Source organism: Cornus florida, unplaced genomic scaffold (assembly GCF_030987335.1).
Source record: "Cornus florida cultivar Cherokee Brave unplaced genomic scaffold, ASM3098733v1 CherokeeBrave_3.0.0_Hap2_Chr11, whole genome shotgun sequence".
Lineage (NCBI taxonomy): Eukaryota > Viridiplantae > Streptophyta > Magnoliopsida > Cornales > Cornaceae > Cornus > Cornus florida.
The window spans coordinates 130,849,823-130,910,720 of NW_026775581.1; the positions used below are offsets into that span (position 1 = coordinate 130,849,823).

The window sequence follows — 60,898 nt, forward strand, 5'->3', positions numbered from 1 at the left end:
CGCCAGCCCGCCGCATCACAGCTCCACAACCCACAGCCACATCCGACGCCATCATCGCTGATTGCTCTGACTAGACGCCCGTCGTTGCTTTATCGTCGCTTGGGAACACACCGATATGAACTGGGTTTTGCTACTTGGAGCTCGCCAAAATTGAGTTTTGTTTCGCCGACACTAATAGCTCGCCGAAACTGGGTCAGTTCAGTTTTGTCGTTTGTCGCCGGAAAAGAACTGGGTTTCATTAAGCCTGTAATCCGAATTAAGTTTGGTTTCGCCCATTTTAATTGATTCCGCCGAGAGGGAGAGAGAAAGGGGAAAAAGAGGGTAGAGAGAGAGAGGGGAAGGTTCACAGAGAGGGGGGATGGGTAGTTTGGTTACAAAAATAATTAATATGAGATCAAAGGGTAGTATAGTCTTAAATTGATATTTGGGGTGCAAGTGAAATGCCAAATCACTAATTCATATATAAGTGAAATATAAAACCAAAATGTTCATATAGGTGTAATATGACCTAACCACAGGGGATCTAGGTGTAATTTACCCTAAAAAAAAAGATTATGTATAAATATATATATATATATATACACACACACACACTCACCTTATGAATGAACACCCATTACCACCTTGTTACGCAAATGCCCAAATTCATATTAGCTAGATTATGATCAAGCAAGGTAAGAAATACTGTAAGAACATCACATTGTTAAGTTTAATTTTCGGTGAACATCACCATCCTCCCTCCATTTTGATGTTTATGCAGAAAATCTTTGGTTGATTGATGTAGAGTCAGATTGCTTTAGGGGTCTCGTCTCTGTTTTTTCCAATTCATTGGTGAACTGATCTGCTTACACTCAATATTCACAAAGGACCAAACAATTGTGTATTATTATTATTATTTTATTATTTTTGTGTGGAGTATCAATATTGACGAAAGACACAGAAATAAGTAAAGTAAATAAAATGTACAATCCTATATTTGTATAATTTATTTGACCAACACTGAAAGGTATTGGCAATAATCACCATTTTGCAAGTGTTCATTTGCGTGTGTAGTTCAAAAGCAGGCAACTTGGGATCTGGAAACAGCTGCCTCAGGGCAACAGATTCGCCACCACTTGTCTGTAAGTTTAATTTCCATGCTTCTCCTTGGGAGGAAGTTCTACTTCAACGCGCTTGATTTCATCTTTCAATTCTTGCAAAAAGGATCGTCGAGATAGCTGTGAAGAACCAATTGGGCTGTTGTTGAAGAGAGTCAAAAGATGCTTCAAACAAGAGAGATACTCGGCCTTTGCTTCATGAGAATTGGACATTGGCCTCTCATTTCCAAACTGCAAACACCACACACACACACACAAAAAGAACAAGAAAAAGCAACTTCAGACATTAATGACTTGCAATCATACATAAATTTACATTTTTTATGACGAGCAGAAATCATTGTGTTGTGTCTAAAGGTAAGTAGAATAAACACCACATTCCAGAAAAAAAAAATGAGCTCGCATTAGTAATTTGTCCCATACAAGTCTAATTGTTGGATTGGATTTGCAATATAACTGATATTATCCTTGGAGAATCTTTTACTAGGTTATGAAAGAAATGTAGGAAAAATAGTAAAAAGAAAATTACCAGAAAATGAAATATTTCAAGGAAAGCATCACAGTACAATAAATGTCTGGATTGTGAATTGGAAACTTGCAGATAGGACTGCAAACGAGCCGCGGGCAGTTCGAGAATTACTCGGGCTCGGTTCGATTTGAGCTCGATTCGTGTTTGTTTGCTTAGTAAACGAACCGAGCTCAAACAGAATAATTGGGCTCGTTTATTAAATGAGTCAATCTCAAACACCTCCATGCTCTGCTCGTTAGTTTGTGAACATGTTCGTTAATAGGCTTGCTTAGGTACTCATTTTGAGCTCGTAAATATATATATATATTATACAATTATATAAAATATAATATGTGTTTAGCCCAGCATACCAAAGGTCCAATTAAGTGTTTAATAATCTCACACTTTTATTAGGCTCAATCCAAACCTCACTCCTTTCAAATACCCAATATCTCAAGACACTCTCAAGCCCATCATATCTATATATTTTTATCCCTAGTTCAATCACCATATTTAGCCCCTTTCCAACCAAACCCTTGCCGTCAATCACCATGTACATCTCTTACAGACGAAAGCCACCATCAAACCAAAGCTCTCAAATCTCACATCGTTGGCAACTGAAAAACAAGGATAGTTGGCGACCTTCTATTAACAATATCTGTTGGGATTTGTATGCCCTGGCATAACGAATTCCTATTTGGATTAAAGTGACTTATGTTCCTAACATATCTAAAATATTTATATTTTATACAATTGGTGAATTCAATGTATTATATTTCGATTCATTATGAAATTGATAGTGTCCACTTGATTACAAGAGATATTTATATGAATGTGATGGCGATCAATACATGAACATAAATAGTTCATAGTTGGTAATTATGGATGGACTCATTATTAACTAAGACTTGAACCGGATCCGCGTTAGGTTGAGATATATTGCGAGAGCTGTCATATGCAATTGCTCCCTATCACTTGGCATTCGACTCTTAAGCATAAAAGAAGTATAGACTCTTTTATTAATTAGTAATTACTTTAATTTGTTCGGCTGATTCTTCGGAATCCATAGACCGGCACTTTGGATAATTATGTAATTAATAGTTAGAGGGTTATATTTTCAATATTTGCATCATTGTTACTTGTATTTATTTTGTATTGATTATGATTGATCACAAAGTAAATTCGAAGGTCTTCGTGTGTTTTTAGACAAAATGATTTTCTATATATTTATTTATTTAAATTATTATTTTTGTCAAACAAATATTTTATTGTGATTAAGCCGTAAATAATCAAAGATACCAAAATAGATATATTAATTTAGTAGTCGGATTGATGGCTTTATTTATCCGGTAACTAATTATGCATAGAGGGGTCAAAATGCAACATTGACTTAGAGGTTATTTATTATTTAATTGGAGTTCAATTAATTTCTTTTAGTGGAGTAGAAATTAATTTATGAAATAATTGAATTGAGTCCATGGTATAATAGACCAAGTCAATTTTTAATTCATTGTTGCCAAGAAAATAATAAGCCCGAAGGATTCTCACTTATAGCCCAACTTGATATTGGAGGCCCATTAGATTTGAGATATCACGTGAATTTTAGAGATTGAGAAAAATATATTGTCTTCAATTATTATTTTTATGTTGCCTATATACATGGGGTCCATATATATTTTAGGTTGCGCCTTTGTGCAACAATTTTTAGAAGACAAGAAAATATTTCTCTCTAAGATTTTAGGGTTAGTGTTCTCATCTGATGGAGGCTCCCAAAAGCTAAGCTTTCCAAGGTCATTCATGGAGGCTTATAGGTGATTCTTAAAGGCAAGATCATTATCAACAAGATGGAGATCCAAGGAAAAGGCATCTAGCAAAGGGATCTACAATAAGTGAGAACATTCACTTTAGAGGAAAGATTTAAGGTTTACTCAAACCTTGATATAAGTTTTATATCTCTAATTGAATGAATCTTCATATTCTTCATGCATAAAACTTGTCCCTACACATGAATCAAGATCTTTATTTAAAAATCCCTCTAAAAGTTTTTAAAACTTCCGTTTCCCCAACACTATCAACACCGAACCACTGAAAGATTGGCTCTCTCTTATCTTCTCTTTTGATGGAGATCGATGTGAAGATGTGTCCATATGCATAACATATACAAAGATGGAAGTATTGTTGAGAGAAGATCAATGTGAAGTGCGGTGTTGATTTATAAGGTTTTTCTTGGTAGGCTTCTACGTATGTGTGTTTTTGTATGTGCGTTTCATCTGTGTGTGTGTGTGTGTGTGTATAAACGAATTTCGAGCTGAGCTCAAGTTTTTGGCGAATACTGAGCCGAGTTCAAACACTGAAGCCGAGCTCGAACAATCCTGCTGCAGATCGAGCCGAGCTCAAACAGCCCACTACTCGACTCGGCTCAATTACAGCCATATTTGCAGGTTTGCTAAGAAAATGGCAGTAATGGTCCAAGTAAGCACTCGTGCTGCAGATCAAGCCGAGCTCAAACAGCCCACTACTCGGCTCAGCTCAATTACAACCCTACTTGCAGGTTTGCTAAGAAAATGGCAGTAATGGTCCAAGTAAATTGTTTAATTAAAAGAAGAAAAGAAAAAAGGAATAAGAATCAATGTTATCATCTATAGAATTTTATTTTTAATATATAAGTTGTATTTTCGTGTCTTTATGAACATTCATATGTTCAACCAAACACAAAATAATTAAAAAAAAAAAAGCGTCACAATAAAAATGGCAGATTATGAAAGGTATTATCTGTAAAAAAATTATTTTTTAACATATAGCTTGTAATTTCTTGTCTTCATAAACATTCATATGTTTCCTCGGAGACCCACAAATTCCCCACCTCCCCCTTATGGACAAAAGTTTGTTCAAGACAAATTTCTTAAAGCTCACTTGCTAGCCCACAAAGGAATGGATAAGATTTTCTGCTGTTATGCGATTTCTAGCCCACGAATGCATTGTGCCTCAGATTTGGTTCTTTTAAATTATCATATGTTTTATATTTATTTTCAGATTGAATCCTAAAAATAAACAGAAAATTTTGTTTTAACAAAATATAAAATCTGAAGCTTCACTGGAGAATGTTTTCTTTGTAAACACAAATTGTTTGGGGGGGAAATTCGACAAGGAAGTGGGGTATAGGGCACAGATCGCTAATTGGGCGTCCCGTGCTTGGAAGGTTCTCCGGGTGTGGTGGTCTCGCCCTTGCTGGACTTCTCTGTTCCTCTTCCGGCTCCCCTCTCCGGCGGAGGCAACGCGAGTTTTAAAGGAGGGACGTCAGGACTAGGGGAAGGCCACCCTTCGTGTGGACGCTTGGAGCTTTAGGGTGGGATGCTCTGAAGTTTTGAAAGAGAAAGGGTTGAAGATGGTTACGTTGTACGGTCTCCCTCTCCACCTTTGGAGCCACTCTCTCTTTGTGACGGTCGGGGATTTGTGTGGAGGTTTTATATGGGTGGATGCTGACGAATCCCTTGATGCTAAAAGGGTTTGCCTCACTGTGTTTGTCGGCCGTGTTTGCCCGCCGTTTGTTTTCATCCACGACGACCATTTTTGCTATAAGGTGGCTGATTAGGAGGAGACACATTCTCAGTTTGTTCCGACGACGGATAGTTTGGAAGGCAATGATGGCTCACACCTGCTTAAGGAGGTGGAGTGGAAGCGATGGGAAGCCTTGGGCAAGAAAGGGATGGATGAGTTTCAAAGATGGAAGGCGTGGAGGGATGAGATGTGGGATCGCAACACAGCGTGTTTTAGGCAGATTTTTACTTAGCGGAGGAAGGAAAGCTTTTCTTCCTCGACAGTGTGTGGTCGGTATTCAGGTCACCGGGATTTGCAGAGGGGGGGAAGAGTTTGCTCCAGCCGGCAGACGTTTTTGCAGAGATGGGAACGGAGTTCTCATCGTGACGGGTTTCACGCGCGCTCCCAGCGCGTGGGTGGGGGAGTAAAAGGGACTTTACACATGGTTGGCAGAAAGTGAATGCCTATTCAAGATGGGGTACAGCTGTTCCCAATTTGAGTTCAAATTCCTGGGCTTGGAAGGTTAAGAAGGATCCGAGTGTTGTTGGGCCTGTTATTGTGCCCGTAAATAGGGCCATGGTGGCGCGTTTTAATTCTTCTTCCTCTTGTGGGCCGGCCTCTGGGCTTATGACTTATGACTTGCTTGACCCATCAAAGTGTGGGCATGAAAGAAGTGAGACGGACCAGTTGTTGGAGGCTGGGTGCTCTGATGGGATCTCGGATGGTTTGGGCTGCGGGGATAGGCCTAGGTCAGGACCCAGTCTTTTTACTTTGAGCCATTATGTTCTGGACCTGCTGTGGGAAATCAGTTTGGGCCTCTGTCCGTAGACGGCCCTTCTTCTTAGCTGTTTGGCTCGCCCTCTCACATACCTGGATGGCGAGCAAGGATGCCATCGCAGGGCCATCGTCTGAGAGCTAAGAAAAAGTTGCTCCTTCCTGCCTTCCGAAGAAGATGGACACGCAAGGAGAAGCAAAAATGGGTTCCCAAAGCGTTATCCGACTCGATTCCGGGTAAAGTTCTCTCTCTGAAAGGGTCCTCTCCTCCTGTGCTTTCTTCTGCTTCTCCTTCTTCTGAGTTTTTGAAGAAGTGTGCGGGAGTGGTGAAGGGGTTGATGTCCTCTGTTACTAGGAATCTCTCCCCAGTGTTTGAGAATGATTTGGAGATTGGGTTGAAGGAGACGCATGGTGGATGTCAGGTTGATGGTTTGGGGTCCTCTCGGTCTATTGATCGGAAGGGTGAGAGGGTCACTGTTTGTGTGGGGCAGGATGTGCGGATTAGTCTTGATGATTCTTCTACTTCTGTTTTGTTGAATGAATTACGGGCTCATTTGGCCTCAAAACGCTTTCAGAGTGAGCCAAGAGGTTCTTTATCTGATGAGGAGTTTGGGACTCCGTTGGACTGTTGCTCACCTTCCTCTGTCATTGGGGATGGGGAGGGTTTTTCGGGGTCCTCTTTCAATGGGGGGCCGGGGTTGATTCAGTGGAATGGAGGAGATTCTGATTTTGATTTTGCTGTTCCTTTGGCTGTTGTGAGGCCGGAAGGGGAGTTTGAGGATAGGGCTAGTTCTTCTGAAGGTGTGGATGATGTGGAGGATGATTATGAGAGGAGAAAGGGAGTCGAGGTGGGGTCTCTTTTGGGTGTTTCTTTTGAGGGCAGGATGGAGGAGGCGACAAATATGTTCCTTGATGTTCTTAATTCTCAGCAGATTGAAAGGTTGGGAAGCAAGGGTTGTGGAGGTTGTGTTCAGGTTGGGGTAAATGGAAGGGGGGTGCAGAGTCCCACGGCTTATGTCACGTATGAAAGGAGGAGCAGGGGGTCCAAGGAGAGGGACAGTGGGAGGAAGAGAGAGACTGCAAACTCATTTGTTTCCCTATCAAGCTTCGAATTCTTTCATGGAATCTCCGGGGTCTCAACAACTCGGTTAGGAGAAAAGTTGTGAAGTTGGCTATTCGCAAAAGTGGTGGGCATGTTGTGTGTTTGCAGGAAACCAAGATTGCATCGATGACGGGCTCAATTGTTAGAAGTTTTAAGAGGGGGGGGGGGGGGGGGGAAGATTTGTGGAGTGGATTGCGTTGGATGCGATTGGAACCTCAGGTGATATTCTTATATTATGTGGGAAAACCGATGGGTTTCTTTGGTTGAGTCTCAGGTTGGGGTTTTCTCTGCTTCATGTGTTCTTTCCTTGGTGGAAGATGGATTTCCTTGGGTTTTTTCTGGTGTCTATGGTCCTACAGAGGATAATATGAGCCATCTGCTTTGGGGTGAGCTGGGAGAGGTTCAAAGGAGATGGTCTTTGCCTTGGTGTATTGGAGAGGATTTCAATGTTGTTCGGTCTCCTTTTGAGAAATCGATAGGGGGTAGGTGGACGACAGACATGGAGTCTTTTTCAGAGTTCATTGATGCCTATGGTTTGTTTGACTTGCCTTTGGTGGGTGGTCCTTTCACTTAGTCTAGTGGCTGCTCTCCTCCTACTCTTTTTCGACTTAACAAATTCCTTGTTTCGAGTGATTGGGAGGAAAAGTTTTCTGATGTTGTCCAGGCCACTTTGGCTCGCCCTGTTTCTGATCATGTTCCATTGATGTTGGATTGTGGTGGGATGCGTAGTCGAAGTTCCCCTTTCAGATTTGAGAATATGTGGCTTCGGGTGAAGGGTTTTCTGGAGAGAGTTCAATCCTGGTAGGAGGGGTATGGACTGGTTGGCACCCCACGTCATTCTCTTACAGGTAAGTTGCACCTCTTGAAGAATGATTTAAAAGTTTGGAACAAATAGTCTTCGGTAATCTAATTTGGAGGAAGAATCGGGTCCTTTCTAAATTGTTGAGATTGATCGAATGGAGAGCGAAGGCAACTTGACGGATTCCTCGAGAGATAAGAAGGTGGAGTGTCAAGCGGAGTTCGTTGAAATTGCTGTCATGGAGGAGATCTTGTGGAGGCAAAAGTCTAGAGCTCTGTGGCTCAAGGAGGGCGATAATAACACGAAGTTTTTTCATAGGCTTGCCAATGCTCATAGAAGGGGCAATCACATTGGGAGGATCCGGGTGGATGGGGAAGTGTTGTGTAAGGATGAGGATATTTGCAAGGGTATTGCTGACTTCTATTCGATATTGTTTACAGAATCTGCTGGATGGAGACCCTTGCTTGCAGGGCTTCATTTAATGCTATCTCGAGTGAGGAGTGCTCTATCCTGGAAGAGCCCTTTTCTGAAGAAGAAGTCTTGATTGCTTTGAGGAGTTGTAACGGGGATAAAGCCCCAGGTCTAGATGGTTTTTCCATGAGATTCATTTTGGAGTGTTGGGAGGTGGTTCGAAAAGAGGTGATGGGCACTTTTCATGCTTTCCATATTGGGGGCTCTTTTGAGAAGAGCTTGAACGCCACTTTCATTGCTCTCATTCCAAAAAAGGGAGGGGCGCTGGATATTAGAGATTTTCTCCCTATTAGTTTAGTGGGGTGTATTTACAATTTGATTGCGAAAGTCCTGGCTTCTAGGTTGAGGAAGGTTTTGGTCGACGTGATTTCTGACTCCAAGAATGCTTTTGTGGGAGGTCGTCAGATTCTGGATTCAGTTCTCATTGCTAGTGAGTGTGTGGATTCCAGATTGAGCAGTAGGGTTCCGGGTGTGTTGTGCAAGTTAGACATTGAGAAGGCGTACGACCATGTTAGCTGGAACTTCCTCCTCTACTTGATGGAGAGGATGGGGTTTGGTGTGCGGTGGAGGAGATGGATTCTCTTTTGTATTTCTAGTGCTCGCTTCTCGGTCCTTGTGAATGGAGCTCCAACGGAATTCTTCTCTAGTTCGAGGGGATTAAGACAAGGGGATCCACTGTCTCCTTTCTTGTTCCTGTTGGTGATGGAGGCTCTAAGTAGATTGATGAAGAGGGCTATTAAGTTGGGTTTTTTGAGAGGTTTCAGAATGGGGAGGGATGCTGCTAGTCAGTTGGAGATCTCCCATTTGATGTTTGTTGATGATACTTTAGTGCTTTGTGATGCGAATGCGTCACAGCTAAGGTATTTGAAATGTGTTTTGATTTGGTTCCAAGTTGTCTCTGGCCTTAAGGTGAATGTTGGTAAGAATGTGCCGGTGCCGGTTGGGGAGGTCCCAGAGATTAAGATGTTTGCTTAGATTCTTGGATGTCACACTGGCTCTTCTCCTATCTCTTATTTAGGTTTGCTTCTGGGTGTTCCTTCGAGGTGTGTTGGGAGCTGGGATCCGGTTGTGGATAGATTTGAGAAGAGGCTGGCGGGTTGGAAGAAGCAATACCTTTCCCGGGGGGGTGGGGGAGTCACTTTGATTAAGAGCACCCTTTCATGCCTTCCCACTTGTTTCATCTCTCTTTCAGATTCTTGTTTCTGTGGCTGAAAGAATTGAGAGGTTGCAGCGTAATTTTCTCTTTGGGGTGGGGGGGGGGGAGGAGTTCAAGTTTCATTTGGTTCAATGGGAGCAGGTTTGTAGTCCAGTCCGGAGTGGAGGTTTAGGGATTAGGAGGTTGGTACCCTTCAATAAAGCCCTTCTTGGAAAATGGTTATGGAGGTTTGGGGTGGAAAGGCATTGGTTGTGGAGGAGGATTGTTGCGAGTAGATTTGGGGAGAGTTGCGGTGGGTGGAGCTCTCTGGAGATGAGTGGTCCCAGGGGGGTCGGGGTCGGGGTCTGGAGGATCATTCGGAAAGGTTGGGATGAGTTTTCCAAACATGTTCGTTTCGGATCAGGGATGGTAGGAGGATTAGGTTTTGGGAGGATCATTGGTGTGGGGAGCTTCCTCTTGCTCTTGCTTTCCCACGGCTTTACAGGATTGCTTCTGATAGGCAGGCCATGGTGATTAACTGCTATCATCTTGATAATGGGAGATTGTCTTGGGATGTTCAGTTCAGGAGGCACTTTCAGGACTGGGAGATTGAGGAGGTCACTCGTTTTTTGGAGTTGTTGTACCGTCAGGTGATTGTGGTTGGGGATTCTAATTGTTGTTGTACTCGTTGTTGTATCGTCAGGTTCGGTCTTTCTTTAGGTGTCTCACGGCTGGGTCTGGAGGCCATTTCCCTTGAAAGTCTGTTTAGCGCTCCAAGGCTCCTCTCAAGGTGGCGTTCTTTGCCTGGACTTCTGCCTTGGGTAGGATTTTAACCCAAGATAATTTGAGAAAGAGGAATCAGGTGGTGGTTAATCGCTGTTACTTGTGCTTGCGGGATGAAGAGACAGTGGATCACCTTCTTTTGCATTGCAGTATGGCTATGGATTGTTGGGATTTGATGCTTGGGTTATTTGGGAATCCCTGGGTAATGCCTCAATCTTTTAGAGGGTTGATTGAGGCTTGGAGAGGTTTTTCAGTTGGGGCTCTTGTTCGGGATGCTTGGAGGGTTACGCCTCTTTGTGTTTGGTGGTGCATTTGGCTTGACGGAAATCGGAGATATTTTGATGGAAAGGAGAAGCCTATTTTTATGCTTAAGTTCTTTATTATTTCCACTCTCTTTTGTTGGGTTTCAGGGAGAGAGTATAGATCTATAGAGGAGATTGTTGTTTTTTTTGCCTCTTTGAAGGTTTGAGGCGTTTTTTGGCCTTGTGTTTTTCTTTGGAATTTGCTCCCCTTTTGAGCCCTCTTTTATAAAATTTTACTTATCAAAAAAATATATATATTTAACTGCTAATAAAAATGAAGTTAAAAATAAATTTTAACTTGCTGACTGAAAATGTGCCATATAATACATGTTTAGTATAACTGCCAAGCAAAATAAATTTAGAAATGAAGCAAAAAGTAGACATGAAAGAAGGGCATACTAGATAAATGGGGAGAATGAAAGAAAGCAGTGGAAAAAAAAAACATTTGGATTACTTTTCAGAAATTGGAAAGTGATTTAATCAAAGACATGCAAAATAAAATAAAATAATAAATATCACCAACTTCTCGGATTCTAAAATTCGAGAACGAAAAACCGCGGAATGTAAGTGCATATCATTAATGTTTTTCTTTTCTACTTCCACCCCCCTCCCTTTCTTTTTTCCTTTTTTTTAACGCCTTACCAAACCAAAATTATTATAAAAATAAAAGAACACAAAATAGCACCAAACAAGTAATAAAATGTAAATAAGCAAACATGAAAATTTCCACAACTGCAAAAGACCGTGACTTAACTAGCCAGTATCATCCATAGTTTCGTGGAAATTTCAACAGAACACGGAATAAAAACTAAAGACAGGTGATGAAGTGTCAAAAATCAAATTGCATGTACCTCTTTGAAAGCAGAAATGCATTGATGAAAAGCATTTTCGGCCTCGGGACCACTTGGATGATCCTTCTGGTTTACAAAAGAAGGATTAAAAAATTTAGCTAATTGCAAACTTATGAGTATTTTCACATGATACACAAGGATTCTTTTTATCGATGAAAACAATGATAATAAAAACTATACATTAAAAAATATATATATCATCCAAAAGTAAACAGGCCAGAAAACAGGATCTTAGTTGGAAAATGTAATAGCTAAATTGAGGTCACAATGTGTCTCAATTTGGTGCTTAAAGGATGTAACTGCCCGTGGCTACACACTTGTGAATTGAGACAATGGAAAGGGAAGAAACTCAGTTAAATCCAGATGTGATCTGAGGAAGCAGGTCATGATGTTCTCTAAATTTTTAATATTCATTTTGGTGATGACGAAATGTAAGTTTCATTCAAAGGATCAATTTTCAAAACATATTCAAGCATTACAACCCATAAAAGTTGGAAAAATCTAAATTTCAAATGGTGCACAGAGCCCATAAATTTGAGCTCAAAAATTCTCTCAAATAGTAAGTGGAGATTACTTTAGAAAGACTAAAGCTTTTCAACATAAGTGAGAATGTTGACACTGGTATAACCATCATTTGCAATCCCCTCCCCCCCCCCCCCCCCCCCCGGCGGCCCCACGGTCTTGAAATTTTTTCCCAACCTCTCACAGAACCTGATACGCTAATTTCTACTATAAAATCAAATAAATATGGACTTTTAATGCATTTTAACGATTATTTTGAATTTTTAAAGGTGTTTTAGTATAAGTAATGGCTTATTTATGAAGTTTGAAATCATTGGCGTAAAGGCCTAATGATTCAGACATGTTACTAAATTACTTAGCAAAAAAAGGATCATTTCTTTCCTCATAAAAAAAAAATAATATACAAATATATACACATATATGAAACCTGTTCTCAAACACTATAAGCAGCTCTAGTTAAGTTTTTCTGAACCCAGCTCATGTCCCTAGAAAGTACTATATAATCACTTTGGTATTGGTTACCTTCCAAAAAAAAGATTTCGACCTTAGGGTTGTAGCATCTTGCTAAAACCAACAGCCAGCCCTCTCTCTCTTATCTCTCTAGAACCAGCTTCAAAACAGATCCCAGCGACATGCTTGACGCCATCCAATGTCGTCCCACAGCCCTCATCTCTCTCTCTCTTGTGCAGGGTTATCCAAGACTAGATCCTGTTAAATTTGATGTTTTGAATCTCAACTTTAAATTGGGTATGAGTTTTAGAGAGAGAGTGTGCTGCTAGAGTGAGAAAAGAGGTAAGAAAATGGCCAAAAAATCTTTTAAAGTTCACCGCTGACTCGGGTGAGTGACCACCAATTCCACTGATTCTTGGCGATTCCGGGCTGATTCAAGCCGAATCACAAGCAATTTAGCATTCTCCCTGATAAATCAGCCTACCTGGAATTCAGTAGGGACTGATTCCGTTATGACTTGGTAGAGTCGTGCTGACTCAGCAGAGTAGGCGAACCATGGGTATAACATCTAAAACAAAAGACCGAAGAAATCTACACATAAGATACAGAAAGGGGCCAGCAATAGCTGTAAACAATAATAATAAAAGTAGGCTATTACTCAATGTAACCCTTGTTGCTGGAGGGTGCCGCAAGAAGTTGACTGAAGGTAGGTATTATTTAAACAAAGTAGTGATTCTTAAACTTTTCTCACACTTCTTAGCCAAGTTCTTACCATTGCACTAAGTAATGTCTAAATAACAAATAACCATGCACTCTAAAAAATAAAATAAAACACTTGAGAACTCTACGCAAAGTTGTTTAACAAGTGCAGAAGGTGAAAGGAAAAAGGTGGAATAGAAAATTCCATGATGACTGATTTGATTAAAAAGAAGCATTAGATAAGATTATAAGCCAATATAACTGACCCATGATTCCTGTAACTCTTGCTTCTTGATCTCCAACAACCCAAGTGTTTTAAGTGATTGCAACTGCAGGGACATGCAAGAAAAACCATTTCATATTGGAAAATATCTCATTAACATATATAACAATTTCATACATCAGAAACATACTAGAAACCCAATATCATGAACTTAGCTTTTTATATTATCTTCTTTCTCTGAGATGCACAAGATGGTTTCCTTAGCTTCTCTTTTAAGTTTCAACAAAATAAAAAGATATTTTACTAGCTACCAACCTGAGACATTTTAATAAAAAACAATGATAACCTACAAATGTTTAATCCATATGTAACAACTTTTGACCTTATTTCTCTGATATTGGTGTATATTGATTATTGACATATATATTGCCAATACTGAAGCTCTATGGACCCAGCGAGGTCGTCCTTAGCAACTTTTTAAATTATTTGTTTTTATTCTTTTTTTTTTTTTTTTAATAGAGGTGTTGGCACTACTCATCACACCAGTAAGGCCTCCGAATTCTGTATTCCCGCCTATCATTGGTAAAATCAAGTTCGCAGTAGACAAGAGAACAATTTAAAGCCAGCAAAAACTTCACCAAATCAAGTTTTCTCCAAGTAAATTGTGCAGAACTTGCTAGCTGAAGAAGATAATAAATAAGACTTAAAACACGTACCATTCAACAAATCTGCACATGGAATGGTGTTTAAAACTCACAACTGCCATATGGTATAACAAGAAAATGTAAAACATTATGCCAGATCCATGGACTTAAATCTTAAGTTCTTAACTGAAACAGATTATTGAGCATTATATAACCATAAAAAGCTATTGCAAAACCCTATGTCAGATCCATGGACTTAAATCTTAACTACACAACTGATAATTGAACATTATGTAACCATATAAAGCTAAGTCTTTACCAGTAAAGGCCATTCAGTATTCCAAATATTTCTATAGTTTTGGATCAGTATAGATGTTAATGATCCATGACAGCCAATGTGCTACAATTGAAAACGTGAATTCCTAAATCATCCTTAAAGACATAAACATACCCAATTTTCACTTTCTTGTACACTCAATTTCGCTCACATTTTTCTCCTACACCAAGTTTACAAGTTTTTTAACTATAAAACAAGGATATCAGTAATTACTACAAGGCTCTGGAGTTTAAAAATTACATTTCTTGTCAAGGCAAGACACCATCATAACATATAATGTAAATCAGGGGACGGAGCCAGGAATTTAATTCATGAGGGAACAATGATCATGAGGTTTTTTTAAAAAAAATTTAAACTAACAGTGCAGCAAAACAGCAAGCCAAAAAATAAAATTTCACTAATCAAGATTCAAAAACTAAAAATGTAATTATTCAAAAATATATAAAGCAAAAGAAGTTCAAAAAAATAAACATTAAGTTCATAAAATTGAAGTGAAATTTCTGAAACAAGAGGAAAAAAAATAACAGAAAAAAAAATAAAAGAAAGAAAAATGAAAACTTTGAAGAGGAAAATTAGGGTTTTATTGAAGAAAGTGAATGCAAATTTTATTGAAGTGATCAAAGAAACTTGAAAAGGCAAAAAAGTAAAACAGAAAAGAAAGAAACAATTAGAGAGATTTTTAGAAATGGAGAATTTTATAGGGACATTTTGTAAAATTTTAAAAAATTACATATACTAAAGTAAATAAATAATTAAATACTCCATAAATATGTACATATATATATATTAGGTCCAAGAAACAACTTTAGAAATAGAGAGTTTTAGGGTGGCATTCTCTAAAAGAATTAAACAATTACACATACTAAAGCAAAAATGTGTATGAATATTGAGGAGCCACCTTGGGACCAAGGTGGCCCCATCCATGATGTAATTTATGCTTTGTGCTTGAATGACATTTGTGATTTCATTTATAACTCTGATAATATTAATTTAGTTAATCTTAAAAAGCAGGATTCTGCAGATGGCATGTAAGACGAATCTCTTAATCACAGAGTTTTGGACGTGTATTAATGTATAGTAAATAGCATGATTTGAAACACGAATTAGTCACAACTATAAATAAAACTATTGTCCAATTGTTTTTGACTTTGGCTGAAAAAATTTTAAATCCTTAATAACACGTAAGTATTACTAATTGGAATCAACTGCACAAAACAGTTGCTCATAGACTCCAACAACATTTCCAGGAGATTTGCATAGCGGCAAATGATGCAGGATCCCTTTAGTGTTCAGCCCTATAAAGGGTTAATCATTCGGTTTAGCTGGAACTAGCTTGTGGATGATAGGATTGCGGAGGGTAAGGATTTTGAAAACATCATCTACGAGCAAAAATCATTATAGAAAGCCAGACAACCATACCTAGGGTTTCCCAAGTATTACCTTACGATGAGCGCAATTACATCACCAAGCAAGAGCTTAAAAGCTGTAAATTCTCTACTAAATTCTCATTAACCATATGAAAATAAAAAATAAAAAATAAAAACAGAATTGCAATCTTTATATAGCCTTTGTAAACCTAGAAGAGAATTAATCCTAGCCCTTGGAATAATGTAAACTCAGACATTGATAAAGAAAATATAAAAGACAAAAGCAAAAAGTTTAGACAGTGCCGTTCGCAGTGACATCTAATTTTCTCCTAATTTTGGCAATAGAAACTCCAGCAAATCGGACCCAACAAAAATAGGACTTAAATAAAGCAAATAAATATTTTAGATTTGAACACAACTAAGTTTCTAGAATTTCTCAAACGGGTGTAGAACTTCCAGGTGGACCCAGACCATCTTGATGGTGACAAACTCATACATAGAATAAGGCCCCTGGAGACTTTGCGGCTATCAGCCAAGAAAGGCCTTGATGTAGTCTAAACATGAGGATACCATACATAAGAACAAAATTGTCTTACTAAAACAAGAATATCCATTCAACTAAACAACAGATTGTTCACAAATGAAGGGAAACTGACCAGTATCACAAATGCTGCATGGTTATTTTTCCCAGATTCTCCAGGTACTGCATTATATTTATGGCTGCCCTTCTGCTTCATGAATTTATCCAAAACCTGCTCAGCGATTCTATCATGGACAAAGAACCGCATAATACTAATCTATAAGACTTTACACATAAAGATGTTGAGCAGATAAAGCATCTCAAAATTAAATTAAGAAGTCCAATTTTTCAAAACGATCCGTATAAACCTCAAAATAAAGTATGCTGCTATTAGCTACCAGATCAAAAATAAGGCACAATTGAAGAAGAATTAGGGAAGAATATAATATTCTCCAAGGAAGTGGCAGGTGGAAAGAATAAGCACACAACAAATATCAATCAGTTCATCAAAAAACTAGAGTGTTCTTTTGAGTTAAACACCTTTCAAGGCTAAAAGGCATAATGGTTCAACCTTAAGAATGTAAGACTAAATAATGCACCATGGCTACTAGTACCAAACTGTAAGACAATTCAACCAATATGAAATTGGCTTTCGGTAGTTTGCTCACTCTAAAAAAAAATACTTAAATCTAAACATAGAGTGACTCTATTATCAATCCGTCAATATGAAATAAACATAATATTGTAGTGGAGACATATATGAAATTGTTAAAATCACTAAGGATATGCCTCATGATTTTTAATTTTAAATATAAAAAAAATTGTTTGTATCTCAAAGATAAAATATAACCAGGAAAACACCTCGAAACAAAAGCATCGAGATTGGGATTGTTTCAACGATAGTGGTTAATTGATTGGTTGAAACAAAGTTCTCTAATCAAATATGTCCGACGTCATTTTTTTCAACAGAGAAATGTAGGTTTGCCAAATTGCAAGGAAAATATTACGTTCAAATAAATATTAATTCATTGGGAAGAATTATATGATAAACGAAAATTTATATTATAGCTTTCATCCTATCATCTACAGCCAGAAAAAAGAAGACTTTGAAATAAAGTGCAGTTACATAGTTATACCATACAAAGGAACACTCCACCAAATGAGCAACTATAAAAGAGAATGAAATGAAAGACATACTAAATGGCACAAATTATTTGCATTTCATATCAACAGTCAGAAGTTGTTTAGATATATATATATATATATATATATATATATATATATATATATATATATAATGTCTAACACTATAAGACAGAAACATGTGACAAAACAACACAAACCTTTTTGATCTGCCTAAAAGATCTTTTGCCTTTTCAAGCTCAGCAATTGCTTCAGAAACATTTGTCTTCCTTAGTTTGTCCGAATTGTGAATTTTCACCCTAGCTATGTGAAGAATGTTAGCAGCAATCTGCCATTGGACAAAAATAGAAGGCATAACTCAGATGTATGCTATTTTTATTTATTTTTTTTATTTTTTGATAAGAACTCAGATGTATGCTATTTGTTTCATTTTCTAAGTAAAACTACATAATCAAGGTTTTTCCATTTTTCTCCAACAAATTCAATCCTGAATTAAACAATATGCACTGGATTGAAACCTTCTTGCCATGCGAAACATTGAATCAATAATTTAAGGGAGTGGCAAAAATCTTCAATCAGGAATCAACGACATAATTACATAACAAATGGGTTTTATTTATCAACAATTAAGCAATAAACTTTTTCAATGCATTCGCAGTTCTATTGGTTTTAATAAGAAAATACTTGTGCTTCGACAACTTGATTTCGAAGAGATGATAACTCAAACTTCTAAAGTAGTACAAACATACTTTAATCCAGTTAATTGTTGTCTTTATTAAAACAAGTGTTACTAATTAGTGATAAAAATGGGGTGGACTGCAACCATTACTGAAAAATTTACCCCCAAGGATGTCCTCATGTAACCCACAAATGACTTCTTTTAACAGGGAAAGTTTTTATTCATGGTCAAATGAAAATTAATCAAAATAGTAGTGTGATCAAACAAATAACCAAAAAACAGAAAACCTTTCCCTCTCTCTCCAACAAACCATCTATCCAGAGTCTCCATTTGCGCTTCCTAGAACAAATAAATAAATAAGGCACATGACCTTCTACCGCTAAAGTTTAGAAATTTTGATATTTGACAAGCATAAGAGAAGTAAAATAGAAATAATAAAAAATAGAATTATTCTATATTGCAACAACTAACCTGAATATGGTCTTCAGGGAGTAAGGTTTTTCGGACCTTGAGACATCTGCAACAGAAAACAATCAATCATTTTACATTATGTAAGCAGTAAGCTATAGCTCATTGTCAGTTATAACATAATCTATTCACCTCTCTAGAATTTCTTGAGCTTCATTTAACCTCCCTATTGATTGAAGGATCAGGGCAAGGCCTTCAGCTGCAATAACAGTGTCCAATGAATTCCATCCCTGTGCTACAAGATTAGTAGTATTAAGCTAAAGTACTGACAAAAGAAACAAAAATTCTGAAGTTGTTAATACTGCATAAGGGTGACTGTGTGAGTACAACCAAATAGTCAACAGATGAGAACATGAAATCAATGTCACATACTTGCATCAATGTGAGTATGATTAGTTAGTGAGCATCACCAGTCTAGCGGAGGTGGTATCTCATGCTCCTACATCAGGGGGAAATGCAGGGCTCAAATTGCAGTAGAAAAGCATCAATTGGAGGGCTGGAGGCTTTACAGGTTGGCGGGTTCAAGTGGTTAGGAGATATATGTATGCTCTGATATGGCTATCAAAGAGATGGAATAATATAAAGGGAGCCAAAAATTTCTCAACGAGCTGAATAGCAATTAGTGTTAAGCTCTCGCTCTCACTCTCTATTTTGCAATTTTCAGTGTCTCTCCTTCTCCCACTCAAAACCCTAAACACCCTTATATACCAGGCTACAAGAGAGTTCTAAACAAGGTCCAGGACCCGCAACCAAAAACGGATCGCAACACGCCCCCATCCGAAATTAAATTATGGCCACAACATCACAGAAACAATTTTACTCAAGTACCCAAGAAACTTGATAAAGACCATTACATTAGGTTTTTTTTTTTTTTTGATAAGTAAAAATATATTAGAAAAAAGTTCAAAAGGGGAACGTGTCCCTAATACAAGAACAAAAAAGGTCCAAGGACCAATGGAATCCAAGAGATCAAAGAAATCATCAATCAAGGAGCATGCACTTCCTCTTACATAAGAGAACAGAGAATGAAAAATATGAATTTTTAAAGTAGCTAAAGACGATTCTTTTCCTTCAAAGGATCTGTTATTCCTCTCACGCCACAAGCACCACCACACACAATGTGGAACAATCTTCCAATAATCCCGAGCTTGTTCTTTGACAGGACACCTTTTCCAAGCGTTAATCAATTGAGAGGAGTGCTTAGGCATTACCCAAAAAACACCAAACATGCTAAAAATAAAACTCCAACAATCAAACGCCACAGGACAATGCAAAAGAATGTGGTCCACGGATTCACTATGAGCTTTACATAAACAACACCAATTAACAATAATGTTGCCTCTCTTTCTCAATTGTCCAATGTCAAAATCTTCCCCAATGTGGCAGTCCAAACGAAGAATGCGATTCAAAGAGGAGCTTTAGAGCGCCAGACAGACTTCCAAGGGAACTCAGGACCAACGAAATTGGACAAACAGATGAACATAGAGCGGACACCATACCGACCATGAGCTAAAGGAACCCACAAAATATCATCACACCCTCTGCCAACATCCTTCTGTCTATACAACGTATCCAAAAAAACGCAAGTTTCCTCCATTTCCCAATCCTGAAAGGGCCGCCTAAACCGCACATCCCACGTAACTCCATTGTTATCAAGTTGATAACAATCAATCACGTAAACATACTTATTGGCTGAAATACTATAAAGCCTAGGAAAGGAGTGAGACAACAACTGATCGCCGCACCAAAGGTCCTCCCAAAAACGAACATGTCTGCCATCACGAACTTTGAATCTAATATGTGTGGAGAAAACATCCCAACCTTTCCGCATGAATTACCACACACCAACGCCTCCCATAATAGTGACTGGAAGAGATGACCAGCCCCCACTCTCCTCACCAAAACAACACGAGACAACTCTTCTCCACTAACGATGGCGTTCCCTTCCAAATCTCCATAACCACTTTCCCAAGAGAGCACGATTAAAAGGAACAATTTTTCAAATGCCTAACCCACCTAACCTCAACGGTTGGCAGATTTGATCCCAATTGACAAGATGATACTTAAACTCCTCTCCCCTTCCACCCCAGAGAAAATCCCTCTGAATTTTTTCAATCTTTTCAGCAACGGACATGGAATTTGAAACAAAGATAAAAAAAAATAGGTAGGAAGGGATGAGAGAGTACTCTTAATGAGTGTGACTCCCCCGCCCGCCCCCCCCCCCCCCCCCCCCCCCAAGATAGATACTGCTTTTTCCATCCTGCTAATCTTTTCTCATATCTATTAATCACTGGATCCCAATTCCCAACTCTAGTAGAAGAAACTCCCAAAAGCAATCCTAAGTAAGGAAGAGGGAAACAACCAACTCCACATCCTAAAACAGCAGCTAAGGAGGAAATATCCAGAACATCCCCCACTGGGACAAGCACACTCTTTCCGACATTAATCTTAAGCCCAGAAACCCCTTGGAAGCAAGCAAGAGTACACCTCAGGTATCTGAGTTGAGAAACTTCAGCATCACAAAATACCAAAGTATCATCAGCGAATAATAAATGGGAAATCTGCATCTGATGTTCAACATCTCTGCCAACTCTGAACCCCCTGATGTAACCCAGATCTTCCGCTTTTCTCATTAACCTGCTCAAACTTTCCATTACATTAGGTTTCACTAGCTCAACTTGGTGCTAACTTCAAATGCAAGAACTAAGAAGTTCAAAATTGTAAACTCTCTAGGGGTGTTGGAAGCTATTGAATTATGTATTGATCCAAATACCCAAGTATTGGTAAAAGCCTGTTACACAAGGAAACTCAAGGAAATTTAAAAAAAAAAAAAAAGTATAACCTTTGATAATTCCAGAATATGCAGGATCTTTCTCTGTACATTTTCAGCCTCTGCAGGTTGATTGGACTTGATGTACATCTATAATACAGTAAGAATATAAGCAGATTAAATTAAAATTTAAAAATAAAATATTGAGTGGTACAATAACCAGATAAATGGGAGAGTTCATATTTGATTACACAAGAAGCAAATAAATAAGAAGATTGAGTGGTGCAGTATATCTTATTCCGACTTAAAGATGACAAATGCCCTTCCCCTAATAACATGGCACCCTTGAAATCAACTCCGTCAGGACTACGAAGCAGCCGCTTTGGCAATGGCCTAGATACATACGTGGAAACTTCTCAGAGTACTGCTATTAAGCTTAGAATAGAAGTTTTCCATGGTAGCCACCCCTATGGCCGCCCCTATGACCAAGAGGACATCCATTGATACAAATCTCACCCTCAGCCTGACACGATGTTTCCAAGTGCACATCAAGACAGTCTGTGAGATCAAATTAGGGCAAGCACTAATGAACAGTCCAGACCTGAGCATCACCATGCATGCTTTCACCTATAAATAGAACGAGCCCTCCTACAAAAAGGGGCATTTTTTTTTTTCTTTTTTTTTTGATAAGTTACAAAAAGGGGCATTCTAGTCCCCGGGGAAACAAAAGTCTCCAAGGCCTAGACCCTATTAAGTTTAAGGTGTATAACCACTGCTCCAAACCCACAAAATACACCAGGATAATCCAACCAATCTACCATTTTGCTTTAAATTACAGTAGCTTATAAATGTGGTGCTTAAGGTCAAACCAAATTTAACCTAGTTTTCTGATTACTTACTTCTCACATATAACTCAAAGTACAACAGACATAACCGTCCCATAGCTTACTTTTGAGGGTGGGTTTTTGTATTGCAATTGTAAGAATTTGTTGGTCATTTTATTTTATTTATTTTATTTTTGCATACTATATATGTTGTGTCTTTTTCTTTCAGGCTTACAGGATTCCTCATCCTTCTATCTCTTACCTCTATGTCAATATTTGAGTTTTTACCCATTTTTTATGCTTATAGTGCACAATATTACATATCCACGAACATATTTTCGAGTGAATTTATGACAACATAAGAAAAGCTAAGGAAATAAATTTAACACGTAAGAAGATTATTTTCATAGAAAGTAAAGGAAGGCTGAGAATTGTAGGTGTGCGTGTGCGTGTGCGTGTAAGTGTGCATTGAGAGAGAGAGATTTTCCTATAAAGTTGGCATGAAATGTAGGGACTCCAGACTTCTAAATACAAGAAAGATGGCCCATTTGGGCAACTACCATTTAAAAATTGATTGTTGACCAACTACAGACAATAGGTCAAATCAAATTCATGACAAATCTTTCACTTTGGCCAGAAAACTTTCAACATATACATGTTAGTTGATCTTGGAGGTAACTGAATTACTATATCATTGCATTTATGGTCATATCTATCTGTTAAAAGATTTTCACAGACACCAACTCATCCCATCAACACTATTTTATATTAGTCAATCTTTAATCAAGACCAACCTTTAGAAGGCTTCTTTAAAGTGAAAACTGCACAACAATATGCAAACTGCCACTTGAATAACATTTCAATTACAGCACTAATTAAGATACAAGATTTCATTCTAACTAGTAAATAAGCCGGACCTGTCAGACCAACATATTTTTGCTTGAAAAACTATAAGATGAGAAAATTAGTCAGATGCATAATTGAACTGTCAAATTATAGATCATACATGGAAATTAGGTCAAGTTTCCAAATGAAAGTATAACCTGAGCAAGATACCGTAGCCTCCTGATGCATAAGATTGATTCACCTTGCCCGCCTTCCTTCAAAATCAAACAACAATTAAGATAAGAACAAGAAAAATATATTAACAGTGAACAGTCCAAAATCAGCATTTCCATAGAATGATATACAAGAACCTCTAAAATCCGTATAGAATCTTTAATAAGGTCCTCAGAATCCATTTCTTTTCCTTGTAGATAAAGCACCTGTAAGTCACTCAAGACACAGACAATGAATGAATGATAAAAGAACAAGGAATAAAGCACCAGCAGGACAAATGGAAGAAGGTCCAATATATTAAGAGAAGATATTGGGTGACCCAGGCATACCGGCCAATGAAAATGCAACTTGAATTGTGCATTTTCATTGGCTGGGCATACCAATGATGTGACATAATAGCTACTCCAATACTAAGGGGGTGCTTGAACACTCGATCCCCCAAGCAGAAGTAAAAAGATCCATTACTAAGGGGTGCTTGCTTGGATACTCCTTTTGTCACTCATAGCAAATTAAAACTCCTTAATTGAAATATGACTAATTACCAGAATAAGATATCAAATATACAAGTGAACAAAATATTGATAATTCTTGAAAGCCAATTAAAAAAACCCATGTTAATTTACTTCCCAAGACATAATGCATTTTACAAAAAGAAAGTTAAGAAACATCAGAAAATATTTTAGGCCCATTTAAATGGCTTTAAAAAAAATGTAAGCAATTCTTTATCCTAAAATTTTCAAACAGCCGAAAGGCAAGAGATGTTCTTTCAGAAAAAGTATTTCATGGATGGAAAGGTAAAGTTACTGTTCAGATTCATGAGAGATAGGGAGAGAAAGAGAGAGAGAGATTGAGAGGAAATGTATATACTGTATTGCTCCTCTTCAGCCCTCTAAATAAGGCTTATATAAGAAAAGGGTTAGAGACCCTAATTACATAATTACACAATAACCCTAACTACTATGGGTAATTACATAATGACCCAACACTATAAAGAATATACATTCTAACACTCCCCCTCAAGCTGGAGAATATCTATCAAATAATCCCAGCTTGGAATAGATAGTCTTTAACCGATTATGACCCAGTGCTTTGGTAAACATATCAGCTAGTTGATCTTCAGACTTCACAAATGGAGTAGAGATGCTACCACTTAATATTTTTTCCCGAGTAAAATGACAATCAACCTCAATATGTTTGGTTCTCTCATGAAACACAGGATTCGATGCTATGTGAACTGCTGCTTGGTTATCACAGAACAATGGAGTAGGAGTTTCAATTGTCAACTTAAGTTCTTTTAGAAGATTTTGTATCCATGTCAACTCACTAGTGGTATGTGCCATTGCCCTGTACTCAGCTTCAGCACTAGATCGAGCTACCACCGTTTGCTTTTTACTCTTCCATGTAACAAGATTTCCTCCTACAAATGTACAGTAGCCTGTAGTAGATCTCCTATCTAAAGGAGAACCAGCCTAGTTAGCATTTGTAAAACCTTCCACCCTGAGATGACCATTTGAATGGTATAGTAACCCAAAACCTGGAGCTCGCTTGAGATATCGGATAATCCGAAGAACAGCAATCCAATGTGGCATTCTAGGAGCTCCCATAAACTGACTTACAACGCTAACTGCATATGAAATATCAGGTCGAGTGATAGTGAGGTAAATTAATTTCCCAACAAGGCGACGAAATCTGCCTGGGTCATTAAATAGATCACCCTCATCAGACACAAGTTTTGTATTTGAATCCATAAGAGCATCAACCGGACAACCACCTAACATACCCGTTTCTTCTAGCAAATCCAACACATATTTTCGTTGAGATAAACTTATACCTTCCTTGGATCTAGCAACTTCAATACCCAAGAAGTATCTAAGTTTACCCAAGTCTTCAGTGTGGAACCGATTTTGCAGAAACAACTTCAACTTAGCAATGCCTGCAGAATCATCACCTGTGATCACAATATCATCTACATACACCACAAGAAAGATGAAGCCAGCTTTAGTGCGCAAGTGAAATACCGAATGATCGGTCTGGCATCTGTTAAGACCAAATTCTAATGCCGCCTCAGAGAATTTCCCAAACCAAGCCCGCGGAGATTGTTTCAATCCATACAGGGCCTTTTTAAGGCGACAAACAATGTGACGAGACTCCCCCTGAGCAACAAACCCAGGTGGTTGCTCCATATAAACTTCTTCAACCAAGTCACCATGTAAGAAGGCATTTTTGACATCCAATTGGAACAATGGCCAGTTACAATTGGCAGCAATGGAAATAAGAATCCGAATAGAAGAAATCTTAGCAACAGGAGAAAAAGTCTCATCATAGTCAACACCATAAGTTTGAGTGTACCCCTTTGCCACTAGACGAGCCTTCAACCGCTCAATAGACCCATCTTGAAGGTATTTAACTGTGTAGACCCACTTACAACCAACCGGTTTGGAGCCCGGAGGTAAGGGAACAAGATCCCATGTTCCATTACGATGAAGGGCATCCATTTCATCTACCATGGCTTGCCACCAACCCAAATCAGAGAAAGCATCCTGCAATGTCTTGGGAACAAAAGTAGCAGATACTTTGGATAAAAAACAAGATAAAGAGGATGAAATATGACGATAGGAGACAAAGTTAGAAATGGGATGAGCAGTAACACACGACCGAATACCTTTACGAAGGGCAATAGGCAAATCATCAGGTAAAGGCGTCGGATCCGAAGACTCTGAAGGAGATGGAGGGAGCAAAGTAGGCGGTCGAGGTCGTCGAGTATAAACCTGCAAAGGAACAGCAGACCGAGGAGGTGCGGAAACAGGAAACTGAGAGGGAACCGATGGCAGAGGTGGCTTAGAAGTAATATCGAGAGGACTAGTAGAATCAGAAAAATATGGGATAGACTCAGAAAATGTTACATCAGCACTAGTGAAATAGCGTTGGAAATGAGGACTGTAACACCGATAGCCCTTCTGAGTGCGTGAATACCCAAGAAAAACACATTTAGTTGCACGAGGGTCGAGTTTATCAAGACCAGGTCCATGGTTATGGACAAAACACACACAGCCAAAGACCCGCGGAGTCAGATTAAACGATACGGAGTCGGGAAATAGAACAGAGTGAGGAGATTTACCGTATAGCACTGATGAGGGCATCCTATTAACAAGATGACATGCCGTAAGAACAGCATCACTCCAAAAACGTTTGGGAACATGCATATAAAATAAAAGTGCATGACAGACTTCCAGAAGATGGCGATTTTTACGCTCAGCTACTCCGTTTTGTTGCGGAGTATAAGTACAAGAGGATTGATGAATGATGCCTTTGGCATGAAAATACGTCTCAAAAGGGTCCGAGAAATATTCTTTGGCATTGTCAGAACGTAAAACTTTAATGGAACACCCAAATTGAGTTTTGATTTCTTTGCGAAATATTTGAAAAATAGAAAACAACTCAGAACGATTTTTTATTAAAAACAACCAAGTCATCCGAGAATGATCATCCACAAAAGTCACAAAATAACAAAATCCATTAATAGAAATATGTTTTATTGGTCCCCATACATTTGAATGAACTAATTGGAAAGGACTAGCCACACGATTATTAGTTCTTGGCTTAAAAGATACACGACAATGCTTACTAAGCTGACATGTTTCACAAGACAGAGACTTAACATGACTAAGACCGGGAACTTGACGCTACAGAACTGATAGCGAGGGATGGCCGAGACGACAGTGCCACTGGAAAGAAGACAGAGATGATTGAAGAGCCGTGGGAGATAGTGCAAGATCGAAGTAATACAAGCCACCTACTTCATGTCCCATACCAATCCTCTTCTTCGTCTTGAGATCCTGAAAAAGACAACATATGGGATAAAATGTTACAGAACAGTTAAGAGATTTAGTAATTTTGTTAATGGACAACAAATTAAAAGGGAATTGAGGAACATATAACACAGAAGAAAGGGACATAGAAGGGGTAAGAGGAACAGTTCCCAAACCCAAGACTTTAGTTGATGATCCATTAGCAAGAGTAACACTTTGAGAGGAAGGAACAGACTGAAAATCAGATAGGAGATGAGAACTACCAGTTATGTGATCGGATGCGCCAGAGTCAAGAATCCAGGGACTCTGACTAAAGGACAAAAGACATGCAGGGGCACTACCTGATTGAGCCAAGGACCCCATGGAAGATGAGGTGGAAGTCCGTTGTTGAGACAGAAATTGAGCATACTCATCACGGGGAATCGTGACCATAGTAGTCTCAACAGCCACATGTGGAGCAGTGGATGTGGCAGAGAGAAGAATCCCCATCACTAGCAGTCACTTGATGTGCATAGGAAGAAGATGGCGGTTTCCCGTGAAGATCCCAACAGTAATTGACCGTGTGATTGGTAAGACCGCAATGAGTGCAAATTTTGGAGTCTCTGCCTTTGCCTCGACCACGGCCACGGCCGAAACGACCACCACCACCACCTCCACGAGAAGACTGAAAGCCACCCTGGTTCACAACTAAGGCAGAACGTTCACTGTTAGAAGGAACAGTGACACCACTGGAAGTACTGCCTGAAGAGCACTAGATAAAGTGGCACGCTGGAGTCTAGATAACATATCAGGTAGAGAGGGAAGTGTAGAGCTACCCAAAATCTGTGCACGAACAGGTTCATACTCTTGTGACAATCCTGTGAGAACCAGAAGAACATTAAAATCCTCACGTTGCTGCTGCATGCTTTTCACATCAGAGGTGAGGGGATGATACATATTCATTTATTCACACAGTCCCATTGCTCGTGAGAGGTATTCTTCTAAACTGTGAGTCCCTTGCTGGAGATCAAAAAATTGTCTACACACCTCATAAACTCTGGTTATATTACCAGCACCAGAATATAACAGTTGGAGTCGAGTCCATATCTCCTTGGCAGTGTCCAGATATAACAGGTTGGAGCTAATATGAGTTTCAATACAATTCAGCATTAAGGAGATGATCTGAGCATCTCTTTGTTCCCATGAACTAAAATTAGCATCACTACTTTTGGGTTTATCTTGAACCAAATGATCGCCAAAGCCTTTGGCTTTCAGGAAAATGGCCACTGACTTGGCCCATAAAATGTAATTTTTTCCATTAAGCTTGACTGAAGTCATGGGAGGATTAAAGGATACAGGAGATAGGAGATCGGAACTGGAAGCCATGGAGAAGATTAAAAAAAAAGAACCTGGGAAAAATGCAGAATCGGAACCGGGTCGGATCTGGATCCGGGTCGGAGCTTGAACCGAGTCGAAGTCGGACCTGGGTCGGATCTGAAACCAGATCGGATCTGGGTAGCTGGATCGGATCTGGGTAACTGGATTAGATCAAAACAAGTCTCTGCTATCCCGGTTTTAGTAAACCAGGATTGGAATAGTGTAGCTGCGCTACCAAACAGGGCTGTTCTCCTTCACAACCCACTAACAGACTCCGGCGAGCACACAACGGCGACACCACACAACCTCCGCAACTTCCGACCAAGAAAAAAGAGGCGAATCGATGAAGCTTCACCTCTGCCAACAACGACAGTGGATGTCAGCGAGCTTGCTGACGATCAACGCGGCAACAACACAAGCGGCCAAGGGGCTTCAGATCTGACGGCGACGAAGGAGGCTGCAGATCTGACGACGACGACGATAGGTTTCAGATCTGACGGCGACTAAGGACGATGTTCTCAACCTACCGGCGACACGAACTTCCGACAAAGACACCGACGATATACTCACGATTCCAGTCGCTCTCATACAAGGGCAACACACTTATTGTTTCCCACACCCATGAATTTATACCGCTCTGATACCATGTTCAGATTCATGAGAGATAGGGAGAGAAAGAGAGAGAGAGATTGAGAGGAAATGTATATACTCTATTGCTCATCTTCAGCCCTCTAAATAAGGCTTATATAAGAAAAGGGTTAGAGACCCTAATTACATAATTACACAATAACCCTAACTACTATGGGTAATTACATAATGACCCAACACTATAAAGAATATACATTCTAACAATTACAAACTATAGTCCAAGGAGAGAATTAATAAGGTGTAGAATGTGGAATACTGAGGAAGTTTCAAGTAACATTATCTAACTTAATACATTGAGTCTGACAATAAAATATGGAGAGAATTCTTGGCAAACAAGTTTAGAAAAAGAAGTTAGTGATAACTAAACTATGCTTTAATCCCAAGGAGGTAGAATAGTTGGCCAGGACCCAGCTTGAGAAGGTAAAGGTCTTGGCTTAACCCCTTCCCTCGGGGCAATGGGGGATTTTCCCAAGACAAAAATTTGCACACAGCACTATGACCTAGTGTGTGCCCAGAAAGGATTAATCCCACCAGAAAGGTAAGAATACCCTTCTAGTCAAACAAAAATTTTAATAATAACAAACAAACAGCACACCAATCAGAAATCAATATTGTTATCTTTCAAATGTTTAATCATGCTATATAAATCACATCTACAGCTAGAAATAATGAATTGTAATATAGCCAATTATAAGGAAAAACAAGTTACATTATTCTTGCATGGTCGCTACATAAATTATTGTGTAACATGCATTTTATTAGATCAATACATAAATCATAGACAAGACCAGTTCATTTATGGGAGAAATTCGGAAATTGGATAGAAAATTTTCACGGACAGGTTAGTGCTTGTCCTTGAACCCTTGATCTGGTATGAATTCACAACTCAACCTGCAGACAATTGGGGGAACGGCTAATATTATAAGGGCCGGATAAAAGCATAACTGAGAAAATATTGGGCATAATAATAATAAAATAGGGAGACGAAAATAAGGAATGTTAATACTAATGTAACTGAGATAGTGATAAGTTTTGGTTCAGGTATTAAAAAGGAGAGATTGAAGATAGCATGGCCAAAATAAAAACAGAGCAAGATGAAATATATGGAATGAGCTGGTGCTTCCAGGGTGTCATGTGACAGCAGTTTACTAGATACCAATTAAGTTGAGGAGACTCTTATAGAGAAAAAACAAAACCTTGCAGCACAAACTGCTAAGAAGCCTAAATACAGGTGGCATCAATAGGTGACAAAAAGATAATTAGTCAGATGGGATATTTTGTCACGTAACACATGGACCAAAACTGCATCAATGAGAAGCAATGTGGTTCAAGTTGAAGGTGTTGCAAGGGCAATAAGATCAACAAAAAGGAAATAAACTGGGATTGTCAGGAACAACCTGCCGAACTAAAAGTAAATTTAACAAAGAATAAAGCCTTTGACTGAGAAGAATGGTGAAACAGCATTTATTTAAGCCTAACTGAAAATACTGGGACAAAATTGACCTGAGAATCATCATCTACATTAACATAATCCTTCTATAAAACGGCTTCATATATAATTTTATCAAAAACAAAAGATATAATTGCTAACGAGATTTTTAACTAAGAAGAGGTGAATGAGTGCTTTCTTGTTGTATGTATCCCTAGCTGTGGTCTTTATATTTTACTTTTTTCCCTTACTAAAGAAAAATTTTCCATCCAAATACAATTTTTGATCTGTTTACAGATGCTTTTGGTGTTTAATCAATAGGAAAACTCTTGAACACTGTAGAAGGAAACAACAAAGGATAGAAAAACTGAAGTACAAATGAAGAGAAAACTAAGTTTCAGCAGAAAAGGTATCTCTCATTCCCAAATTAAATAGAGGATAACTTATCAAAAAAAAATTAAATAGAGGATAAATAAAACAAACAATAAAATTCCAGGAAACTAAAGACTATGTTACATACACCGACTTGGCCTGTGGGTTCTTTTTCTTTTTCTGCTATATTTCAATTCTTTAGTTCAAATATTGTTTATTATTCAATGGTATAAAAAGATTCCTGTGTTGCTTTCCAAGGCTGTGTTACATGGGTCCTCCTAGTCCCCTCAAAGCATTGTGTGGACACAACATGTCACCGGAATGAGTATGGGCCATGTGTCCTATACGCAAACCCAAATTTGAATAAGTCGATCCTCTACGTGTGATTAAACAGGAGGAAGAAAATATTTCTACTTTTCATGGAGAGAGAGAAGGAAACTTCTATTTCTTTTCACCATATCCCATCGAAGTTAAATTTGAATCAAGTATGCAGCGCTATATCTTACAATATTACATAACATAAAATGTATTAAATATGCAAGATGTGTTCCCGTATCTGTACATTCTTTTGGACACATTTTGAGGCCACCTTACAAAGAGGACACGATCTAATCGTTAATCGCAGCAAGTGTATAAACGAAAGACGAGGAAAACCTCAAGAAACGAGGAGATATTGAAAAGCAAACTCTTTTATTGTAGCTTAGTCTGAAAAGTAGTGTATATAATCATGTTTGAAAAGATTATATAGGGCTTTCATACCCAATCTCAGCAATGATTGGTTTTACTGCCAAATCTAAATTCAAACTAAAATAGAAAAGTTGCTGAAAATAATAATAAATTTCTTAACAATCAGATATTGGTAAAGAATTTGGTTCATCTTGCCTTCCCACCACCCCCACCTCCACGCTTCTTTCCTTTTCCCGGTGTTCCTAATAGCATAGGAAACCTTCCCTTGGGTCCACGGCCAGACCATATTACAAGCCAAATTCCCTTCTCTTGAGATTCAAGGTTAGGGAGATCAAAACCTAGACAAACACCCATAACTGTATATAAGTCCCTGTAACATATGGTTAGGCATGTGTGTCATGCGCGAGTATTTGTCTAAGTGTTTGATTTATCAAATCAAATCCAAAGACACGGGAATACTGCTAAATTTCAATACTCTTTAATATCCTTCTTCTAGTTTTTGGAGTAAAATGGTTTGTTTATATAATAAAGTGTTGAAAACGGTCGGAAAAAAAAAAAAATAAAAGAGTTTATATACAATTAAATAAGAAAGTTAAATTATCGGTTACTTGCTATATGCATGTCTAATTAGACATGTCAGAAAATAACTTGTACGTATATCCAAGTGTAGCGTGTCTTAAACAAGTCCATCACACACATATAGAGGAATCAATGCAACATAACGAATAAAACGAGGCACCCATCTCCAACATAGAAAGAATGCTCAATGCATATATGAATATGACCAACCAATAAAGTTGCCGCACTATTATGCTCTGTTTCGTTGGAGGGATGGAAAAATGGATGGAAGGGAGAGGGGGAGAGATGGATGAGGCATCCCTAGGGAAGACAAGGTATCCCCCTCACTTTTTCTTTTGTTGAATACAACGGATAATAGAAAACATGAATTGAGTGAGAATTTTTTTTGTTTGATTGGAAGGAAGGGAATTAGAGTTTTTATATGTATTTTTTATCAATATACCCTTATTACACGTGTGAGAGAATTTGAGTAGGTTTTAACAAGTGATTTTGTAAGTATTAAAGGCTAAATTGGTATTAAATATGTATAGGGTAACTTTTCTTTCTTTCCCTCCTATCTTCTTCCCAATTTTGGACGGATAAAGAACTTTCCAAAATCATGGACTAGGAGGGATGTTTCATCCCTTCTAGCTTCCTCCCTCTCTTCCCTTACTTCCAACCAAACAAGGGAAGCTTATTCTATCCCTCCTCTCTTCCATCCTTCTTTCCAACCAAACATAGCATTAGTGAGAAATTCCTACTGAGAAATGAAAAGCTTAGGTGAAGACAGCATCAAAGTTAATGGAACTTTCTTTTAATATCGTCAATGTATCTCCGAAGTTTCAATAACAAAAAAAGATAAGCAGCAAAGACAATAAATTAAGTGCAAGTGTATCTCCGTGAACTTTAAGAAGTTAGCACCACACATTGTGAATTCATGTAACAAGAACCATGGGCATTGATTAGCTAGTAACTTAACTATTGCCTCAAGCATATTAAGATAAACAAGATAATAAAATTGCACAACTTTATGTGGACAAAGGATTAGAACAATCTAAAATTTTAGATTAGGAACCTATGGAAAACGTCACAAAGAAAGAATGTATAGTACAAATAATAGTATAAAAATATCTTAGAGCTTTAAATGTATTACTGTTCCGAGATGATACATTGTATCTGCATAGTCTGAGTGAACAGGTCCCAGAACACGCCTCTTTATCTGAATCATTATGAGGCGACAATAAGTTTATAAGTTGAAATAGATGAAGACTATACATTTAACAATGGGGCAAGGAGAATAATAGTAATAGAAATATGACAAATATTCCATGCATGTTCTTTTTTGGGTGCGTGTGTTGGAGAGGTGGGGTTGGTAACTGGTGACACTAATCCACTCTTTTAGTTGACAATTAAATTAAATGACAACAATGTACATGCCAACATTCTATTCATACCTTTAAAGCTCGCTGCCGCAATCATGAAACAAAATAAGAAAAAAATAAGACAACCAATCGTTAGTAAAAGGAAGATAAATTTCAGCAGTCTTATGTTGCAAAAGAAACTGACATTGTAGTATCCAAAAAGTTCAGTAGTAGTACTGTAGTGCAGCAAAAGAAACCGTATTATCAGCGTCACTATATTATTTGGTTTACTTAATCTGTGGTTGTCACTTGTCATGCGAATTATTCTGTCAACTTTTCATGAATATTTTAAGAAGTGTAGTATGTTGCACATGGCAGTTTTTTTTATCTGATATAAAGTTAAATTGCCAATAATAAGTTGCACTGCAGCCACTGAGACTGTTTTCTGTACCAACAAGCTACGAACTATTACTACCCCTCTTTAAGTAACGTATAGTCTCTCCTTGAGCTACAATGTGAGCAAATTGAAAGAACCAAAAAGAATAGTAACTTAAATGATGAGTTAAATGGTCTATTTTCCAAAGATGATGCCAATAGAATTTTTTATGCTATGATTTCATGTAGACTGACTTTATTACCACAGTAGTTGATGCAGCACCAAATATTACCCTTACACTTGTGCATAGGTACTGGAGTGGTTTCTACATTTGTAGGGCTTTCTTGAACTACTCTCACTTAAACTTTCATCAACTAACCAACAATATTTACACATGCTTGACTGACCTCATCTGTAACAGCAACAAGTTCCCTATACGCTATATTGTTTTCACTCTGTTCAAAACATAATCAACTCTAAAATTCTATTTCTTGAAACTATCTATGCTTTTGATCCTCACAAGATGGTTAAGTCTACACATAACTGCACCAAAAGTAATTTTTGTAGTTCCTAAATCTCATTTTCCTTCAATAAACAACTCGAACACCACTATTTATAAATCCATTCAAGCTTCCATGATCCAAGTCATTCCCTAATTACAAGATTAAACCTTTTTTTTTTTTTTTTTTTTGATAAGTGATTACAAGATTAAACTTTAAAGGAAAAAAAATTGGTAAGTAAGTTTAAAGTAAGTTGGTTACCTATAATAGAAGTAAATTACACGCCTAATATTTGATTGTGTAACTTATGATGACTTTCATAGAGAACACAGTCTTTAAATAAATTCTACACCAGTGCATTATGCTGTTCTCTTATCAGAACTTTCCTAAAATATTACAATAACAAATTTAAGACAAGAAACCCAAAAAGAGGTGACAACAGTAACACATGCTCGTTAGTTTTTAGAAATTTGATGCATCTGTTGATCTATTTTCAGGAAATTAAATGATTTTTTGAATGAAATATAAATATATATATATATCCTTCAGGAAGTCATCTTTAACAGAGATGCATTTGTGATAAACATATATATGCATAATAGACCCAAAAGTGCACTTGTGATAAACATTTATATGCATAATAGATCCAAAAGTAATATAACTAAAAATATAGATATCTACTTACGTCATAGCAGACACGAGCGTCTTCCAATTTCCTCTGTACAAGGTAGAATTGACCTAGGTTGTGAAGGGCAACTCCAACACTGTAACAACAAGTTCCAGACTCGGATGAGTAATGTTCATTCATTAATGATGTGACAAAATGGAAAAGACCAGCAGTTAGTTCAACAGCCAATCAATTAACAAAAATTGTAAAGTGAAGTTCTGTGTCTACTCGTATACATGATCATTCAAGCAATTTCACTCAAAGGAGCCAAAATCCACAAATGCATAAAATGTGCGTGTGTGTTGGGGGGGGGGGGGTGTGCGCGAGCGTAGAACATATAATTTTTAGATCTTATAGTACCCAATAATGAATATTCAACTTAGATTTTAATTTCTTTACCAACAGGGGGCCTAGGGGTTAGGGGTTCGAGCCTCAGTGGAGGCATGTATGTGTGAGTACCAACTAAGAAAGAAAAAAATTATTCAACTTAGATGATTTTATAGTGGTAAACTGGTAATGCAAGGGAACAAAGCTTTCTACAAAAGCAAACTGGGACTCAAATAAGAAAAATGAAGGCTGACAAAAATGGTCTATAGGAAAAATCAATAGAAAGCAAACAGTATATTACAAAGACATTCAAACAAAGGACCTGCACCTCAATGATTTAGAATTATGCTAAATATTTAAGGTAGCCAAAGCCAATGCAGCTGCCAAACTGCAAGTTTCAATGTATCCCTTCCAATCAAATCACTACTTTAGCAAGACCCCAACGTGCCAAACAAATGGAACTTTAAATACCTATGAGATTAGAAGAGATTCAAGTCAATTTTGGGTATGATACCAAAAAAAATTATATGTCACAGATATCTGCCGATAGGTTCTACATTTGACACCAGCTACAAAATGCAACCCTCCTCTTAATTCGAGTCAACTGTTCGATAGATGTAAACTTAACAATCTGAAGCAGGATATGATGCATATAAGGTCAATTTATCCTAGTAGTCTTCATTTATGGCCTTGAGCACTCCATTTGTAGGTCCAACATAAACTTGATTCAACATATATTACTCAACAAATATGAAAGATGCATACATAAACACTAAGCATTAATCACAATTGATGTACTAGCCAAAAGAAAAGATACACAATGATCCTTTTTTGGAATTAGAGTCATAAAGGCACTAGAAATAGCTTTGGGTAATATTGACTTTCTCCCGCGCATACAATTAAAAACAGAAGCTAGAAGGACAATTAGACCAATCTCAACAGTATCCTAAAATGGAGACAACCTCAAAGTCCAAAGAAAAGCACAGACTATTAATTGAAAATTCTATTTTGTCTTGGGGATAACTGAGACAATTACAATAATTCAGCTCTTATCACCCTTAGAATGAAGAAAATTAGAACAACTTTCTGTGGTCTGTAGGAAATTGTAAAGAATGAAAGAAAATTAGAAGAACCTTAGGAATTTGATCTAGGGACTTCATAACCAGTGCACCAAGTTTAACAAGTAGTTCTAGATCTTTTCAGATCAATTCCTATTCTTCCTCAGATTTCCAAATTTAACCCCTCCCCCCAAATTAGCAAAATTTCACATCATACACTCATCTTGGGGTCATAAAAGAGCCACAATACATCCAATTAATCAACAATGTTCCAAGGATGGTGATGATGTTAATCAATTACAGATCTATAAATTTACATAAGAGAAAAAGGGATGTGAAAGTCAAATCTAAACATGCACCATGACATAAAATTGAGAAGGCTATAAATAGGTTACTTATCTAGCCATTATCTTATATCTCCCGCCATTATACATTTATGACCGTCAATCAACATTTAACTCAAATTTAATGAAGACTGATGTATATAATTAGATAACACATTCAGACAGCATAAAATTATTCTGTACCGTATATCATCTTGTCCAAGTGATTCCTCAAGTATTTTAATGGCATCTAAATACAATGGTTCCGCTTTGTCAAATGCCCTTTTAACTCTGTACAGCTCCGCCTGCAAACAACAGTCATAGATCAGAATACCTTTTACAAAGTACTGCATAAGATATAGTGAATAAGGACTTCTTTGATAATGGATACTTATTCTTTTATCGTGCTCAATAATAGACCACTGATAAAGATTGCAGATCCCTATGTAAAGTAAATTCTGCAATTTGTAACAGTTTAATTGATGGCTCATTTTATACATGTAGAACCATAGTAGGAGTCGTAAGTATGGCAAATGATCCAAACACCTCAAAATTGGACAAAGAATTTAATTTTTGAGAGTGCTACATCAGAGAGTCTTATGCCACCACTGAATGGTTTTTTTAAATTTCAGTTTCAGATATGGTACCAGTGGAACAACAAAACTTGATATATTCATATGATGGTTAATACACTCAGAAGTTAAAACAATTATAAAAAAAAAAAATAAAAATAAAAAAAAAAGGAAAAACAAAAAATAACAAAAATTGCAACCTTCAGAATTATGTAAAGATGATTAAGTTCGGAAAGCTTCAGAAAATGTAAAAAAGAATTCACAATTAAATTACATGAACTAAATTGAATCTTATGCCACCCTTTTACCTTGTTTTTCGCTTCTTTTTTTTCCTTACCATTGTTCATTGGGTCAAACATTTGTGTTGCATGAATGTCAACATATTAAGTTATTTGACGCGAGAGTGGACAATGAATAATCTATAAAACAATAGTTAAAGGCATGCCCAGACACGAAAAGCCCCAAACTTGTCAAGGCTCAACTATAGCGCTTAATTCTATAAAATGCGGGACACCCTTCAATTTGGCACACTTTTTAGGAGATTCTAAACTTGGGAAAAATGTCTTTGTTTTTCAATCATTCAATTTTTTCAAAAGCTCATTGGTTGACGAACTTTGTATCATATCATGGTATGCCTAGCCCCAGGAAGCCACGAGGCTCAAACATAGCACCTAATTCCATGAAATGCAAGGCCCCTTTAGTCTGGCACATATAAAAACCACAAGGGCACATGTTTCAGTAGACTGCAAACCTAAAAAAAGTATGATTGTTTTTCAATCATTCAATTTTGTTTAAATGCCCATTGATTGACATACTTAATATCGTATCAAACATTTGCCAATCGGATGTATACAATTATGGTTGACTACTTGTATGTCTAGTACTTGAATCTGAATATCAGATAATATATAAAATATATATGTTTGTAGACTTCAATTATTACATCTGCTATAATTGAATGTATTAGCAAATTGAAAGAATACTTGTAGATTGATTTAGCTAACCCTCTTGATTAGTATGCTGAAAATTTTCCTTTTTAAAATTTCTGGCAAGTTTGTGTTGCTTATTTTGAATTGTTTCAATTGTGAGTAATTTCACCATATATTTTCATAACACGTGATCCTGACATTACTCAAACAAGCGTCTTATTTTGTGCCTTGCGCTAAATTCTAGGAGACCTTAGCTCCTTATCTCCTTATCATGTCTTCAACCTTTAATAACTCTGATCTGAAATTGTCTTTTACAACCTCCCAAGAAAATAAGAATGACACAGGACAGATTGTCATTGGAGTGAAGCACATGGTGTCAGAGCAGGAAAAACATCCATGGTAATCTTCTGGAGGCATATGAGGAGGCAGTACCAAGTACCAACAAATAGCAGAACCAAACATATTACTCAAAAAGGAGAAGGTATCATAAGCAAATTTTGCCCAGCATCCTGCAACAGGAAGAGAAGGACTATTGATTCCGTCCAACCATGCATCAGAAAATACAACTATATCCAAACTCTCTATGAACAACTCAAGATAATTAACACAGAACAGATGAATCATGCAGGAGAGCAATACTAGCTCTGTGCAACCACATAGTTCAGCCCAAGCAAATGATGCAGGAGTTGAACTTTGATTTCTTTCAGCACTCAAGTAGATCTTTCTATCATTTAGTTGAAACAAGACAATAAACTAAATAGCTAAAAAGGGGGTTATCCTCAAAAAAGATTATAGCACATTTCCCATAAGATATGGGAGAGGGGGAGAGAGAGGGGGAGGGGGGGGCCGGTTTGGTTTTGAATCAAAACAATCAGATTAAGTAAAATAATTCTAACCCCAACTTTTCATATATATATTATATGTATGTATGTATGTATGTATGTATAGAGAGAGAGAGAGAGAGGAGAGAAACTCAAGTAAACAAAAGCATATTGACAAAAAAAATGAAGAAAAAAAAAATTAAATTTCACATCATTTAAAAGATCCTTAGCAAATATAACTGCATTTTATATTAACATATCATAGGCTACTTATCAAATCTATATAATGCATAAGCTAACATTCCACCCTTTCAACAAATGTGTTTAGCTTAACCTTAAACGTACCAAACAAATTGCCATAGAGGACATTGTTTGAAAGGTTTTATATTTCCCAAGTGCAATCCCAAAGAGTCGTATTACGTTTACCGGAGAAATATTTAAGAATTTGGCAACTACATTGAGAAACTTTATGAAACTATTTTTAAAGCATCACTGTACCCACCAGATTGTTGCATGCTGATGCAACATGTGGATCCCTTTCTCCAAAACCTTCTTTAGCTTCTTGTAAAGCGGACAGGAATAATTTTTCAGCTTCCTCCAGCTTCCCCTAGAAGAAATGGAATCGCAAATGAAAATTCAGGAGTTTATGAAACTAAGAATATGCACAATAGCAGATAAAAAAATATATAGAAATCAATCAACAATAAGAGAACAAAAAGCTTGCCTGCAAGAATAAATCCCTTCCAGTATCCGTGAAAACCCTCCACTTTGACGTATGTATATTTGATATCACGGAACCATCCTCGATTCTGCGTAAGCCAGTCATGCTGGCCCCACTTGAATCATTTTCAGAACTTAATTCAATTGAAGCATCTTCTGCCAAGACAGGGCAGGCATTTATCCCAAGAATGAGCGCTGCAGAAATGATTATTATTATATGGTTAAACAAAAGCTATTTTACATATTGAATTAATATGTGCTTAAAGAGAACTGCTCCCAACTGAGCTGACATATTCTAGAGGCACCTTCCTCAACGGTATTCAGTGTCTCCTTCAAGGCTCATCCATAGAGAGGAATTCCTCAAGAATGGACAATATAGCCCCAATCCATGGTTGAGCCCTTATGGATGGAGTCAACGGACAATAGCCACACAACTCCAAGGTAAAAGTACTCAAGAATGGATAATAACTGCACAGTCCTGAATTAGAAATACTCGTTAATTGACAATAGCCACACAATCTCAGGCTATAGCCTATAGATACTCGAGAATGAACAAAAATGCACAGCCCTAAGTTATAAGTCTTGTGAATGGACTAACCACACAACCCAAGCTACAAGTCCTAAACTCCTAAATTCCTAATATGGCAGCAACAAGATTTACTTGTAGGAAAGAAGGTTCTTGCAATATAAATGTCTAGTCAACAGGACGGAGCCCCACAGAGATTGCTGGAGGCTCTTGAGTCCACTTTGTGAATATCATCAGATAGTACATGTGTTTATGACAAAAATCCAATAATAATATCATTAATCAAGCACAAATGTACATCCATAAATTGAGACTAGGATGAGCTGATAATAATCCATTTCACAGTACCTCAACCTTAAGGGATGACTTTTTTTGGGGGCTCCTAAGAAATATTACACACCCACTCTGACCTCTACCTTCCACTTTGGGAGATAGAAGAGATACCACTAGACTGCAACTCTTACCTCAAGAGATTGTTATCTTATTAGAAGCTATGAAAGTTATGAGGGTCATATACCCACACAACAACAAAGCAATTTTCATGAAAATTTATCTAAAGCCTCAAATAATGAAGGTGAACATATAGCGTGGACATTCCACAAAGAGGTTTTTACCACCTCCTCTCCCAATATTCCTAAGAAAGTGCTTGTTGAAGTCTCAATATTTACTATAAACATTAATCTGCGGGTTCCTTCAGAGTTCAGATCGGCTTGCTAATTTGGAAGGCATTTTTACTGATATGACAAGACAGACGGAGGGCCAATTCAAGTTGTTGCCATTATGAAGTTTTGTAAACAAGCTGGAATATTGGGGACAGGTGTGGAGAAATTATCTTTGAGATGGAAACCATCCCCTTATAGTCAAACTATTTTGTAATGGCCAGTTGGTCAATGAAAAAGAAAAAACTGGTGCTCTTGTCTCCTTTATTCGACAATGTAATCCAACTCTTTGCCAATAATCTTCTCAACTTTAGAACGTCCAAAATTTTCTAATTAGCTTCTCCCTTCCAACCTCATGAATGCTTATCAATCAAATTATAGTTTCTATTCAAAATATAGAATAAATAAATAATTGGAGATACTGCCAAATATTCTGGTAAACATAATACTTATAGGACTCCAATAACCCATCCTATGCTATGACTTCCACATAATATAACTAGGTTCTTCTTTACCAGAAAAAGGAGGAAAAAGAAAACATATTAGTTTTCTTGTAGTTGTAGAAGTTGTATATTTCTGTACCAATGAACACTTGAAAACAGACTTAATACGTAGTAATAATTCAGAAGTAATTTTGCACTAATAATAAGTGCTAGAAAACTGGAATAGTATGCACAGCCAAAATAAAAAGAGAAATCCAAAATTAGCCTTCTTAGTCAACAATGTATACCAGCTTGCCCAGAAAGAAAAATCTTCAGACAAAGGTCCACACGTTGCCTCGTCCTAGTATATTGTCCAGAATGATAATGGCAGGAAATTTTCAATTTACCTGGAAACAACACTAAATGAGCACATGATAAAACAACTGCTGCTTAAAACAGCAGTAGACATAGATATTGAAACGAAATGGATGATCACAGTAGCATCTTTAATCAAATTTTAATGACATCTATGCAAAATTACAGCCAGAAAAGACCAATATACATGTCAACAAAAGGGATGTCGGCGTACACGTCATAAGTGCATAACTAGTAGAACTAAATGACGTAAATAGTCTTCCAACTTTAAGAATAGTATGACCACTTTTCAGGGGCAAAACGAAATTATAGTGATGATCATTACTGCATCAAATGATCGAGGTCTTTATTACTCAAAAGGTCCTGCAGATGAAGAAAGATTAGTAAGATAATTGCAGTACTAAGGAACCCCAAAGAGAAGTCTATCGCACACTTTCATGGCTGACCCTTTTTGTATATCTGACTTGTAAACAATTGTTTGCCCAGTTTTTTAGGTATAGATGCATTATTCTTTTTCCTAGTAAAAAAAAAGGCCATTACCTAACCAAAAAAAAAAAGGACCATTACCAACATTGGATAAGAGAGGTGTAATGAATGTCAATAGTGGCTGATATTATACTCACACGAGGCAACCTAATTTTTATATCATTCCACAAAGCAATGAGAAGAACCAAACACAGAGAGAGAGAATGGAACAATCACCAGAAAAGATATCCAAGGGAGATTGAATGTACTTATGTCCTCCACCTCCCCAAAGGGGAGGTTAATGGTTAAAGCCCCACTGGGGGAACATGCGTGAGTGTATTTACCTATCCAGAATATATATATATATATATATATATATGGAGAGAGAGAGAGAGAGAGAGAGAGAGAGAGAGAGATAGACAGACAGACAGACAGACAGAGAGAATTCATAAGGAAGATGAAATAAAAGAACAGTCGTAATAAGCAAAAGAAATCAATGGAACAAAATAACTTTTAAGAGTAAAGAAAATAAGCTGGAAGAGAGAAGGAAAAAGAGCATATGGTTTACAAGTCTAATGAGAGAAGAATGGCTGAAAATTATATATATATAGATATAGATATATATATGAAACCTGGATGGCTCTATTCAGCACATCACATGAGCAAGAATGGCCAAGAACTTCTTTGTAAGTAGAGAGAGGTGGAAAGTTCAAGTATCATTTAGTACGGTGAAACAAGATACATTTATCTTAGGGGTGTTGTTTAGAAATTTACCACATAACAACCATGAACAATGAACAAAGACCTATTAGACAGTGTCATTGGAGAACTGGATAGAAGGCTAGATACAGTATGAAAAGGGTGACAGTAGCAACATAGGGGATGACTAGAAAAGAATGTGGTTAGTGTTCATCTTGTGATACTTGTACCATACAAATCGACCTTTCAAATAGCTTTTCCCCCAGAAATGTGCTTTCTTTTAAAAATATCAAAATTGTGGTTTGAAGCGAGACTGCCTATCCTATGAATCAGCATACAGTGTCAGTGAGTGATGAAGCATCAGGTGCGCCAAAAGCTTCTTTTAGGGCTGAGTATCCTAATGTTTACAGGAGAGAAACTACTTCCCAATCAAATAATGAGAAAGTAATTTCTCTTTTACTTCTAAATAAATCTGGACTAACCATAGAATCTATGCCGGAAGAGCTTTATGATGGAGTGGATCTTCAGAGGAGGAGGTAACAAGGTGAAAAAATATAGTTTGTAGTATAATTGTGTTATTTGAAACTATTTCATCAATGTGATTATCCATTTATCCCATTTTGAAATATCTAGATAAGCGACGAATTGCTACTTTTGTTGGTCAATAATCCTAAACTAGATATTGATAGTGGACATCCGATGTTTACTCTACAAGAAGACTTAACATACGTGGGTCGTCAAAACTTCGACTGAAAATTAAGCTTCGCACCTCCACCCTACTGCCTCTGTCTTTTTGGAAGAGACGCAAGTTCTTGAATATTCAAATCACTACTTTGGGACCAGATGCTGTGAAGCCCCCTTACAAACACAGTGGTGTGCTTGTTAAATTTTAGACGGCCTCGCATTCCTTGCTTCTTATATGCTTTGGTCCTCTTAAATTATCAGTTAGGCATACTTGCAAAATATAATATAAGATAATAATCATAATCTGTCATAATTTCTTTCTCGATAGTCAATACAACTTTAAATTATTTTTGAAATTTGAGAAGAAAAAAAACAATTTATGTAAAAAATAAAAAGAAGGAAATCCAGCATTTTGAACTGCAATCTTTATTAAATACGCTATATTTTACCAGTCTATTTGTAAAACTATAAATCACAATTCCTATGCCTTTGATTAGCATCATTCTACCAAGGAGGACAGCATGTATTTTGATGGGATTTTTCATGTTTAGATAAACACAAAGGTAAAAAAAAAGGATCTGATAAGTTGTAGTGGGGTTTATGGAGAGAGGAATAAGGAATCCTTTTAGGGGAGGAGACTCCTATTTGGGTGCTTAAATTCTCTGTACTTAGTTCTTTATTCTTATAGTTATATGGTTTACTTGTAAATCTGTGGTGAATTTCATGCATTTTGTGGATAGATTGAGGATATAGTAGATATTTTGTTCTTCTTGGCCTTGTATATGGTATGTGCTCCCCTTTTGAGGGCTTTTTAATTAATCTTACTTCCAAAAAAAGAATGAATTATTCTGCATGTGAAAATCGATATCGGAACGTACATATTCGGTGTCAGACGACCTCCCGGGACATTACCAGACTTTGAGTAGTTCAAACTGTTGTTTTTACAATAAATGTAACCAAAATGTATTACAACAGTTGTAAACCACCAGAATTATGAAAACATTGAGTTTCATATACACGGGCATATATACATAAGTACATTTATAGATAAATATATACAATATATGTAAACCAGCCGAGAGAAAATCTATCAACATAAGTATTCCAACTTAGTAGTTACCCGTTCATTTTTTATAATTTGTTGTATATATGAGATTGGAGGATACAAATTTCTACATACTGTAAACTCTGACTAAATTTTATACATTCAAATGTTGCCCAAGAATCAAGATGCTAAATTGACTCATTTCCAGCCATTCTCAGCGTCTATCCGTAACCTAATCCACGTAAACATGGAATGTAACAGATTCTTGATACGAACAGTATTGAAGTATACAATGTTTGCCCATTCAAAACTCATTAAACCAACAAGTCAAAGCAAATTAAAATTGCATGAGATCAAATACGCATACATGATATGTATATAATATATAATATTTACACGGCAAAACTGTGCAATTCAATCATGGGATTACCTGCATTGGGTGTTCTTCCGTAAGAAGTAGCAGTGACAGTTTGAGATTCAAAACGGAGTCTCCTCAGCAAACCAGCCGCCGCTCGTCGGAAAGACATTGCCGTATGTCAGATATGTATATATATGACATATAGAGCGAGAGAGAGAGTGGTGATGTTTGTATTTCTTTGGTTTTCTTCAACTTTCTAAACCCTAAACCCCACACAGGAAATTGTGCTTCACGGTGATCTTTCTGCAGTACCATCCGAAGAACACGTGCAAGGCACGTGAAACATTAGCAGAAAATTTGTTTATGCACTTTCATTTCTTTAATAAGGAGTAATTTTGTTTGGTTAGACCTTGGAAGAAAGAAAATGTTGCAAGCTGCAAAGCATTATAAAGAGACCACAGAATTAAGAAAAGCATTATAAGAAAATTATGTTCAGAATTCATCGTGGAAAAGTATTATAAGAAATCAAAGAATTAAAAAAAAAAAAAAATCAATTATTATATTGATAAATGATAACTCGATTAATATATTTTAGATATTTTTAATAAACTAGCGGGCATGTCATATGTTAATTTCGCAATATGGCGAGTCATTTTACCTTATTTTTAGTATGAAATATATTAATGAATAGTTGAATACCATAATGTGTCTTTTTATAAATTACATTTTCTAGAAAGAAAAGAAGAAGCAGAAGAAGAAACTAACCCTAAAAAAATGTAGAATTTTTATAAAAGTTTTCAATTTTTATATATTAACTATTTTTTTTATAAGAATTTTTATATATTAACTATAAAATTTAAAACTTATTACAGGGCAATCAAGCCCATTTAATAGCTTTAGAAGGAAAGGCAAAATATTAAAGAATATATATATATATAGTCATGAGGTGCTTTTGATAAGTTCACAATCATAATTTTCTAATTATTTTCTTCTCTCATTTTTCAATAACAAACGTATGGATTTATTAATTTGTTATTTTTATTTGAAAAAATCGATTTTTTTTTTTTCATTGATAAAAAAATCAGACACTCATTTGTCTTGGGACTAAAAGTTATACTGTACTACACAACTACAGCTTTGGTATTTAGAAAAATCAAATTACTCTGAAAAATAAGATGAATCATCTCGACCACCAGAAATACCATTCAACTTTGTTAAAAATAAAAATAAAATAAAATATGCTCCCTCCCTCTCTTTTATCATCTTTAGAAAATTCAGATGGACCCTCTCAACCACCACAAATACCATTCAACTTTATAAAAAGACCCTCTCAACCACCACAAATACCATTCAACTTTATAAAAAAATTAATTTAGAACTTCCTATATAAAATATTTATATACAAAGTACATAAATATAGCCAACAACCAACGGTAGCTAACACACGTATCTACATTGCTAAAGACACCCAACGACCAACGGTAGCTAACACACGTATCTACATTTTTTATTTACCTAACACACACAATCTTTGGTATAGGTCTAGCACATCTGTCTGGCATCAGAAACATATATTATAAATCACATTAGCAAGACATATACAAATAATAATAATAATGTGTGGATTGATGGTTCTAAATTTTACGATAAATCATTAAGCAACTTGTTTCCAGCAAGTAACTTGTTACTAGTTTTCTCAACAAAACTAATTTTGCCTTCAAAGAACAAATGAAATGTACACTCGTGACATAGTACACATCCCATACTGTCAAAATCTTGGTTTGCAAAGTTGCAAAAGCTCCGGATTTGTAGAAAATGACTTTCTGACAAACGCTTCTGTTTCGATGCTTTCCAGTTTTTTTTTTTTTAAAAAAAAAGAAAAAAAAACTTTGTAATTGTTGAAACGGAAATAACTCGAAAGTCTGGGATTTGTCCTGTGACTTTTAGATTCCAAGTTCATTATGCCATAGGATGAGATTGGACCTTTTCAGAGAAAGCAGCCAAATCTGATATATTTTCAGCATAAATACAAAAATAAAAAATAAAAAAAGAGGACATACACAGGAAATGATAATATTTTCACCCCATAAACACAATAAAAAGCAGCCCTAATTTCAATATGTTATCAATGTAAATGTGCTGTTATTCATCGTCAGGACCACTCACAAGGCAAGGAAGCTCGCCATAAGACTTGAAATACAAAGAAAGATAAACAGCGAAACACCGGGTAGAAAATAAAACAGGCTACTTAAATGGGTTGTGCTGTGATACAATTCAACTACTCTGACGATGAAACGTCACCAGAAACAGCGGCGGTCTCAAGGTTGCGTGTAGATGACAGCAGAATCATGGTTTCCACAGAAGGGTGGTCTCTGCAACCATGGAAGTGACAACATATGGATCCATATTCGAAGCAGGCCTCCGATCCTCAAAATACCCTTTGCCCTGTTTTTCTGTGTCTCGGCCAACACGAATTGATGCACCACGGTTTGCAACCCCCTGTTGACAACATAGGGTGCACAAATGAGTGTGATTTGTTCACTATTAAGCTAGAGACCAATTACGAATAAGAGACCACAATTATGATCACAGCTAATCTATCCTCCAATCTAGGCTCAGAATAATTTTTTTATTGCACCATTGAAAATGGACTAATCCAATGAAAAAAAAATTCCCCTCAAACAGCTCATTTAAAGGAATTTTCCCTTGTTGTCAATAAGTATGTTGTGTTTAATGTTTTTCCAAGTGATACAACTTAAGTTTGCAACGATTAAAAATTAAAAGATATTTGCACTATTTATAAAGAAAAATTTCTTTACCCATAAAAATGTGTTGATATCAGCTGTTTCATGTCTTCCAGTGAGACGTCGTTCGTTTCCTTCACCATAAGCTGCGATATGTTCTTTGTGCCTCAGACCAAGTTTCTCAATAGCCTTTTTGATGACTTCATAACCACCATCATTCCTCATAGACTTGGTGCTGCAACATCATAACCTCACTGTCAGGAGGAAAAAAAAAGGATAGGGGGAAAAAAAAGGATATGAATGCCTCAGCCAGGTACAAGCTCGTATAATACCTGTAGTTTGTGTGAGCACCAGCTCCGTTCCAATCACCCTGCAGGTGAAACAGGATTCGGTGATGACTAAAATTAGTATGATAATCAGAGATATTAAAGTTCATTGGGAATTAATTTATGTAACCAAGAATTAAAATCAGATCCCATATGGCTTCAATCAGTTTTAGCAATTTAACAAAGAAAATAACGCTGCTTGGGAATTAAGAACATTGAAATAATGTAAAATAAAAATAACTCTAACAAACTAACCTGAATAGGTTTGGGGTCAAAAGAAAGCACCACATCAGCAATCTCAGTAATCCTCTGTCAATAGAAACCATTAAATAGTTTATTAGCACATGACTCAATCCCAGATAATAGGCAGTGTCTATTTTTCACAAAGAACATTAGTAAGGATTTTATACAATACCTCCAGAATGTAACGAGCCACCCACAACTCGTCTCCAGCTAAGATGCCAACAGAAGGTCCAACTTGAAACTCCCACTGTATAATACGAAGAAAGAGTCAAGTTCCACAATAATCCACTAATGGCAAAAGGCCAATTCATATTAAAAGAGACGACTCAAAATGTTTACTGACCTGGCCTGGCATGACTTCTCCATTGATGCCACTTATGTTAATACCAGCATAAAGGCAGGCCTTGTAATGAGAGTCAACAATATCACGTCCAAAGGCTTTGTCACCACCAATCCCGCAGTAGTATGGTCCCTATGCCGCAATAAAAAGGACATGCACAAACACTTAATAGTGACAATATTTACACAAGAAAAAACATAATATTCACATAACATAAAATAGAAACACTAGTAGTATAAAAGAATTATCAGGTAAACAGTTAATTAAGAGCGCCTTTTTGGAATGAAACTTGGAATTTTAATTGAAGTTACTGATTTAATGTTTGGTGAACCAATGCACATATATATAAAAAGCAGAGTCATTTCTCAATTACTCAAGATCTCTATAACTTGGTATTATTTGTTGAATAAAACAATATATATTATATATTAAAAAGAAGCTGGCTGCATTAGTAAACCTTCTTTATTCATTCCTTAAAAATATATAAAATGTTACAAGGGAGGAGAGAGAGGGAGGGAGGGAGGGAACTACAAGAAAAGAAAACATAAGCAAAATGACATTATGCATTTTCCTCCTAATCAATACCAACAAGTGGTTGTCAAGCATGTTCCAACTCAGAAACTTACAAAACACTATACCAGATGAAAAAAAAAAAAATACAATAAAAATAAATAATTAAAGAAAAAAATGACCCTATAGGGTGAATAAACAGTCTTCAAAAACATGAAAGACTTGAGTGATTCAAATGACGATTATAAAATAATGTGACTTTAGTGTGTTACGTTACCTGGGGTCCAGGAAAACCTCCCACTGGCCAACCAATGGGCCACTTAACATTTTTCTGCAACAACGTGTACTCCTGCTCAATGCCATACCTATTTTAAAGATCAAATTTGAAGTGAATTACACTCCCAAGAACTTACCCAGCACATACTCATATAGAAATGAGAATAAAGTTTTAAAAGAAGATTTAAAAATAATTTATACCAGGGTTCTTCAGCAACCACGTCGGGATGACTGAAAATCTTTGCTGCATTATGCCTCTTGTTTGTTGGAATTGGCTCACCAGCAGGAGTATAAGCATCACACATGACCTAAAGCAGTTAAGAAAGAGAATGTATGTTCAGCAAAAGAATTAAAACATAACTAAAGAATTGGACAAGAATTCAAAGAAATTAACGCAAATAGATGTTTAACTCACTAGAATATTATTGCCCCTCCTGAATGGATCCTTGAAAATTGCTTGGGGACTATTTTGTTTCATCACCAATGCATAAAGAACAAACATTAAAGATTTATAAAAGAGCTTAAAAAGCACAAAAAAGAGATATATAAAAATTATAAACATAACAAGACATATAAGAGCCGATTGTTCAATTGTAAGAAAAAAGGGGGAAAAAAAGACCGCAGAAGATAACATACTAGATAATCACTTCACTATCTTCCCCTGGGGCTTGGCCCGTGCTAGATCCATCGTAGTTCCACTTTGGGAGCTCTTTGGGATCGGAAACAGGTCCTGAAAGAGTCTGCATAACACCGAGAACCACATAAATCACAAATCATCATACAAACCAATAAAATGAACAGTAACCTAATAACAAAAATCACTAAGCTTAATAAAAATATTACCCTAGCTTTGCTTCTGAGATCCATGCCTGAACCGCCAATCCTGTTGAAGGGTTTAAAAATTAAAATCAGAACTAAAAAATACTAGAACAAAAACAACCCATTAATGATACAACTATGCCCATAAGGGCCCTAACAAATTGGAGTTCCACACAGTAACAAGAACAGGGAATTCAAAATCAACTAACCATTTAAATTCAATCCAAAAATAATAAACATAATTTGCGAAACGTAATGTCTTAGAACCATTTGGTAAATCAGGGGAAAGGCAAACAAAAAGTACAATAAAAAATCAGAATATTGTAAAACTCTGATTGACCATAAAGATGAGAAAAAGTAACAATGGAACGCCGGTTTGAGATCTTGCAAACAAATTGAGTGGGCACAAAGGAGAGAATCAAACAAAAGAAGGAAAAAAAAAAAAAAAAAGTATTACCCATTGACTAATAAAACCGAATGAAAATATAACAAATAAAAAATAACAAAAAGGAGAATGAAAATGAAGATGCAAACTTGAAAGGTCCAAAAAAGGTTAAAACAAAATCAAGATCTCATAAACCAATGAACTCCAATAACAATTAAAACCAACCACATCGTGAATTACATATAAATAAATATATATATATATATATATATATATATATATATATATATATATATAATTAACACTAAGATATTGTGAATTACTCGTTGACCATAAGTAGGAGAAATCAGAAGGGAAAAAAAAAAAAAAAAGGAGACTTACAATGGTGGATACCATATGAGATATGGCAAGAAGTCTGGTGGATCATAAAGGAAAAAATCCAAAAATACACACATATATGGTACACATGAGGTGAACTGTATGGAATCAGAGTATCGGAGTACAGATTACTATAAAACATGAAAATATAAACGTGAAAGGTCCAAAAAAAATCGAGATCTCATAAACCCATTAATGATCTCTCACCAGGAAGACCAAAAAAACAAAAACAAAGCAGACCATTGACTATCTAAACTGCAAAAACTCAGATCACTGCACATACAACAAAAGCAGTTGACCTAAGAAACAAACGCCAAATCAACTAGTAAAAAGAAAGCAAACCCATTAAGATGAAAGTCAAAACAGAGCAAAACAAAGAAAGAGAGAGAGGGACTCACCATATGTATTCAGCAATCACCTTGTCGGTGACATCGGAGAGGTCGAGGTTGAGGAGATCTTGAAGCAGAGACATATCTCAAACACAACACAGAGAAATGGAAGACTACAGATTACTCTCTCTCTCTCTCTCTCTCTGTATATTTGGTTGAATGAAGAGACCATAACTGAGAGGGGTAATGGAGTTCCTTATATAGTGCGGTTTTTGTGGTGATCATATAAAACAATTCAAAATTATTGTACGATTTACTAAGTATATATTTATTAAATATTAATGAAAAATAATAAATTTAAAAGCGGGGTTGTTCGGAGAGGGTAGGTAATTGATTTACATGTGGAAAGAATCTAGTCAGGACTTCCGTGTTCTTGGATCCGTTAACCGGTTAACTGCCGTGCCAGTTATCAAGTTGTAGTAAAATTTCTCCTGCTACCATAGTAACCCTAACATTAAAAAAATAAATGAATAAAAATAATTTTAAAAAATAATCATAATAAAAAAATTGTTTTGGAAAATAACCCATTCCCAAGATTTCATTTGGATATATATATATATATATATATTAAAGAATCTTATTAAATGAAATTCATTAATGTTAGTCGTTTAGTTCAAACTTGGATCCTAATTCCAAGAATGAATTTCATACCATCTAAGGCAGCATGGTCTAGTCAAAGTCCACTAATTAATGTGATTCAATTAATTGTTGAATGTGCCATCACGGAAGGAATCAGATTACAATTTGAGGTTTTGTTCACTCCACGAGTAATTTGTTGTGTATTAAAGCTAATATTTTATTAATTTTTTTTATTTATAGAATACGGAGTATTTGATTTGTTGTGTATTAAAGCTTTCCTGAATTCGACACACAATTTTGAATCGAATTTATATTAAACTAACTATTATTAAAACTCATAATGCAATATACATAACTTTAGACTATATATCAATTTTTGAATAAATATATAATTACAAAATTTTGTTTATGCTTATTATTAATAAAGGTATAAATAAAAATTTTAGTGATTTAGAGGAATAAATTTTCAAAAGTAAAATTTATTGATGCTAAATAAAATTTAGGGTTAATTTCATTGATATTCTTTCAGGTTTTGCCAAATATTATATTAAAATTCCTTCTAAAAATTACTATCACTCAAGTTACAAAAGTTTGATCTGTTTTTCACTTACACTTCAAAAATTATTTTTTAATTGTGTTGTACCACTTTTTACTTGTAAAAATACATTATTACCCACTTTAACTTTTACTTGTCTCACTAAAAAGTTGTCTGGTATGTAAAACGACATTTGTACCCCTCTTTCTCATTCTCTCACTTCCATTGTTATTATATCAAATAATGGCAAAATCAATTCACTAACAGTTTAAAATTTGAGAAAAATAATGTGGAAGATCAAACTTTGGGTACTTGCGAGTTGCTACCTTTGTTAGTACATTCATCGACCACTTGGTAATTGAGAACATGGAATAAATAGTCACGAGACAACAAATTACATGAAAAGAAGTTGAATACATGAAGAAGAAAAAAAAAATCAATCTGACAAATAAACTACAGAGAACTATTTACTTGACAAGCAAATTAATTGAATTTTTTTTATAGATTTATCATCAACTTCATGCACCTGCAATAAAAAGGAAGTAAATAAAATTTTGTAAACTTCCAACTTTATATTAAACAAAGTGATTTAAGGAACTCTGAGTTTGAATGACTCCAACATCTTCTCGCAGTGTAATTGTCAAAATAATTGATTTAGGATCAATAAGAAAAACAATATTTGTCATAATATAATTGCCCAGATTTTCAAATAAATGCAAATTATAGAGTTGAATATATTTAGCCACCAGTTCCATCATATTTGTTTCAATACATGTGGATTCAGTAATCCTCAATTAATAGGACATCCCATGAATATTGAATTGATTTATTGAGTTTGAGCACAAACACAAACTAACACATTGATATATTTACGATGGAGGCAACACAAGAGAGAATAGTAGGGTTTGGAGAGAGAGAGAGAGAGATTTTGTTAGGGGTATTTTTTATATTTTAAATTTATGATATTTTGGATTAAAATACACTAAAAATGAAGGTGTGTATATATATATACACACACACACAGGCATATGACATTTTGCATTTTTTAACGTAAAGAGTAAAATTAGAGTTGAATGATGGTAATTTTTTAAAGATACTTTAATATGATATTTGATCAAAATTAAAGGGATAGGGATGAAATTAATCCTAAAATTTATAAAACTTGGAGGTATTTTTCTTTAAGAAACGATGGAGAAAAAGTTGTCACTGTCAACTTTAGAGCAAGTTGGGAGGTCAAGCTCCTGGACCATCCCGCCCAACCTAACACTATCTGTCACCTAAATTAGTTGAATAATCAGAAACTAAAAAAGCAAATGGACTAGGTATATTAAGTAAAATTAGAAGAATTAACTTTTTATTTGTATATATACATTTTGTCGTGAATCTCTTAGTTTTCATTTGTTTTTAGGTAAAATATTTTTTTTTTGAATTTTTTTTTTTATCAGGTAAAATATATATATATATATATATATATATATATATTTATTTATTTTGACTGTGTCTTACAAAGGTCTATGTCAAAGTTGAGATCGAGTCTATAAAATAAATTATATAAAATTTATGAATAAATTATTTTTATTAAATTTTAATATAATTTTTCTTCGTAAATATTTTACGATAACTTAATACTAAAAAAATAAAAAATTATTTTACATTCAAACAAACGAAACTTTAAAATATCTTAAAATTAATGGTTGAGCACATGGAGTTTTCGAAATTTTTATTAAGTCATACTTTTATTGATATTAGCTCACCAAGAGGCTTTACATAGACTATGTGCACGACAGCAGGACCAATGACGATGATAATTTGGACTGACCTAATCAATCAGGCACCGGTAGTGGTCACCCAAACAAACCACCCACGTTATGGTGCCGTCAATTTACAAAAAAATGAGGGGCTATTGTTGGAAATTAGTTAAAAAAACAAACGGAAGGGTAAAAAGGGCATACCGGATTAGGCGGTGGAGGAATTCGGAATCTAGCCGTACAGTGAAGGACGCAGGGGGATTGTGGTGAGTTGTAGGTGAAGAGCATCGTCATCACCGACACGTGTCGTCGGGTAGGAAAAGTCCATGGTTGAACAAGGGTTCGGAGTCTCCTATTCACATGGCCCACCGTCACCTTGAAACTCCCAATTAGATTATAGTGTTCAGCAGTTAGGATAAGCCTTATTATTTATTTATTTTTTTTCTAAATTTGGATCTACAGGACACGTTCACGCGCTAAACCAGCGAGTGAGTATATGTTAATAATTCGAATTTGATTTTTTTGTTCTTAATAAATAAGTCAAAGTCAATCAACTCATATTTTGGCTTGTGACGATCGTAAATATAGATTCATAAATATAATTATTCATTAAGAATATTTTTTATTCATTCTTAATAAAAGATTCATAAATTTAATTATTTATTAAGAATTGTTTTTATTTATAGAGTTATTTTTTCATCAAAACAATTTTGACCGCACACTCGCTAAATTGTTTATCCTTTTTGCTAGTTAGGTGTGACGTGCGGCCGTGGAGACGGGGGCATAAATCATCACTGTAACTTGGAATAGACGGGTGACGTGGCTAGATCTTAGCCGCATGATTCGTCGGTCAGGATTTAACCTTACCGTAAAAGTTGACTTTTAGTCAGTCACGCAATGTTTAATTTGACAAGGAAATAGTTGCCCCTCACGCGTGACCTTCACAATACCGGCCTCTCCCTTGCATTACCGCTATCCGTTTTTATCAAATTTACAACCCATCATCCTTTTATTTTCCTTATATATATATATATATTGGATCAAAAAATCGTCTACCTTTTTTAAAAGTTGTCATTTATAAAATAAATAACAATTTTTTTTTGGTTACTTATTTTTTTGATGCATAAATTGTTCACGAGGGTAGATTGGTCTAATTTATTAAATGATAAAGTTAAAAAATCTCCTAAATGGTTAAAGGATAATTTGATTAATTTCTCATGTAATTTAGTCTACTTTGGTTAATTTCTCATGGAGTTTTATCACGTATTATATTGTAACATATTAAGTGTATGGTAATAAACAGTAAATTTAAGAAATTAGAAATTATGAGACTAGAAAATTTTGGACCTGTTTGATTTGTAATTATGAAAACAGTTTTCTATTCTCATAAAACTAAAAACTGAAAACAGTACAAAACTCTCTACTTGGTTCAGTTTTTATAAAACTATTTTATGAAAATTTAGTTATAAAAATGTCTGTTTTTAAAAAATTATAAAAGATTATTATCTGAGAATAATTTTTTTTCTCTGAATTCTTAGATAACTGTTTTCAAAGTTACAAACCAAGTAACCTATTTGTTGTCAATAACCAAAGTATAAGGAAATTGATGTTACATGGTTTTGTGTAAAAATAATAATAATAATAATAAAACTCTTAGAAAAAAAAAAAAAAAAATTTACTACACATTTCTAATTTCTTATTATTATATTTTTTTGGTTGCTGAAAGTAGTGGATTAAGTGTTAAAAGATAAAAGCTTCCTGGGTGACCTTTTTATTTTAAAAAGGAATATTAATTAATAAGAATGGTATTCTACATGTGTGATACTTCAATTTTAAAAATATTTAAAAGTATTAGGTCGCTTTTTTTTTTACTTTAATTAAAAAATAGAAAAGGAGTTATAGATGCGTTGTACTTTTCGATTATATATCTACAAGGAGATCGAGCATGCATATCCTCTACTTTTATTGATAGAGAAGTAGGTTTCCTGTTACAATAGGTGGAATGGTAGAACATTATAACAATCTGGTGAATCCTTTGTTTGGTGGGATAAAAGGAGAGAACATTCTATAATGGTCATATCATTTACTTTCATCCTTGCTCTTCTTCTTTTTTTCTTTTTTTCTTTTTTTTCTTTTTTTTTTTTTTTTTTGAGTAAAATGGCTCAGAGAGCTAGAGAGAGAGAGAGAGAGATTCAACAAAGGGAAGTCAAAAGAAAATGCAGTAATGCTATAAAGTCTTTGGCCGAATAGTCATTGTACTAGAACTTAGAATTAGCATTATCTACGAGGTCAACTTTACTTGGGTTAGGTGTGTTGAAAAATAAATTTAATTTTAGTATTTAGTATTTTAAAATATTTTTATATAATGCATGTGTAAATTTAACATATATGTTAGTGGATAGTAAATTATTTTGGGAGTTAAGGTTATGTAAAATCAAGAGTCATATGAGTTGAGCCTAATAACTATTATGTTAATAAGAGTTATGTCTATTGAAGATTATGTTAGTGGGAGAAATGAGAGTTATGGGCATTAATTTATATGTAATTCATAGATATGTGTTCTCAAAGCTTATATAATAACGTATTCTAACAATTTTATTAGGAAATAAGTGAAATAATATATTTCTTCCTCCATTTCTCTTTCAAATTATATAGAGTTGTATTTGTTTGTATAACTCACTATTTTCAATAAAGTAATATTAGAGCAAAATCAGAGAGTGGTATCAGACCAAAAGCCAACAAGGTGACCTTTCTCATGAATGAACTTACACGGCATGTATGAGCTAAGACTGAAAGAATAGAATTACCATTTTAATAAAACAATATATTAATTAGTATAAATATATATATATATATATATATATATATATATATATATATATTAATTTTACTCAAAAGGTTCTATCATGCAATTTATCTATAAAATCCTCGTTGACTTCAACTTCAGTTTAAAAATAGTTTATAAGATTTAGCGTGTAAGGTCATGTCTTCTGATGAAAATGAACAGAAGTCTAATAATAGTTAGAGAATAATGTAAAAGCTTGTTGAGAAGCCGTTTTGTCATATAAGTTAGCATTAGACTATCTTGAAAGGTTAAATTTGAGGAATGAAAATGACTTATATATACATATATTATGAGAATATATATACTTGGTGGCTTTTACTTGGCGTTGAAATATACTAGAACTGTTAAACAATCATCAGTCTCATTCTCAGCTGCTTAATTTATTAATTTACATTTAATCAGCGACAATTTGCACCTACTAGTCCTTGCATCACATGCTCTGGCCGGCCGGATTCGACTTATCCTGGTTGGGCGCACAAATAACCTCATCCAATGATAGATTCAAAACCTAATAACAAATATTAACAACGACATTATCATTACATCTCTATATATAGACACATATAATTCAAAACCATTTACCCAAAAAATACATATAATTATAGTTTAGTGTTGAAGGTGAAGGTGATGGTGATGATCGATGAGGACGAAGTTGCTGCTAGAGTGCAGGTGGGACAATGTACATGAGATAGAAGTCGATGGATGGGGACTTGATGACCAAAGTTTCCCCAACATGAAAGCTACTTCTTACCACTCATTCAATTTAGAGGATTGATCTCACTTGTCTTCATTATACTTCTAAGGTAAATAAAAAGTCATCCATACCTTTCCAATTTTTTGGCTTCATTGAAATGACAATATTAATATATTTGCCATCAGTAGTTGACAACCTCCTCTCCATCCATCACAATTTTTGAAGGGCCTATGATTCAATTTAGAGGATTGATCTTCATTATACTTCTAAGGCAAATAAAAAGTCACCCATACCTTTCCAATTTTTTGGCTTCATTGAAATGACAATATTAATATATTTTCCATCAGTAGTTGACAACCTTCTCTCCATCCATCACAATTTTTGAAGAGCCTATGATTTTAGGAGATTGCCAACTACTAAAGTAAAAAAGATCCATCCATCCAAGTTGACCTTATTAGGCAAATTTAAATTTCTAATTTTTTTTAATTAAAATTATTATATAAATAGTAATAGTAATTTTTTGTTTGTAATTAGTTCTTTGTTATATAAATAGGGTTTCAAAAATTAAAGAATAATAATATGTTATATTATTATTTTAATCAAATTCAATCTTAACCAAATTGAAATGAATATGTCAACAGAAATCAAGGTCAATCTCATTATTATTACATTTCTTAAAGCAAATTCGAAGTCGTGGTTTATGTAACAAATTTTTTCCTACCGTTAGGGTGTCTAACGTAGACAAATAGAATCGCCTGATGTTCGTAGCATAAAATTAATATAAACTCAATTTTGCCCTTCTAATACCTGAAATGATAATAAATATTTCATAGGTAAAACAAGTAAAATAACATATTACCATTAACAAGTTGGACAATTGTTAATAACACGGAGTCAAGTGAAATTATAAAATCAATAATGAATATACATGGGATATTAACAAACTCAAGAGAGATAAAGTAGAATTTACCCAATTTTTTTGGCTTCATTGAAATAACAATATATTTGCAATCAGTAGTTGACAACCTTCCCTCCATCCATCACAATTTTTGAAGAGCCTATGATTTTAGGAGATTGCCAACTACTAAAGTAAAAAGATCTATCCATCCATGTTGACCTTAGGCAAATTTAAATTTCTAAATTTTTTTGAATTAAAATTATTATAAATTGTACAACAATAGTAACTTTTTGTTTGTAAGTTCTTTGTTAAATAGATAGGGTTTCAAAATTTTAAGATGTTATATTATTATTTTAATCAAATTCAATCTTAACCAAATTGAAATGAAAATGTCCACATAAATCAAGTTCAATCTAATTATTATTACATTTCTTAAAGCAAATTGAACTCACACACATCCTTTACAATTTTAAGTAATCAAAGGGTTTTATGAAATTTTATGAGGAGTACTTACCTCGCATGAGGTTTGTCAATATCCCACAATTCCTTATTAGTTTCATAATCTTATTTATCTTCTCGAAGTTGTGGTTTGTGTAACAAAAATTTTAGGGCACTTAACGTAGACAAATAGAATCAGCTGATGTTAGCAACATAAAATTAATATAAGGTCATTTTTGCCTTTCTAATATCTGAAATGACAACAAATATTTCATAGCTAGAATAAAATTGTACCAAAGAAATACGGCCCTTTTTATAATATTTATTTTTTTGAAAGGTACCTTTTTAGAATATTACGAAGGATACAATTTGGTTGATTACAATCTACACCACCATACATTACAAGTGTACTGAAGGATACAATTTAGTTCCTCGTATATTCACTTTGGTTGTATCATTCCTTAATCCTTGTTTCTATGAGTCAGGTCAGTTGATAGTGAATGGCATTACCCAAATTTCCTTGTGGAACACTTGTTGAGGGAATTGTCCAAAAATGAGAAGACTCATTCATTTGAAATTGAGCATTAACTGTCCTACTCATTTCCCTTGCCTTGCCCTATACATGGTTGTGGCATCTGGTGCCAAATTGGTAGGCTCTTGTAGTTTTCTTTGGATGGCAGGTACCTTGGTGGATGATAGTTACAAGAAACATCCATTATTGGGCGGTCGTGTGTATATATATATATATATATACACACACACACACACTAATGCACTTGTCTGCATGCAGCTTCTAAGGAAAGTATTCTTCTGCACAAACCAATGAATTGAGACTATCTTAATTTTGGAACAAAAGAAAGAACAAAGGTATCAACATTTGATTCCAATTCTGTGAAAATTTGAAGCTGCAAGTATTTGTCCCGGTCAGAAATTGAGAAATGTTTAGGTACTTCGACATCATGTAATCCCGATCAATTACACGAATCATAAACTATTTAATAATTTTTGAATTCTAATTTTTGTTTTTTTGAGAGAAAAATAAAAAGGCTCAACTTTTTCGAGATGGTGGGGGCTAAAAGTAGCTGTTTGTGAATCCAAGTGGACACTACAAAAAGTACATCAGTAATGGGGGAGTCAAAAAAGAGAGGCTAGAAGATATATTAACTTTATTCAGACCCAGGCCTAACCTAGTCTCTGAATTCAAAATGGGTTAAAAAAAAAAAAAATGAAAAGTTCAGTTTTTAAAAATAATATTTTATGATTGAGAATAAAAACATATTCTCTGTAATAGTTAAAATTTATGCTTGATTCCAGATATAAGAGAGACAAATACAAGAGATCCAAAAATTCTGTTAGTCTTAGGCCGGCTTTGAGACTAGGTGGTCGTCAAAGGCCCGACCAACAGAATTTTTTAAATTTTTTTTAGAAGTGGGCTTGGACCCATGCAATTTTTGTATATGATTTAATTCTTTTCTTCCTTTTATTTTATTTTATTTTTTTTTTTTAGTTTCCCAGTTTTTTCTATTTTAACTCCTCTTTTATATGCTTCTTTTTTTACCCTCTCATTACAGTCTCACGCCATCTCCTATTTTTTCTATATTCTAACTTTCTCAAAAATCAGGCAGAAGTTTTTAAATTTAAAATTTACTAACTATTATTTAATATAAATATTAAAAATAAAAAATGCATTTTTAATTTAGACCTCACCAGTTATTTATTTATTATTTTTTTTAAATAGTTGAACCAGCCAAATTGTTGACATCTTTTTGTTGTAAGGCCTAGTTTGGTTCCGTAAGTCCCGAGTTGAAAGCTCATATTGGGAGACAAGTTAGTGTCGTTATGACATGGCATGCACTAATTTTATCGCCTTCCATTGGGCTAAAGAACGAAATCATTTTGTTCAGAATTCAAATACTATAAATCATAAATATAATAAAACTA

The 60,898-nt window shown here is 35.6% G+C and overlaps 2 protein-coding genes across 2 annotated transcripts; both read right to left on the reverse strand.

Annotated features, from left to right (window-relative positions):
* Positions 1 to 857: 857 nt before the first annotated feature.
* On the reverse strand, positions 858 to 45,244 carry LOC132282943 (uncharacterized). Its single transcript, XM_059784787.1, has 18 exons — positions 44,883 to 45,244; positions 41,493 to 41,591; positions 39,582 to 39,772; positions 39,360 to 39,464; positions 36,740 to 36,840; positions 34,846 to 34,924; positions 33,378 to 33,389; positions 33,077 to 33,142; positions 23,202 to 23,270; positions 23,049 to 23,105; positions 21,254 to 21,331; positions 18,544 to 18,641; positions 18,415 to 18,460; positions 17,465 to 17,592; positions 16,258 to 16,366; positions 13,297 to 13,359; positions 11,360 to 11,425; positions 858 to 1,328 (listed from the first exon to the last, which is right to left on the reverse strand). The coding sequence occupies exons 1-18, from the start codon at positions 44,977 to 44,979 to the stop codon at positions 1,128 to 1,130; spliced, it is 1,665 nt and encodes a 554-aa protein (XP_059640770.1). The 5' UTR covers positions 44,980 to 45,244; the 3' UTR covers positions 858 to 1,127.
* Positions 45,245 to 46,899: 1,655 nt separating this feature from the next.
* LOC132284863 (glutamine synthetase cytosolic isozyme 2) lies at positions 46,900 to 51,398 on the reverse strand. The gene is made up of 12 exons (XM_059786995.1): positions 51,230 to 51,398; positions 50,093 to 50,132; positions 49,886 to 49,989; positions 49,665 to 49,713; positions 49,451 to 49,557; positions 49,251 to 49,338; positions 48,467 to 48,595; positions 48,296 to 48,370; positions 48,136 to 48,189; positions 47,887 to 47,924; positions 47,630 to 47,789; positions 46,900 to 47,309 (listed from the first exon to the last, which is right to left on the reverse strand). Exons 1-12 carry the CDS (start codon positions 51,301 to 51,303, stop codon positions 47,157 to 47,159), a joined length of 1,071 nt encoding a protein of 356 aa, XP_059642978.1. The 5' UTR covers positions 51,304 to 51,398; the 3' UTR covers positions 46,900 to 47,156.
* Between the last annotated feature and the right edge of the window lie 9,500 nt (positions 51,399 to 60,898).

Coding starts and splice junctions, on each gene's coding strand:
- LOC132282943 (XM_059784787.1), bottom strand. CDS start 44,979: ATGTCTTTCCGACGAGCGGCGGCTGGTTTGCTGAGGAGACTCCGTTTT. Junction 17,593..18,414: donor TCCCTGAAGACCATATTCAG/GTTAGTTGTTGC, acceptor GTCCAATGGCAG/ATTGCTGCTAACATTCTTCA. Junction 1,329..11,359: donor GCATTTCTGCTTTCAAAGAG/GTACATGCAATT, acceptor TGGTGTTTGCAG/TTTGGAAATGAGAGGCCAAT.
- LOC132284863 (XM_059786995.1), bottom strand. CDS start 51,303: ATGTCTCTGCTTCAAGATCTCCTCAACCTCGACCTCTCCGATGTCACC. Junction 49,558..49,664: donor GGAGGGGCAATAATATTCTA/GTGAGTTAAACA, acceptor TAACTGCTTTAG/GTCATGTGTGATGCTTATAC. Junction 48,371..48,466: donor GAGAAGTCATGCCAGGCCAG/GTCAGTAAACAT, acceptor CGTATTATACAG/TGGGAGTTTCAAGTTGGACC.